Source organism: Oncorhynchus mykiss, chromosome 15 (assembly GCF_057628025.1).
Source record: "Oncorhynchus mykiss isolate SJ-2025 chromosome 15, ASM5762802v1, whole genome shotgun sequence".
Taxonomy (NCBI): Eukaryota; Metazoa; Chordata; class Actinopteri; order Salmoniformes; family Salmonidae; genus Oncorhynchus; species Oncorhynchus mykiss.
Window position 1 is genome coordinate 71,160,158 of NC_143036.1, and position 72,089 is coordinate 71,232,246.

A 72,089-nucleotide genomic window follows, 5' to 3' on the forward strand; every position below is an offset into this window, starting at 1 on the left:
CTGGTGATGGACACACAGAGGAATGGTGAAACACTGGTGATGGACAGACACAGAGGAATGGTGAAACACTGGTGATGCACAGACACAGAGGAATGGTGAAACACTGGTGATGGACACACAGAGGAATGGTGAAACACTGGTGATGGACACACAGAGGAATGGTGAAACACTGGTGATGGACACACAGAGGAATGGTGAAACACTGGTGATGGACACACAGAGGAATGGTGAAACACTGGTGATGGACAGACAGAGAGGAATGGTGAAACACTGGTGATGGACAGACACAGAGGAATGGTGAAACACTGGTGATGGACAGACACAGAGGAATGGTGAAACACTGGTGATGGACAGACAGAGAGGAATGGTGAAACACTGGTGATGGACAGACACAGAGGAATGGTGAAACACTGGTGATGGACAGACACAGAGGAATGGTGAAACACTGGTGATGGACAGACAGAGAGGAATGGTGAAACACTGGGCTAGATGGAGTTTCAGAGAGCAGTCGACTCATTCCTTTATGATCATAAAACATGGCATGCAAGTTAATCAAGTAATAAAGTGTTATTAACTTAACTTACTTTCAGTGTGTGTGTGTGTGTGTGTGTGTGTGTGTGTGTGTGTGTGTGTGTGTGTGTGTGTGTGTCTGTGTGTGTGTGTGTGTGTGTGTGTGTGTGTGTGTGTGTGTGTGTGTGTGTGTGTGTGTGTGTGTGTCTGTGTGTGTGTGTGTGTGTGTGTGTGTGTGTGTGTGTGTGTGTGTGTCTGTGTGTGTGTGTGTGTGTGTGTCTGTGTGTGTGTGTGTGTGTGTGTGTGTGTGTGTGTGTGTCACGGTGACACAGTGCCAATAAAGTTACCCACTGGTATGACCCAACCAAAGTGCTGTCAGTGAGTAGAGGAGGATGTGGTCAGTGCAATAGTCATATTCCAAGAAACAGTGGGACTTTGTGGTTGATTACATTAGAAAGCAGTTAACAGGCTATCATCCGGACAGGAATACAATGTGATGACGTTAACTGAGGCTGAACTTATGTGTGTGGAACATTGTTCCAGTGGGGTGTGTTGCTGCACCAAGCTCTCACAGTCGCATGTCAAAATTAGACGTCCATCCATGTTTCTCAAACCTCAAATTTCAAAGTTATTCCAAACGTCAAGTGTTTAAGGTTAAGATAAGGCATTTACTCAGAAAGTTTAATGTTAGGGCTAAGTTTAGGCATTTAAAGGAAAGATCCACCCAAAACCACTCATTCCTATAATTTACAGAGTAACACTAATAACACTAATATGTGAGATCAATATGCGGTAAAATCACCTAAACAAACTGCACTATCAATTTAGTCGATAATCTCACCATGTTCGTCCTGCAGATCAATGTTCCTCACAGTGGAGTCTGACATTCACAACAGCACCATGCACCCTGGACTGAAGAGGCAGACAAATAGGAGAAATGTGTTAGACCTTCTGTTAAATTACACGTTTCTCAAGGTAGGAATATTGCAAAAATATGATCAATGGCTCATTGGAGAGAAGACAACCTCCCGCGTTATGACAAGGCAATCTAAAAGTCTTACTCCTATGAACAGAGCAGCTTTATCACGGTGCTACGTTGCATGAAAAGACCCGGGGAATCGATAGAACATCGCTCAGAGATGCACAAAAACAATATCACATTCAAAATGGGTGACTCTGTACTTTAACTCCGATTTCTTAAGGTTAGGTATTAACTCCGAATGGTTAAGGTAAGGGTTAAGGTTTGGGATAGGCTTAAAACAAAAATATCAAAAACAACTTGCTATCGCTGGATTCAAACATGCAACCTTTTGGACCAGAGGCAGATGCTTACCGCCATCCCCGTCCACAACGACCTCGCAAAACCAAAACCTACTTGAAGGTAACAGTGCTCACTGTTGCCCCTAGTGGCTGGCTTCCACATCATCTGCCAACGTCCTCAGACATGGAATAACGTCAAATACTGACTTGTAACACGGGTGACCTGGCTGGTGCTACTGGGGAGAGAGGAACACTGTTCCAGTGAGGTGTGTGTTAGGGTGGGTGACCTGGCTGGTGTTACTGGGGAGAGAGGAACACTGTTCCAGTGAGGTGTGTGTTAGGGTGGGTGACCTGGCTGGTGTTACTGGGGAGAGAGGAACACTGTTCCAGTGAGGTGTGTGTTAGGGTGGGTGACCTGGCTGGTGTTACTGGGGAGAGAGGAACACTGTTCCAGTGAGGTGTGTGTTAGGGTGGGTGACCTGGCTGGTGTTACTGGGGAGAGAGGAACACTGTTCCAGTGAGGTGTGTGTTAGGGTGGGTGACCTGGCTGGTGTTACTGGGGAGAGAGGAACACTGTTCCAGTGAGGTGTGTGTTAGGGTGGGTGACCTGGCTGGTGTTACTGGGGAGAGAGGAACACTGTTCCAGTGAGGTGTGTGTTAGGGTGGGTGACCTGGCTGGTGTTACTGGGGAGAGAGGAACACTGTTCCAATGAGGTGTGTGTTAGGGTGGGTGACCTGGCTGGTGTTACTGGGTAGAGAGGAACACTGTTCCAGTGAGGTGTGTGTTAGGGTGGGTGACCTGGCTGGTGTTACTGGGTAGAGAGGAACACTGTTCCAGTGAGGTGTGTGTTAGGGTTACTGGATCATCATGGAGAAACAGGAGATGACAGGAACAGTAAAGAGCTCTGGTGTCACTGGGAGAGGAAGGGACAACTTGATACAGGGTGATACTGCATGACATTGCATAAACACACACTAACATGTGCGAGCAATATAGTGATATATAATGATAAAAGTATACACACACACACAGAAGAAGTGTACACACACACAGACACACACATATACTCTCCCTCTCTCTCTCTCTCACACACACACACACACACACACACACACACACACACACACACACACACACACACACACACACACACACACACACACACACACACACACACACACACACACACACGCACTCTCTCTTTCACACACACATTAGACACAGCCTTAGCAGTAGGCCAAGCCCCTAGACCCGCCACACCCCTTAGTGTCCACCATCTGCCCTGATCCCAGTGATAAGCGTGAGAGTGTCTCTCTCCAATGTTGACTTTCCTTTTCCCTCCCATGATAACACACCTCTCTATCACTGACCTCGCCCCGTCCTCCCCCTCCATTCCACAAGACAGACAGACACAGTACAGACGGCTGCCCAGGTTTTCCTTCTGTCCCACCAGACTAGACTGCATTCCAAAGGGCACCCTGTTCCCTATAGGCCCTGTTCCCTATGGGCCCTGTTCCCTATGGGCCCTGGTCCCTAGGGGCCCTGTTCCCTATGGGCCCTGTTCCCTATGGGCCCTGTTCCCTATGGGCCCTGGTCCCTAGGGGCCCTGTTCCCTATGGGCCCTGTTCCCTATGGGCCCTGGTCCCTAGGGGCCCTGTTCCCTATGGGCCCTGTTCCCTATGGGCCCTGTTCCCTATGGTCCCTGGTCCCTATAGGCCCTGTTCCCTATGGTCCCTGGTCCCTATGGACCCTGTTCCCTATGGGCCCTGTTCCCTATGGGCCCTGTTCCCTATGGGCCCTGGTCCCTATGGGCCCTGTTCCCTATGGGCCCTGGTCCCTAGGGGCCCTGTTCCCTATGGGCCCTGTTCCCTATGGGCCCTGTTCCCTATGGGCCCTGTTCCCTATGGTCCCTGGTCCCTATAGGCCCTGTTCCCTATGGTCCCTGGTCCCTATGGGCCCTGTTCCCTATGGGCCCTGTTCCCTATGGTCCCTGGTCCCTATAGGCCCTGTTCCCTATGGGCCCTGTTCCCTATGGGCCCTGTTCCCTATGGGCCCTGTTCCCTATGGGCCCTGTTCCCTATGGTCCCTGGTCCCTATAGGCCCTGTTCCCTATGGTCCCTGGTCCCTAGGGGCCCTGGTCAAAATGACGTTATGTCGTCTCATGGACACTGGAACATTTGAGTCACAAGCTCATTTGATTTGATGGTGTTCCTTTATCATTTTTTACTAAAGTGAATTATAGATTTGTACGATGCTTCATCTGACTGTGATATGAATTCTTACTGGTATAGATCTTTATGTACATTACGGGATCCCCCTATGTAAGATACAGCGACTGAATTAAAATGGTCTTTCGCGCCCAGAAGAAAGAGCTGTGTTGGCCTCGGGCGTGTAGAGAATCCTATCTATGATTTATCAAGCTGCACTCATGTGACATTTCAAACTGAGAATTGATATCAGACCTTGTCTTTACCCCCAGGTCATTTCCTCAAAGTAGTCAGCAGATGCTTCTCTCAGATATGCTTTTCCTCTCTGGTCCACTCAAAGGTTGCGTCCCAAATGGCACCCTTTTCCTTATTTAGTGCACTCCTTTTGACCAGGGCCCATGGTGCTCAGGTAAAACGTAGTGCACTATATAGGGAACAGGGTGCCATTTGGGACGCAGACAAAGACGAGCCCCCATCCACAAAGCAAACACGTACTCCTGGTTAACATGATGCCACAGACAGCTGCAGGACAAATACAATCTGCACACACACACACACACACACACACACACATACACTTAAGCAAGCCACGCACATACACACACGTACCACAACCTCTAATATTTACAGAGCCAATGACCAGAGGCTGGTAGGCCATGAGTGAGGGTTCAAATTAAAGTCTTAATTTCCTAATTACCAGGTCAGCGGGGTAGGAAGTGGATCTTATAGATGTGGCGGCCATGTTTTTGTTCTCTAATGCAGTTGGTAGAGCTGACATGCGCCCCGCCATGACAGCTGCCCGCTAATCAGAGGACGTCACATGTTCCCTGCTCTTCCTGTACATGTTAAAGCACTTCAGAGAAAGGGTTGGTCTGTGTCCTGGGGGATGGCACACTGTCAAAGCTGGAGTGGATGAGACTGGTTAACAGCCCAGAGAGACCGACAAAGAGAGACAGAGAGAGACAGAGACACAGAGAGCGAGAGGGAGAGAGAAACAGAGACAGAGAGACAGACAGAGAGACAGACAGAGAGACCGACAGAGAGAGACAGAGACACAAAGAGAGAGAGAGGGAGAGAGAAACAGAGACAGAGAGACAGGCCATGTGCAGCTCATCTGATTGACCCTACCTCCCCCGGCAGAGCAAAGGTCACGTTCATTAGGAACTAAATGGGAGGAATAGTTTAAAATGGAAGAGCATTGTCCAATAAGAATTTCTATTTCCATTTTCGTTTGACAAATGCTTTTGCTCTGTTTGCATTGCTTTCAAGACCTATGCTTATAAATTTGAGCAGCACAAATCGGTGGCATAGTCTCCAGTTTAGTAACAAACCACTCAACCCAAAAAAATCCAGAGCCCTTCTAAGGATCTTTGGATGGCGAGTAAATGGAAAACACATTAATAAATCTAAAATGAAATGACAGTACCACTAAGGTTTGAATACAGGCTTTTCCAACAGTGTGGGAGATATGGACTTTATGTAGATAAAACATGTGCTTATTATGCCTCATTCATTTCCATGTATGTCTCCCTCCCAGCCTCTCTCCTTCCCTCTCTCTCTCTCTCCCTCCCTCTCAGCCTCCCTCCTTCCCTCTCTCTCCCTCCCTCCCAGCCTCCCTTACTACCCTCTCTCTCTCTCTCTCTCCCTCCCAACCTCCCTCCCTCCTTCCCTCTCTCTCTCCCTCACAGCCTCCCTTCTGCCCCCTCCCTCTCCCCCTTTCCCCCTCTCTCCCTCTCTCCCAGCCTCCCTCCTGCCCCCTCTCGCTCCCTCCCTCCTAGCCTCCCTCCCTCTCTTTCTCCCCAGCCTCCCCTCTCTCTCTCTCTCCCTCTCTCTCTCCCTCTCTCCCTCCAACCCTCCCTCCCTCCCCTCCCCTCTCTCCCCCTCCCTCCCAGCCTCCCTCCTTCCCTCTCTCTCTCTCCCCCGCTCTCCCTCCCTCCCAGCCTTCCTCCTTCCCGCTCTCCCTCCCTCCCAGCCTTCCTCATTCCTGCCTTCCCTCTCCCCCTCCCTCCACATGGGTATTCTCTCCCTCTAGGAGAAACTCCAGCCACCCTGTGTGCTGCTGCCTGACAGCGCTCTGTCAAATCTAGCCCTGTCTTCTTTCTCTTAGTTTCCATAGAAACGCCCGGTTGTGGAAAAGTACAAGTGAACGGATAGCATGAAAAGAGCAGTACGAAGAAGACAAACACGGGCAACAATAATTAGTTCGGGGCTGTGCACGCCGCGATGCGAGATCTGCCAAAAACGGCAGGTGGAGGAAGGTTCTGGGGTGGTTTCACTTTACAGTGAAATGTTGTTGCGCTTTCGGACAGACTGTAACCAATGGACTATTTTGACCTTCCAGATTCAGTGATATTTTATTTAACATGGAGTACAGCTATGAAATGACATGGTCAGTTATGTCAGGGTTTTGTCTCATTCTTCATCTCAAAGACTTGGGAAAGACGGCTAAAAAAACAGTCCATGAGTTTACGATGTTACTATATGACTGTATTTAGGGCATCTTCAGAAGTCGGGAGGCACTAGGGACATAATCATTAATAATGAATTTCAAGGCCCTATTTCAAAGCGTCCTGGAGAATTCTGATCAGACATTCACAGTGTTTATCCACCGCTGCCCAACTCTGAGGGATACAGGAGGCTGAATGGAGCACCGAGCGGTGGAGAGATACCTCTCTGTGATTAACTGGTTTGGTCTGGCCATCAGCGGCCCTCTGGAGCTCTGCTCGCAGATCTTCGGTGGTGCCTCGCTTGAGTGGCCGTGGCGGCAGGTGACGAAAAGCACTGTGAGGTGTGTGAGAGGCTGATTACATGCTCCCTGGTTTCTCTGAGAGAGAGAGAGAGAGAGAGAGGCACATAGGGAGACTAAACGCTCCCACCCAGGGACATGGTGACATTGAGAGGATCTCTCTCTCTCTTCCTCTCTCTTCCTCTCTCTTACTCTGGCATATCCCTCTCTCCCTATTCTCTTATTTACTTTCTCTCCCTCTTGTTTGCTCACCCCCACTCATCCCAAAGCGTCATCTCTCCATCTCTTTCCCTTTTCACCCTCCCTCTCTGTCTCTCTCCCCCTCTCCCTCCTCCTCCCTCTCGCTGTGTCCCCAACCGGCAGGCTCACTCTGGGTATCACATGGGCAGCCATCAGCACTCTGAAGTGCCACACACATTTTCCCAAAGCGGTGTGAATGAGATCATTGTCCTTCACCCCAATATTGCAAGCGGAAGAAGACAGGAGGGTATGGGAGGGGTCGAGAGAAGAAGACAGGAGAGTATGGGAGGGGTCGAGAGAAGAAGACAGGAGGGGATGGGAGGGGTTGAGAGAAGAAGCTAGAGGGGATGGGAGGGGTTGAGAGAAGAAGACAGGGGGGATGGGAGGGGTTGAGAGAAGAAGACAGAAGGGGATGGGAGGGGTTGAGAGAAAAATCTAGAGGGGATGGGAGGGGTTGAGAGAAGAAGCTAGAGGGGATGGGAGGGGTTGAGAGAAGAAGACAGGAGAGTATGGGAGGGGTTGAGAGAAGAAGACAGGAGGGGGTGGGAGGGGTTGAGAGAAGAAGCTAGAGGGGATGGGAGGGGTTGAGAGAAGAAGCTAGAGGGGATGGGAGGGGTTGAGAGAAGAAGACAGGGGGATGGGAGGGGTTGAGAGAAGAAGACAGAAGGGGATGGGAGGGGTTGAGAGAAGAATATAGAGGGGATGGGAGGGGTTGAGAGAAGAAGCTAGAGGGGATGGGAGGGGTTGAGAGAAGAAGACAGGAGGGTATGGGAGGGGTTGAGAGAAGAAGACAGGAGGGGATGGGAGGGGTTGAGAGAAGAAGACAGGAGGGTATGGGAGGGGTTGAGAGAAGAAGACAGGAGGGGATGGGAGGGGTTGAGAGAAGAAGCTAGAGGGGATGGGAGGGGTTGAGAGAAGAAGCTAGAGGGGATGGGAGGGGTTGATAGAAGAAGACAGGAGGGGATGGGAGGGGTTGAGAGAAGAAGACAGAAGGGGATGGGAGGGGTTGAGAGAAGAATCTAGAGGGGATGGGAGGGGTTGAGAGAAGAAGCTAGAGGGGATGGGAGGGGTTGAGAGAAGAAGACAGGAGGGTATGGGAGGGGTTGAGAGAAGAAGCTAGAGGGGATGGGAGGGGTTGAGAGAAGAAGACAGGAGGGTATGGTAAGGGTTGAGAGAAGAAGACAGGAGGGGATGGGAGGGGTTGAGAGAAGAAGACAGGAGGGTATGGGAGGGGTTGAGAGAAGAAGACAGGAGAGGGTGGGAGGGGTCGAGAGAAGAAGACAGAAGGGGATGGGAGGGGTTGAGAGGAGAAGACAGGAGGGTATGGGAGGGGTTGAGAGAAGAAGACAGGAGGGTATGGGAGGGGTTGAGAGAAGAAGACAGGAGAGGGTGGGAGGGGTCGAGAGAAGAAGACAGAAGGGGATGGGAGGGGTTGAGAGGAGAAGACAGGAGGGTATGGGAGGGGTTGAGAGAAGAAGACAGGAGGGTATGGTAAGGGTTGAGAGAAGAAGACAGGAGGGGATGGGAGGGGTTGAGAGAAGAAGACAGGAGGGTATGGGAGGGGTTGAGAGAAGAAGACAGGAGAGGGTGGGAGGGGTCGAGAGAAGAAGACAGAAGGGGATGGGAGGGGTTGAGAGGAGAAGACAGGAGGGTATGGGAGGGGTTGAGAGAAGAAGACAGGAGAGGATGGGAGGGGTTGAGAGAAGACAGAAGGGGGTGGGAGGGGTTGAGAGGAGAAGACAGGAGGGTGTGGGAGGGGTCGAGAGAAGAAGACAGAAGGGGATGGGAGGGGATGAGAGAAGAAGACAGGAGGGTATGGGAGGGGTTGAGAGAAGAAGACAGGAGAGGATGGGAGGGGTTGAGAGAAGACAGAAGGGTTGGGAGGGGTTGAGAGGAGAAGACAGGAGGGTGTGGGAGGGGTCGAGAGAAGAAGACAGAAGGGGATAGGAGGGGATGAGAGAATTGAACCGAGAGGAGGAGAGGGGTGCGGAGATGAGAGAAGATGAGTGAAACAAGGGAGTAGAGGACAAGGGAGAGGAGAAGGGGAGGACAGAGGGAAAGAGAAGATAGGAAGGAAGGGATCGACAAAGAAGAGAGGAGAAGGGAGGGAGGAAGAAGAGGGCACCCTGTTCACTACCTACTGGCCACTGTTTAGAGCCCTGCTAATAGCAGACTGAATGTATCTCTATGGGGGAGGCTTGGCCTCCGTCCCAAATGGCACCCTATTGTCCCTATCTAGTGCGTTACATAGGGAATAGGGTGCCAGTTTGTACAGCTGGTCCTCATGATAAGGTTTGGTGGTGGAGGCTGGAGCCATGGCCCCTCATTAACAATGAGCAGTCTTATAATCTCCCAGGATTCAGTCTGCCACTGCTGTTACGAGGGGACAAATACTCTTCCCTTGTCCCTTTGATGAGGTTTCACCCCCACTTCCCACCCACTTCCTCTAGGCCTAAATACAGTGTGGGGGGGGACATGTAACCATGTTGAAACTTTGAAACTCTGCCACATGAACAGGTAACTGTAGCAATGTGTGTTTGTGAGGCAGACTGACAATGACAACTAGAGAGAAACAAGGACAACTAGAGAGAAACAAGGACAACTAGAGAGAAACAAGGACAACTAGAGAGAAAAACAAGGACAACTAGAGAGAAAAACAAGGACAACTAGAGAGAGACAAGGACAACTAGAGAGAAACAAGGACAACTAGAGAGAAACAAGGACAACTAGAGAGAAACAAGGACAACTAGAGAGAAACAAGGACAACTAGAGAGAAACAAGGACAACTAGAAAGAAACAAGGACAACTAGAGAGAAACAAGGACAACTAGAAAGAAACAAGGACAACTAGAGAGAAACAAGGACAATTCGAAAGAAACAAGGACAATTAGAAAGAAACAAGGACAACTAGAGAGAAACAAGGACAACTAGAGAGAAACAAGGACAACTAGAGAGATACAAGGACAACTAGAAAGAAACAAGGACAACTAGAAAGAAACAGGGACAACTAGAGAGAAACAAGGACAACTATAGAGAGAAACACAAACCCTTGTGTGTGAACAAGTAAACAAAAGCTCATTTTTGTTTTCATTTATTTTGACAATATAGTCAATTTTGACATTGCAGCTGTCCTTTCCAAGGGGAAATTGCTCAGTTCTGCCTTCAGGACAAGACAACCTGCATTCACGCTAGGCTAGCTACTAGCATCCCCGCTGGGCTAGCTACGATCAACATTATCTCCCACCCTATCACATACAGAGCTATATCAAACATGGCTAGCGCCGCTAACCTTCTGTGCTGAGCCTCTGTTTATGACAAGCCTTCTGTGCTGTGCCTCCGTTTATGACAAGCCTTCATTGTTCCCAAATGAGAGTTTATCAGATGACTGACAAAAAAGCCACATGACTCCTGTTGGTTTCTGGTTTCTCTGAAACGGGCTTTGAGTTTGTGTCAATGTTTCTTACTGTTACCGACTTAGCACGCCAAATAACATTAGTACTCTACTTCCTCCTGATGGTATGCCTTAGCAACAATCGCTTTTAAGTCCCAGAACTAACCAATATCTACCCATAAATAAAACAGTAATAACACTTCCTGGTATTTTTCACGAATGAAGCAGACAACAACAAAGCAAGAGGGACCAGAAAGCCTTGCCTCAGGCTGTCCTCTGTCCACTAAGTGTTTACCCTGAATACAGGACACAATGTCATTGGGAGGGACGTATTACTCATTCCGCTATCATACACTCATAATGTATCTGTATACACTGACAAACCACAGAATTACTGTTGCATCCGCTCCTGTGCTGAGTCATAGCAGCCTAATGTTTATTGACTGTTCATTCAAATTCCTGTCCTGTGGCTCAAAAGTTGTAACACTGATTAGGGTCGATTATCTTGGGGGTCTGCAAAAGGAGAAAGCAATGATGCAGGAAAAGCAGGGCAGATTTAGCAGCAATGGGGTAGGATTACTTCCCAGCAAAAACAGTATCTGGTATTGTTCAAGGTCGAAGTTCATATATTGTCACCGAATGTTATGAACCGTAGTTACTAATCACAATACATGCACTGACTGTACTGGAGGTTGGTTTCGTGGTCAACACAGCCAAGCTAAACCACAGGAGGTTGGTGGCACCTTATTAAGGAGGATGGGCTCGTGGTAATGGCTGGAGCGGAATCGGTGGAATGGCGTCAAATACATAAAACATGGTTTCCAAGGGTTTGATGCCATTCCATTCGCTTTGTTCCAGACATTATTATGAGCCCTCCTCCCCTCAGCAGCCTCCTGTGGGCTTCACATGCCCAAAGGCGGGGTTCGAATCCCCTATGTGCCAGTTTACAACTGTCTCCCCTACCTGACCACCTGTCCTCATTTCTGATCTGTCTAATAAAACCAAAAATACATTTGCATACTGATAGATAGGGTTGCAAAATTCTGGTAAATTCCCCAACATTTCCAGGTTTTCCAGAAATCCTGGTTGGAGGATTTCCTTCTTATTTCCTCAAGGACAGGTCCTTTTTCTCTCACAACCAGAAGCTGAGAGATGTGGAGGTGTATTTCCCAAGATGTTTAGGCCTACAGAGATGGGAGAGTCAATCATCTGAGAATCTGTTGATGTGGAGAACCAGTCAAGCCAGGCCTGACTGCTGTCCGCACTGTCAGTAGCAACACTATGAGTTATAGCAGCTATCTCTGTCATGAGAATTGTCAATCCCAATGACAATAACTGACAATCAATAGCTCTGACCAATCCCCGAGGTTTGTAAGACCATGGGTTTAATAATAATTAGTCAAAGACTCAGCTTATGCAAAAAGATAGTACAGTTTATTCATGAGAACGTTCTGAAGTTCATTATACAAAGACATCCATTTTATAGCTGCGCAAATACTTCCACACAAACAGTAGAAATCTTACCATAGGGAACCTTCTGTCTGTCTATGATGTTGATGATGTATTTCCATCATACCAAAAGACGGAACAATGAAGCATTAAGGTGCAAAACACACGAGAGGTTTTTTGAAAGGCAGTCGTGAATAAACAATCTAATTCATGCAGTTCCTGCTTCCACCACAGACACAATTTTTCCCGCAAAGTGCACAAATTTCCATATACACGCCATTGAGAGGACACAGTCATTACTCGGTCAGTGGGTGTGCTTGATAGATGTGATTTTACCACATGAATTCACAGGTGCGCTGGATTACTCTGCCGCCCCTTGCAGGTTTTCGAGTGGTTTATTAAAGCCCTCCGAAGGCTTAAATGTCAAGGATAATTTAATTGGGTATACATCCAAAATTGCACCCTATTCCCTATGTAGTACACTACTTTTGACCCTATGGGCCCTGGTCAAAAGTAGTGCACTAATAATGCTAAATTCCTGTATTTTTTCAGTTGTGACACAACCTGGGTAAGTTTAGTGTCTTTAATTACAGTGTGACTCTCCCGGCTTTAGGATGGAACAACTATTTATAATTTAAGTTTTCAAATGTCAGCCGTGCCAAGTTATAGGGTTTGTCCCAAATGGCACCCTATTCCCTATGTAGTGCACTGCTTTTGAACAGGGCCCACTAGAGATTCTGGGTTCGAGTCCAGGCTCTGTCGCAGCCGGCCACAGCCGGGAGACCCGTGGGTGGCGTTTGGCCAGCAGGGATGTCCTTGTCCCATCACGCACTAGACACTTCAATGGCGGCACAGTGCATGCTGACATGGTGTACAGTGTTTCCTCCGACACATTGGTACAGCTGGCTTCCGGGCTAAGTGGGTATTGTGTCAAGAAGCAGTGCGGCTTGGTTGTGTTTCGGAGGACGCACAGCTCTCGACCTTCGCCTCTCCTGAGTCCGTATGGGAGTTGCAGCGATGAGACAAGACTGTAGCTACCAATTTGGATACCAAAAAATTGGGGGTAAAAAAAATACAATAAAAAATAAATAATAATCTAATAGCTAAATGACCCATAGTATGACCATCATAAAACAACTCCATATGTTAGCATAGTAAGCCCTCCCACAACAGCTTAGACCCCTAGAGGTTAAAGGAAAATCCCACCCCAAAACTATTATTCAATTGCTGACATAGTCCCAAAATGTGTTGCTTGTCAGCAATCAGGTTTTCAAGATATGTAACCTTCAAAATATAGAAATCCTCCCTGTATGATGCATTTAGCATCATATGATGCTTCGTTTTGCATCATATAACTCAAAATGCATCGTACAGGGATGATTTCTGTATTTTGAAGGTTACATATCTTGAAAACCTGATTGCTGACAAGCAACACATTTTGAGACTAAATCAACAATGGAATAATGAAACCAAAAGATTGTTTTTGGGGTGGAGTTTTCCTTTAACAGGGAACAGTCAGCAGTTTGAATCCAGAAGTGACACAATCTATATTCCACTGTGTTGTGAACCCTTCGAGTCCCTTTTTCCTTGAATGCAAATCGCAGCTAAAACGTTAGTTGCCAAAGCACTCAACACATCACTGCATCATTTCCATCACAATTTGCCTTTGTGTTTCTCATTTGCTTGTTTTTAACGGATGTATGGATGACAGGACAAGATAATTACAGTGTAAGGACAGCAAAAGAGGAAGTGTTTGGTTCAAAGACAGGGACTACGTCCCAAATGGCACCCTATTCCTTACACAGCGCACTACTGTTCACTAGAGCCATATGGGCCCCGGTCAAAAGCAGCACACTTTATAGGGAATAGGGTGGCATTTGGGACACAAGCTGGATCAGAGATAGGTTTGTTGGAAGCGTACTCCCAGGTGCAGCACTGACCTTGTGAGGGAAGTGAGGAGGAGGCTAAGTTTACTTTGGCAGACGAACTGAGCCACCCTACCTCTGTAATCAGAAGCAGACAGAATCCGCCAACTGCCTCCGTGTGTGTGTGTGTGTGTGTGTGTGTGTGTGTGTGTGTGTGTGTGTGTGTGTGTGTGTGTGTGTGCACTTCTCCTGATAAACCCTTATTTGTCCCCGCTTTGCTGAATCACCACTTTCCTACTTGCTGACAACAATGGAAATTTGAGGAGGAAAAAATCAAACATTGTCAGGTTTTCCTACGCGACCGTGGCTGTTGGTCTCCACAACAGCCTGGAGAGAGCACACAAATATGCCGCCGCCACACATACAGTATATTTACACTATATATACACAAATGTTTGTGGACACCTTTTCAAATTAGGGGATTTGGCTATTTCAGCCACACCGTTGCTGACAGGTGTATACAATCTCCATAGACAAACATTGACAGAAGAATGGCCTTACTGAAGAGCTCAGTGCCTTTCAACGTGGCACCGTCATTGGATGCCACCTTTCCAACAAGTCAAGTCGTCAAATTTCTGCCCTGCTGGAGCTGCGCCGGTCAACTGTAAGTGTTGTTGTGAATTGGAAACGTCTAGGAGCAACAACGGCTCAACCGCAAAGTGGTAGGCCACACAAGTTCACAGAACGAGACCACCGAGTTATGAAGGGCAGATCGAGTAAAAATTGTCTGTCCTCAACTGCAACATTCACTACCGAATTCCAAAATGCCTCTAGATGCAACGTCAGCACAATAACTGTTCTTCGGGAGAAGGAATAATGGTCTGGGGCTGTTTTTCGTGGTTCGGGCTAGGCCCCTTAGTTCCAGTGAAGGGAAATCTTAACGCTACAGTATTCAATGGCATTCAAGACGATTCTGTGCTTCCAACTTTGTGGCAACAGTTTGGGGAAGGCCCTCTCCTCTTTCGGCAGGACAATGCCCCCGTGCACAAAGCGAGGTGCATACAGAACTGGTTTGTTGAGATCGGAGTGGAAGAACAAGACTGGCCTGCACAGAGCCCTGACCTTAACCCCATGGAACACCTTTTGGAGGAATTGGACTGTGGACTGTGAGTCAGGCCTAATCGCCCAACATCAGTACATTCAGGGGGACCAACTCCGTATTAATGCCCACAATTTTGGAATGAGATGTTCGACAAGCAGATGTCCACATATTTTGGTCACGTAGTGTATATATGTTTGCACATAACATTTGATGTTTTGTTTGGCTATGGTTTGTATCACTGGTGATACTGGCACTGTTGAGTGCAGAACATGGGGGAATACAGTATTCTGTACATCACTGTGTTTATCACCATGCATCTTACATTCTAAAGAGCTCACAGGATGGAAATGAGAGAGATGTGCAGCCCCACATCAACCACATTAGGATCTCATCTCCCATGACCTACAACATAACCTGAGCCATCTTCATTGCAGAAGGATAATAAGCTGACGAGTAGAAATTCTACTATATCCTCTTGGCTCTTTGTCTCTTATCCTGTGGAGTTTCATGGAGTTGTCAGGGCAGCGGTGTATAGTCAAGGTGACATTCCTGCCCCATAGAGATAGATAGAGGACTTTTTTAGTGCCCAAAATCCTGTTTTAGACGCAATAAAAGGGACAGATACAACGATGCGATGTCTATCTAAGTCTATGTCCTGCTCCTATCGCAGGCGTCCTGCCCTAATCAGTGAAAAGAGGCAACAGCTGAGCTGATTGACCTCCAGTGTTGCTGCTGCTGGGTGGTCTGGGAACAGGTGCCGGGTGGGTGGGGTGGGGGGGTGACACAGGGTCAAAAGAACTCAGTTCACCCCAACATTCCTCAGGAATCCTGGGTCATGTTCATCTGGGCACATGACGGAAAAATCTTTTAAAACATTTTGCAACAAATTAAAATGAGTGTTCCTTATTGGACAAGTCCAAGTAGTCCCTCACTGTTTCAGTCCTTTCTTCTGTTTGGTAACTAATAAACACAACCCTGCCTTGAGGTGGCAGAGGAGAAACATTGGCTTTTTTTAAACAAGCTTTTACTCACCCTGTTAGTTAACCCATGACATGAAGGACCAATCAATCAAATGTATATATATGGGGCAAAAAAAGTATTTAGTCAGCCACCAATTGTGCAAGTTCTCCCACTTAAAAAGATGAGAGAGGCCTGTGTACCTATTTTCATCATAGGTACACTTCAACTATGACAGACAAAATGAGAAAAAAAAATCCAGAAAATCACATTGTAGGATTTTTTATGAATTTATTTGCAAATTATGGTGGAAAATAAGTATTTGGTCAATAACAAAAGTTTCTCAATACTTTGTTATATACCCTTTGTTGGCAATGACAGAGGTCAAACGTTTTCTGTAAGTCTTCACAAGGTTTTCACACACTGTTGCTGGTATTTTGGCCCATTCCTCCATGCAGATCTCCTCTAGAGCAGTGATGTTTTGGGGCTGTTGCTGGGCAACACGGACTTTCAACTCCCTCCAAAGATTTTCTATGGGGTTGAGATCTGGAGACTGGCTAGGCCACTCCAGGACCTTGAAATGCTTTTTACGAAGGCACTCCTTCGTTGCCCGGGCGGTGTGTTTGGGATCATTGTCATGCTGAAAGACCCAGCCACGTTTCATCTTCAATGCCCTTGCTGATGGTAGGCTTTGTTACTTTGGTCCCAGCTTTCTGCAGGTCATTCACTAGGTCCCCCCGTGTGGTTCTGGGATTTTTGCTCACCGTTCTTGTGATCATTTTGACCCCACGGGGTGAGATCTTGCGTGGAGCCCCAGATCGAGGAAGATTATCAGTGGTCTTGTATGTCTTCCATTTCCTAATAATTGCTCCCAGAGTTGATATCTTCAAACCAAGCTGCTTACCTATTGCAGATTCAGTCTTCCCAGCCTGGTGCAGGTCTACAATTTTGTTTCTGGTGTCCTTTGACAGCTCTTTGGTCTTGGCCATAGTGGAGTTTGGAGTGTGACTGTTTGAGGTTGTGGACAGGTGTATTTTATACTGATAACAAGTTCAAACAGGTGCCATTAATACAGGTAATGAGTGGAGGACAGAGGAGCCTCTTAAAGAAGAAGTTACAGGTCTGTGAGAGACAGAAATCTTGCTTGTTTGTAGGTGACAAAATACTTATTTTCCACCATAATTTGCAAATAAATTCATTAAAAATCCTACAATGTGATTTTCTGGATATTTTCAAATTTTCAAATTTTGTCTGTCATAGTTGAAGTGTACCTATGATGAAAATTACAGGCCTCTCTCATCTTTTTAAGTGGGAGAACGTGCACAATTGGTGTATATATATATATATAAATAAAAGACCCAGAAGCACAGTGGCTAGGAACAACTCCCTCAAGGAAGAAATCTTCATGGGAGCATGATCATTGCAGCCCACTGATCAATGGCTAATTGTAATTAATTGGCTGAAACTTTCCATCACCTGCATGACACAGAGTCAACTGTGTCAGAATGATTAGTTAACATTCAGGTCAATCTTCCATATAGGATGCAGTAGTTGTAGTAAAACTCACCTATATCCTCCTTTGGTCTCACCTTATTGTCCAATAGTTACTTTCTATCATTACAGCTCTATAGCACTAAGGCACCTGGAATTTGTAAAGAAATTCAAGACACGTATACAATAATGCACATTACCCATCTGTACAACAATGCACATTACCCATCTGTACATCAATGCACATTACCCATCTGTACATCAATGCACATTACCCATCTGTACAATAATGCACATTACCCATCTGTACAATAATGCACATTACCCATCTGTACAATAATGCACATTACCCATCTGTACAATAATGCACATTACCCATCTGTACAATAATGCACATGACCCATCTGTAGAATAATGCACATGACCCATCTGTACATTAATGCACATTACCCATCTGTACAATAATGCACATGACCCATCTGTACAATAATACACAGCTTGAAGACTCACTACCTCTCTCACTACTGTAAGTGGCTCTGGATAAGAGCGTCTGCTAAATGACTGGAGTAAATGTCATGTATTGATTACTGTACATATGGTATAATGGTATGTTAATGATAAATAATAGTGTAGCAACCAGAATATGTCATCCTAAACTTCCTGCTAATATGTCATTTGAATTAGCTTCTCTCCATTATATAACTGTGAGAGTTCCTGTATGGTTGAAATTCGCTTAGCAAAGTCCTTTCCTGTTTCAACACCTGTATCACCATCCACACAAAGAGAAAAGATAACGAACAAAACCCCTGAAGGTGATCTATCCCTCAGCCTCTCTAGCCACAGAGAGAGAGAGATAAAGAGAGAGAGATAAAGAGAGTTGCTAATCTACAGTATCTACCTTCCTTCCACCTACGCAGAGCATTGCAAAGAGCAGGGAGAAAACAAAGTCATGAACAATCTGGGTTCCATTCACTAGACTGATGAGCAGGTGTACTGTCATAATGAGCACAAGGAAATTCACAGGACAGAAATTCTACATTGTATTTTTTAGATCCACATTGGGTTTTTAGGGAATCTTGAGAAGGCTAGATTTACACTGCCAATAAGTAAATATAAAATGAGACAATATGTGTTTAATCAGTGCAAAAATGAGGAGAGCTCTTTAAAAAAACAGTGTTGGCAATAACCTACATTATCCTTACTAAGAACTAAGTACTGAGTGTACTGAAAACATCACTGCAATAACCTACATTATCCTTACTAAGAACTAAGTACTGAGTGTACTGAAAACATCACTGCAATAACCTACATTATCCTTATTAAGAACTAAGTACTGAGTGTGCTGAAAACATCACTGCAATAACCTACATTATCCTTATTAAGAACTAAGTACTGAGTGTACTGAAAACATCACTGCAATAACCTACATTTTCCTTATTAAGAACTAAGTACTGAGTGTACTGAAAACATCACTGCAATAACCTACATTATCCTTACTAAGAACTAAGTACTGAGTGTACTGAAAACATCACTGCAATAACCTACATTATCCTTATTAAGAACTAAGTACTGAGTGTACAGAAAACATCACTGCAGCTCATATGACAATCAATACTTATCTAGGCGCCAATCTTTGTTGGGAGTCATGTGAATGACATTCCAGACCTAACAAACCAATTAAAGTGAGGAAGAAGAGTGGGAGAGGGCAGAAGGGCTGGGGGAGGGGCTGTGTGAGAGGGGCTGGAGCTGGGTGAGAGGGGCTGGAGCTGGGTGAGAGGGGAGAAGGGCTGGGGGGGAGGGGCTGGAGCTGGGTGAGAGGGGCTGGAGCTGGGTGAGAGGGGCTGGAGCTGGGTGAGAGGGGCTGGAGCTGGGTGAGAGGGGAGAAGGGCTGGGGGGAGGGGCTGGAGCTGGGTGAGAGGGGCTGGAGATGGGTGAGAGGGGAGAAGGGCTGGGGGGGAGGGCCTGGAGCTGGGTGAGAGGGGCTGGAGCTGGGTGAGAGGGGAGAAGGGATGGGGGGAGGGACTGGGTGAGAGGGGCTGGAGCTGGGTGAGAGGGGAGAAGGGCTGGGGGGAGGGGCTGGGTGAGAGGGGCTGGAGCTGGGTGAGAGGGGCTGGAGCTGGGTGAGAGGGGCTGGAGATGGGTGAGAGGGGAGAAGGGCTGGGGGGGAGGGGATGGGTGAGAGGGGCTGGGGCTGGGTGGAAAGGGCGAAGGGCTTGGGGTGGGTGGATGGGGCTGGAGCTGGGTGGGAAGAGGAGCTGTGTAAGATGAAGTTGCCCCTTAACGCTGATCTTGGGTCAGTTTGGCATTTTCTCCACCAATGCTTGCGGTTAGGATTGGGGAGGCGAAGCTGATCCTAGATCTGTACCTAGATTAAACTTCACCTCTGAGCCAGAGGTAGGTGAGCCAAGTAGACAAGCAGAGCTTGGAGTCAGCCAACTGTTTGTTGCTACCCAGACTTTTTAATTTTACCCAAGCTGCCCGAGTAGGGAGGAGGGTGGTATAGAGGGGAACTGTGGAATCCCAACCAAGTGCAGTGAGAGACCAAGAGCGGCCCATCGACACTCTCTTGTCTGTCAACATGACTTTATCATCGGTGAACTCCAGCACCTGGCCCAGCCAACGGCCACAGTGCTCAGGTGGTGTCAGCACACCATCAGAGGACGCCTGTCACAACTGGAGGCCTCCAGGGTGGATGGTGGTTGTCTTACACAGTGTCCCAGCCTAGCACCTCCTTCATGGCTTGATGTGGCTTTGAGCAGTCAAGAGGGCATGCACAAGTGCCGAGTGGTGCAGTTATAGAGTCGTCTCCCTTTTTGGCAGCCCCCCCCCCGCCAACATGTCATGCGGATGAGTAGAAATGGCACTGTCATCCACATTTTTCACCCCCTGTAGTATAAATGAGTTAGCTTAATCGAGAGAGGCAGGGAGACACGTGTGTTGTCGCGCCACGGATGGCAGTTTGTCTCAGTCTGAAGGCTGACGGTGAAATATTATTCTCAGAACAGCAACAGCTTCTAGATTTAGCCCAGGAAATAGGGGTGAGAAGTTCACTGGCTGTTGAAGGGTTGAGACAGGCAACACTACACACAGCTATTGAACACACATCTGCTGGTGATTTAAACGGCACATTTTCACCCCGCAAGCTGTTTCTATGCGCTACAGAGCAGGAAATCACACGAGGTGCTGTTCATTTGAAATGGAATGTATATTTCAGAAGTATGAAAATAGCTCTCACATCAAAATAAAACCCCAACTGAATAACAGTAACTTTTTTTTTAAAAAAGGACCCATGTGTTAACGTGAGGACAACCCTGACACACCAGGGGTGGTGTGAGGGGGCAACTCAACAGTCAGTCTCAGCATAGCTTCCTCAGGAAAGATGGTGATGAATTTTTAGCCTAATGACTTGCTCTTGGCAAAACTGGTTGAAAATAAGTCCTTTTGGACACTTTTGCCATTGAAAGGAAATGTTCAACCAGTTTTGCTCACTAGGATACCTTTCTATCAGTTCCCACTGAAAAGGACTGCAGTTTCTGATCCGTACAGATTTAAGACTCCCAAAAGAATATGCTGCGTTGGCACATGTTGCTTCCTAAAGTCAAACCATATTCCATAGTTGTAATGCAAAAGGGTGCCAATATCTGGCACGAGGATAATCACAAAACGTGAGATTTATGGAGAAATCAAACAAATAAAAGATTTGTCAACATTTCCTTCATCATTGAAGCATCCTGCCATTTTTACAGTCAACTACACTTGGGAGGAAAATGCAACTATACCGTATAAGTCTTTGGTTCAATAAAAGAATGAGGATGTGTATCATGGCCACAGATTTACAATAGGATGTGCTACTCACACCTCTAGAAATAGTAGAAGGGAAAGGAAGGGACTCTGGTACATCCTTAAAGGTGTAACACAATCAACCATCCCACCAGGATCACAACGATACTGAGGCTTATGTCCAATCATGACAAAACATTACACTGTCCTACGGAATCTCCAAGCATAGCTTTCAGTTTCAACTCCAGCAACAACCACACTGTACATTAGTCAATGACACTGTTAAGATAAAAACATATATACACAATCTAATAAATAAGAAGGGGGTGGCAGAGAATCGCCCGTTAGAATACAGCTGTTTTCACTCGTGCTGTAGCAGAGGCCTAAGCTTTGTCCATCAGTGTCCATCTGTCTCAAATAAAGAGTCTCTAATGAAAAATAGGACTGAGAAAAGACTGCTGCTGTTGTCGGGACCGAACAACAGTTAAATTATGAGATGTTTTCTGCGGGGTGTGACGCTCCTTTTGTGAGGCCGGGCAGATGCAGCAGGAGTCCATCGATCCCTCCTCTGAATGTCCAATTAACCTGCGGATACAATAAATTAGACCATCTCAGAGGTGGCAGTGCATGACACGAGGAGAAGAGGAACCTCTGTAGGCTAAACATAAATAGCGTGGCTTTCTTGAGCTGCGTTTAAACACGCAGCCCTATTCTGATCTTTTGCCCAATTAATGGGAAAAGATGAGAATTGGTCTGCCTGTGTAATCGCAGCCTAAATGGCTCCAAAGAATGTTTAGAAGACAGTGACAGCACTGACAGTGTTTGAACCCTTACTCTAAAATTAATATAATATTAAACCATTTCATTAAATATTAGTTATTTTTAGGCACAATTAAGTGCCGATGGTAACTGTACCATAATATGCCTACCAATAATAATAAATTGTAGCCTAATAATAGTGAATAATAAAACATTAAAACGTAATTAGGCAAAAAGTAAAGACCTATAATATTTGCATTGGCAAATGTAGTGTATTTTTTTATGTAAGAGACTGTAATTGAGGAGGCTACAAGCATCTGGAACAATGCATGCTTATTTAACAGCATCAAAGCCTCCCCTGCCGACATCGCCGCGCGTAAACCCATATTTATGGGGTAGGTGAGCCTCATATCCTAAGCCTTGTGTCAAATATCAAACGTTGCCGGGGAATGTATATCCAAGCAATTTCCCCGCAAAGGATTTCCACTCCTAAGCGGCTAAGTAGTAATTAGTAATCAAGCCTGCTAAGACCTCTCTCGGATGTCTTACCGCACGTCGAATGTCCGAGGCGCAGGTCACGCAACGTTTGGAGAGCTCCGAATAATTTTCTGTCCTGGGAGCTGAACAACGAGGAGCTGCTGTTTCTGTCTGGTAGACTTCACCGCCAGGATGGCCTGCCTGTTTTTGTATTGCACCATCTGCAAAGTTATCTCGGCGTTCCAGCCCTCGTCCTGTGGACACCTGAAATCGATCTCCTTGCCCTCCGACATGACCACGGTGAAGTAGATGTATTTCCCTTTCCTCTCGACGCAGTCCACAGTTTTCATGTTGGAGAAGTGCAGCTCCTTGACTTTGCCAGTGTCTCCGCCGCCGTGGTGGTTGTAATGGTGCGGGTGGTCGTGCTGCTTCGGCGGGTGAAGCAGAACCCCGTCCTCCGTGAGGACGCAGTGCTTCTTCTTCCACAGCTGCAGCAAACCGTCGCTTCGCTTCTCCAGAAGCCCCTCTTTCAGCACCTTGCCGCCGTTCTCCAGCATCTTGAGAAAACGCCCCAATTTCCTCAGCAAATGCAAACACTTCTTCTTCTCCTTGCCCGTAGAGGTAAAGGCATCGGATGCTGAAATGGTCACTGCAGTGAGTGGGTTACTATGTGCTGTGGAACTCGTGGATGTGTGTGCAGGGTATTTGATACTAGTCCGTCGGCAGCGGTCGCTGGTGTGACTGATACGCACAGTTTGATTGGGGTTTCTCGAGCTTGTGGACCGCCCCCTGAGTGACATCCAGCGGAAAGAGGACTCGTGTGTCAGAGGGCCTCTCCAGCACAGTGCAGCGAGGATCAATGATATATTGATAGTATTTTGGAAATCAAATGGGCCTATACAATTGAACTAAGAACTCAAGGCGAGTGAATTTCTTGAGTCAAGTAGACAATGCCTTCAGAAAGTTCTCAGCCCTTGACTTATTCCACATTTTGTGTTACAGCCTGAATTCAAAATGGATGAAATTTATATTTTTCCCTCACCCATCTCCACACAACACCCCATATTGGCAAAGTGAAAACATGTTTTTAGAAATTTTAGCAAATGTATTGATACATTTATTAATAATGAAATACAGAAATATTGCATTTGCATAAGTATTCACACCCCTGAGTCAATACTTTGTAATTCAGAAGCACCTTTGGCAGCGATTCCAGATTTCAGTTGTCTTGGGTATGTCTGTACCAGCTTGCACATCTGGATTTGGGGATTTTCTCCCATTCTTCCTTGCAGATTTTCACAAACTCTTAAACTAGACAGCAATCTTCAAGTCTTTCCACAGATTTTCAACGGGATACAAGTCTGGGCCACTCAAGGACTTTCACATTCCTGTTCTGAAGCCGTTCCAGCATTACTTTGGCTGCATGATTGGGGTCACTGTCCTGTTGGAAAGTAAATATTTGCCACAGTCTAAGGTGGTTTCAAGCAGGTTCTCATCAATGATTTGCCTGAATTTGGCTCCATTCATTGTTCCCTCTATCCTTACCAGTCTCCCAGGCCCTGCCACTGAAAAGCATCCCCATAACATGATGCTGCCACCACCATGCTTCACAGTAGGGATGGTGTTAGAAGGGTGATGAGCTGTGTCTGGTTTTCTATAGACATAGTGGTTTGCATTAGGCCAAAGAGTTTCATTTTTGTCTCATCTGACCACAATCTTTTGCCTTACTATCTCAGTCTTTCACATGCCTTTCTGCAAACTCCAGGCATGCTGTCATGTGCCTTTTTCTCAGGAGTGGCTTCCATCTGGCCACTCTCCCAAAAAGCACAGATTGGTGAAGTGCTGTAGAGACTGTTGTCCTTCTGGCAGGTTCTCCCATCTCAGATAAGGAACTCTGTCAGAGTGGTCATTGGGTTTTTGGTCACCTCCCTGACCAAGGTCCTTCTTGCCCGGTTGCTCAGTTTGGTCGGGCGGCCAGCTCTAGACAGTTCCATATTTTTTCAATTTCCTAATTATGGAGACCACTTTCCTCTTGGAAACATTCAACACTCTAGAAATTGTTTTATACTCTTCCCCAGATATATTCCTCATCACAATTCCATCTCAGAGATCTACAGACAGATCATTGGACGGCATGGTATAGTTTCTGCTCTGATGCACTGTCAACTGTGGGACCTTATATAGACAGGTGTGTTTCAGGTTTCTTTCTAAATCATGTCCAAACTACTTAATTGACCACAGGTGAACTCCAAGTTGTAGTGACATTTCAAGGATGATCAAAGGAAATCGGATGCATCTGAGCTCAATTTAATGTCAGAGCAAAGAAGCGTGAATACTTATGTAAATTCAATATTTCTGTATTTCATTTTCAATACATTTGCAAACATTTCTACAAACATGTTTTCACTTTGTCATTATGGGATATTGTGTAGATGGGTGAGAGAAACTATTTAATCCACTTTTAATTCAGGCTAACAGGACATGTGGAATAAGCCAAGTGGTATGAATACTTTCTGAAGGCAGGAAGTAGCATAATGTATTTGTGACATGTTTCATACAACCTGTAGAATGCTTGGCTCTCATCTCTCCACGAGAAAACAATCTGTAGAACGCTTGGCTCTCATCTCTCCACGAGAAAACAATCTGTAGAACGCTTGGCTCTCATCTCTCCACGAGAATACAATCTGTAGAACGCTTGGCTCTCACCTCTCCACGAGAAAACAATCTGAAGAACGCTTGGCTCATCTCTCCACGAGAAAACAATCTGTAGAACGCTTGGCTCTCACCTCTCCACGAGAATACAATCTGAAGAACGCTTGGCTCTCACCTATCTACGAGAAAACAATCTGTAGAACGCTTGGCTCTCACCTCTCCACGAGAATACAATCTGAAGAACGCTTGGCTCTCACCTATCTACGAGAAAACAATCTGAAGAACGCTTGGCTCTCACCTCTCTACGAGAAAACAATCTGTAGAACGCTTGGCTCTCACCTCTCCACGAGAAAACAATCTGAAGAACGCTTGGCTCTCACCTTTCCACGAGAAAACAATCTGTAGAACGCTTGGCTCTCACCTCTCCACGAGAAAACAATCTGAAGAACGCTTGGCTCTCACCTATCTACGAGAAAACAATCTGTAGAACGCTTGGCTCTCACCTCTCTACGAGAAAACAATCTGAAGAACGCTTGGCTCTCACCGATCTACGAGAAAACAATCTGTAGAACGCTTGGCTCTCACCTATCTACGAGAATACAATCTGTAGAACGCTTGGCTCTCACCTATCTACGAGAATACAATCTGTAGAACGCTTGGCTCTCACCTTTCTACGAGAAAACAATCTGAAGAACGCTTGGCTCTCACCGATCTACGAGAAAACAATCTGTAGAACGCTTGGCTCTCACCTCTCTACGAGAAAACAATCTGAAGAACGCTTGGCTCTCACCTCTCCACGAGAATACAATCTGTAGAACGCTTGGCTCTCACCTCTCCACGAGAAAACAATCTGAAGAACGCTTGGCTCTCACCTCTCCACGAGAATACAATCTGTAGAACGCTTGGCTCTCACCTCTCTACGAGAAAACAATCTGTAGAACGCTTGGCTCTCACCTCTCCACGAGAATACAATCTGTAGAACGCTTGGCTCTCACCGATCTACGAGAAAACAATCTGTAGAACGCTTGGCTCTCACCTCTCCACGAGAATACAATCTGTAGAACGCTTGGCTCTCACCTCTCTACGAGAAAACAATCTGAAGAACGCTTGGCTCTCATCTCTCCACGAGAATACAATCTGTAGAACGCTTGGCTCTCACCTCTCCACGAGAATACAATCTGAAGAACGCTTGGCTCTCACCTATCTACGAGAAAACAATCTGTAGAACGCTTGGCTCTCACCTCTCCACGAGAATACAATCTGAAGAACGCTTGGCTCTCACCTATCTACGAGAAAACAATCTGAAGAACGCTTGGCTCTCACCTCTCTACGAGAAAACAATCTGTAGAACGCTTGGCTCTCACCTCTCCACGAGAAAACAATCTGAAGAACGCTTGGCTCTCACCTTTCCACGAGAAAACAATCTGTAGAACGCTTGGCTCTCACCTCTCCACGAGAAAACAATCTGAAGAACGCTTGGCTCTCACCTATCTACGAGAAAACAATCTGTAGAACGCTTGGCTCTCACCTCTCTACGAGAAAACAATCTGAAGAACGCTTGGCTCTCACCGATCTACGAGAAAACAATCTGTAGAACGCTTGGCTCTCACCTATCTACGAGAATACAATCTGTAGAACGCTTGGCTCTCACCTATCTACGAGAATACAATCTGTAGAACGCTTGGCTCTCACCTTTCTACGAGAAAACAATCTGAAGAACGCTTGGCTCTCACCGATCTACGAGAAAACAATCTGTAGAACGCTTGGCTCTCACCTCTCTACGAGAAAACAATCTGAAGAACGCTTGGCTCTCACCTCTCCACGAGAATACAATCTGTAGAACGCTTGGCTCTCACCTCTCCACGAGAAAACAATCTGAAGAACGCTTGGCTCTCACCTCTCCACGAGAATACAATCTGTAGAACGCTTGGCTCTCACCTCTCTACGAGAAAACAATCTGTAGAACGCTTGGCTCTCACCTCTCCACGAGAATACAATCTGTAGAACGCTTGGCTCTCACCGATCTACGAGAAAACAATCTGTAGAACGCTTGGCTCTCACCTCTCCACGAGAATACAATCTGTAGAACGCTTGGCTCTCACCTCTCTACGAGAAAACAATCTGAAGAACGCTTGGCTCTCATCTCTCCACGAGAATACAATCTGTAGAACGCTTGGCTCTCACCTCTCCACGAGAAAACAATCTGAAGAACGCTTGGCTCTCACCTATCTACGAGAAAACAATCTGAAGAACGCTTGGCTCTCACCTCTCCACGAGAAAACAATCTGTAGAACGCTTGGCTCTCACCTCTCCACGAGAAAACAATCTGTAGAACGCTTGGCTCTCACCTCTCCACGAGAAAACAATCTGTAGAACGCTTGGCTCTCATCTCTCCACGAGAAAACAATCTGTAGAACGCTTGGCTCTCATCTCTCCACGAGAAAACAATCTGTAGAACGCTTGGCTCTCACCTCTCCACGAGAATACAATCTGTAGAACGCTTGGCTCTCACCTCTCCACGAGAAAACAATCTGTAGAACGCTTGGCTCTCACCTATCTACGAGAAAACAATCTGAAGAACGCTTGGCTCTCACCTTTCCACGAGAAAACAATCTGAAGAACGCTTGGCTCTCACCTCTCCACGAGAAAACAATCTGTAGAACGCTTGGCTCTCACCTCTCTACGAGAAAACAATCTGTAGAACGCTTGGCTCTCATCTCTCCAAGAGAAAACAATCTGTAGAACGCTTGGCTCTCACCTCTCCAAGAGAAAACAATCTGAAGAACGCTTGGCTCTCACCGATCTACGAGAAAACAATCTGTAGAACGCTTGGCTCTCACCTTTCCACGAGAAAACAATCTGAAGAACGCTTGGCTCTCACCTCTCCACGAGAAAACAATCTGTAGAACGCTTGGCTCTCACCTCTCCACGAGAAAACAATCTGTAGAACGCTTGGCTCTCACCTATCTACGAGAATACAATAAATGGGCACTTCCGTTGAGCTGTCATCTGGCCCTTCATTTCAGTGGTGAGACCGTAGATACTGTGTATGTATATGTGCTGAACAAAAATATAAACACAAAATCTAGTGTTGGTCCCATGTTTCATGAGCTGAAATAAAATAACCCAGAAATGTTCCATACTCACAAAAAGCTGATTTCTCTCAAATGTTGTGAACAAATTTGTTTACATCCCTGCTAATGAACATTTCTCCTTTGCCAAGAAAATAAATCCACCTGACAGGTGTAGCATATCAAGAAGCTGATTAAACGGCATGATCAGCACCTTGTGCTGGGGCAATAAAAGGCCACCAAAATGTGCAGTTCTGTCACACAGCCACAGATGCCTCAAGTTGAGGGAGTGTGCAATTGTCATGCTGACTGCATGAATGTCCAACAGAGCTGTTGCCAGAGAACTGAATGTCCATTTCTCTACCATAAGCCGCCTCCGTCGTTTTACAGAATTTGGCAGTATATCCAACTGGCCTCACAGACGTTGTGTAACCACATCAGCCCAGGACCTGCAGATCCGGCTTCTTCACCTGCAGGATCGTCTGAGGGAAAGGGGTGCTGAGGAGTATTTATGTCTGTAATAAATCCCCTTTGTGGGGGAAAACTCATTCAGATTGTCTCACCAGTGGGTGGTCCAATACCCCCAGGCCCACCCATGGCTGCACCACTGCCCAGTCATGTGAGATCCATAGATTAGGGCCTAATGACTATTTCAATTTACTGATTTCCTATGAACTCAGTAAAATTGTTGCTTTTATATTTTTGTTCAATATACAGAGTATATGAAACATTAACACCTGCTCTTTCCATGACAGACTGACCAGATAAGAGCTATGATCCCTTATTGTCACTTAAATCAGTGTAGATTAAGGGGAGGACACGGGTAAAAAGATTGAGACATTGTGTGAATGTGTAAGACATTTAACTGCCTTTCAGCGGGCTATGGTAGGTGCACTAGTTTGAGTGTCAACTGCAACGCTGCTGGGTTCTTCACTCAGTTTCCAGTGTGTACCAACGGTCGACTTTTAATAGATTCAATAGAGAACTTGTAAGCATCAGTCCACACTACACCTACTGTAGTCTGTACATATGACAAATGAACTGGTCATCTCAATGAGCTACACAAATGTCAGAGCTCAGTGTTTAAATATCAAGCAGCTCATGTTGAAGAGACACTGCAGAGACAAGGAACAAACGCAAAACACGTTTAACCAATTTATTCATGAATATACATACAGTTATTGAGTACATTTAGTATTTGTAGCATAGCATTTAGCTTTGACAACAGCTGCTCAAGGAGTCACAGACAGAATCCAGTCGTCCCTAGAACAGTCCAGACGTAATCTCCTGACTGCAGCAGTACTCCCTAGAGCTCCACTAGCGGCAGCAGCGAGGGCGCCACCACCCAACATACACCGACATGACTGTTTCCACTAAAGGAAAAGGTGGGTGGGCTTAAGCTACTTCCTTTTATTTCCATTCCCTGACTAAGTATTGCTCTTACATGCTTCAGTGTGACCTGCTGGGTGGGGTTGGCTACAGAGGGCGGTCAACAGACAGGACTTCTACCAGAACTCATTGCCACCTTTCCTTCACAGTGATAAATTAGCCGTATGCTCAGGGACCAGACAGGCACGAGCTTAACCTCGAGAGTTACAAGGCTCAAAAGCCACAACCACATGCCAACATAAGCCTGAATTTGGTCGTTTTCGTCCTCGGAAGGGAACCCGTTGCGAACCTATTGCTATCAGAGTACACAAGTCAAGTGGGATTCCCAAATGAAAGAGTAATGCACTTGGGAGAATCATGTATTACAGGGAAATGTTTCATGGCGCAGGAGAAAGCCCACAGGACAACGGCCACCTCCAAAGTACTGCTCACTTTGATTTGCACACGGGCTACTGGACCGACAGCCAACCATAGAGGACACCACTGATACATGACTAAGTGGTACAAAGTGCTATAGAAAAAGACAAGTAAACTGTAGGCCTAACAAGAGCCTGAAGCAGATTGGGCATGGGGTGCCCCCTGCTGGCGAAACCGTGGAACGGTCCCTCGTCAAATCATCTGGAATGTTAAGGAGTGACTGGACAAGACCAAGATGCGTGCTGGAGGAAAAACACTCCCTTAACACAAATTTAAATTCAGAAAGAACAGTAAGTATTTAATAGAAACCAATAAGTTGCAGACTCGGCTCATTAAATTTAGCAGCTAACACATGGTTCTGTTTCTTTAACAAATCAGACCACGTAGTCGAGGTAATATTCATCCCAAGAGAGCATTCAAACGTCCAATGCCTGTCAGTCTGCAAACTGGAATGTTTTAGAATGACAACTTGATTCAGCCCAAACAAGTGGCCAATAACCACTTTCCCTGCTCTAAATGGCATGCTTGAGTGGCCAAATGTGCACAGCGATTCAAAGTTTTTCATTAGCCATGACTAAATGCAGGGTTTTGCTCTGACCGTGCTCGAGGCCCACTAATACAATGACAAAAGAACTCCAACTCACAACCTGAACTGACCGGTAACTTTGGTAGCGCGAGGGAAAAGGAATAGGTTAGCTTTCTCATCACCTGCCTCAAATGCAGTCTAACCACAGCTGTTGTCCAAGAGCAATACAACAAAAAACTTCACAAGAACCCAAACTAGTTTAGCAGTGAGAGAAACAAGATCATGCTTTCAGGGAGTTTGTGGCATTCTAACTATTTGTACAGGGGGGTGGGGGTCTAGTAAAATACTATGCATATCGAGCCACTGCTCACATTATATTAGGAGGTTTTTGTAACAAAAATCTTGAAACCCTTTATTTATTTTTTTATTTCTACCAAGAAAAATACAAAACATTATAAGGCGTAAGTAAGTGTTTTATTTGAGAAGCTGTTACAGTGCAGTTGATCCTCAAAGCCACAGCCTTCACTGCTGCTTGCACTCGGCTGGGGGATTTGCGTCTTTCTGCAAGAGACCAAAAGAGAGGACGTTATAGAGCTGAACTGAGAACCGAACATACACACTAATCACCCTCTCACACACACAGGTTTATGCTTCAGACATGTTTCTATGTCCATTTGAGACAAACACTGACAGGGTATAGGGCAATGTCATCCTGGCACTTAGGCTAGAGATTCCTGAACAGTGACCCAATAACAATCTATATTAGTATGTTCTTAAAGTATGTCACTGGGGGAAAAAGGCAATGTGCGTTGGTATCAGACCAGTGTTGGGGGGGTGAATACTACCCAAATTCAAGGTCCAAGACACCATCAATGGAGATGGGAATGTGGAGGTGAATATTCAAAATTGAAATATTAAACTTTAAAATGTATTGAGAGCCTTCACTACTGCTGCATAGAACCTCCATAGTGCTCATAACAGTGATGGGGAGGGAGGGGGGGTGCACCACTGATGTCCTACAGACGCCTTTCACAGGGGAGGAAAACTAATGAAATCTATTGGCAGCAATGCAGGGAGAGGGCCATAAACAGACCTACAGGGGTCAACAGCTCTCCAGGACAGAGGGGTGAACCTGAACTTCAACTCTAGTCAAACATTCACTTAGTCGTGCATCGATGTCAGTGGGAGACCAAGTGAAAATTCAACTGAAGTGGAAGTTTGGATTCACCCCACGCAGACTTAACAATTCAGGCATGTCCAATGGGAGAAAGACAATTAACAAGCATCCTTCCAGATGTAGACTACAGTCTCTGGAGTACAAAAGTGAAGAATGAGAGCATGAACAGAGCGATGGCTTAAGACTCAAAAACATCAAAATCCACAAAACAGGCGTGGCAAACGATCTATTATTCTCCAAAAGAATGTAAATATTGGTGTCACAAAATATTTTGTACAAAGACAAATAGGGTCAAATTGGAGGAAAGTTTAACTAGCTTCAACATACAGAAGAGAAAACTCAAACGCATCACCCACTACAGTTAGAGGGAAAAAGAAAAAAGCCACTATGTTAGTTGTAAGTGCAGGTGGAGGGGAGGGTGCAAGGAGATTGAGGAATGGAGGTGTCAAAATGAAAAGGTGCAGGAGGGAGGTGGGGTGCGGTAAGCTGACAATTCACAAGCTGTACCTACCAGGAGAGGGTTATTTTCTACAGACATCACTTAAACCTAGTGAGGAAAAATTTAAAGAGTATAGCTGACAAAAGGTGCCATGTGATTGGAGATGAACATTAATGAATTAAAGGCAAAAAATAGGCAGAATACAGAATTCAAGAGGCTTTATACAGCAAAGAGAAGGAGTACTGTTCCCATTCACCCAAACAAAATCAAATAAAGCTTTGGCATGCAGAGCTATGAACCTAAAAGTCAAAACCTGAATAGATTTAGTATCCGATTCCAATTTCCATGCAGTCTCAGTTTAGCAAGGATGTAGACAGCAAGTAGAAACATGCTTTCAAGGCATTCCATTGAAAAGAAAACGTGGAAAAACACATTCCCCATGACCAGACGCTCACAAAAGGGTATTTGATTAGGTTCTTGAAGTGATATTGAGACGATTTAAAAATACCACTCTTTACCATCACTCTCATTCTAGAAGTTTCCAGGACACAGAATGAGACGAGTCCTGGACTAACGCCTCGATCACACCGATAGCGTCATTGAGCAAAATGTTATGCAGCATCATTTTGATGTGCAACAAAAGTTCAACACTCACCCTCTGCTACCAGTTCTGTCAAACCATCTAACATACATTCCATAAATCCAACGTATCCACCACAGAAAGCACTGCAACATTACTGCAAGGCCAATGCAGCGTGCCACTGGAAATAACATGTACTTTGGTGTACCAAAACACAAATGTAGACTGCTTTATAGTCCAGGACAAGCCTTAATGTGTGTCTGGAAATCCAGCCCTTACACTAGAGGCAAGGGGACAGGGAAACGGTTCCGAAGGCTGTGTGTTCTGAGGCGACGTGGGATGCAGTAGTATATAGACAGAGAAATCCATCATGGCGGCTGGTGTTCATGATGCATTTGGAGTAGCGGTACACATTCTATTCTGTATGTTGAAATCTGATACTTCTGATCATTGGTCTCACATTAGGTCATGACAACATCAACAGTAAGCTCTCCCACCCACCTTGGGGTCATAGTCAGGGTCATTCTCCTCCTCTCCCTCCTCCTCACCCTCCTAGGAGAACACAAGAGGAAACTGTTAAACACTGAGACAGACAAACTAGCTAAGGTCAATAACAGGAGTGGGTTAGTGAGGACCTTGGCTAAGGTCAATAACAGGAGTGGGTTAGTGAGGACCATGGCTAAGGTCAATAACAGGAGTGGGTTAGTGAGGACCATGGCTAAGGTCAATAACAGGAGTGGGTTAGTGAGAACCAGGTGAAGAGACCTAGCTAGCTAAGGCCTTACCTCGTCATCAGCCTCCTCTCCCTCCTCATCGTACTGCAACAAGAGGGGACACTAGTGTTAGGGGAACACATGTGAAGGCCAGTGGCTTGGTTCAGAGGTCTGGGACAGGGATGAGGCCATTACACACAGGCTGTGGTGGGTACTCACATCATCATCGTCATCCTCGATGGCCTCCCCCGTGAAGTACAGCACAGCCCTGGGGACGATACGCTCGCGGATGAAGTGGCCGATCTCAAAGTCAGCGGCGAGGACAGCCTCAGAGTCCTCATCCTGGAGGGGCAAGAGTCACCGGCACGTCAGTCAGAGCTATGAGACTCACCAGTCGGCCACACCAACTTTAGTCGAAAGACCACACTGCACCAGTGGTTGAATTGGAACACAGCCAAAATGTTCTACTGCTTGAGTTCCGGCAAAATTATATTGCATAAAGAGAAATACTGAGTTACGGCAACAAAAATAAATACCTGACCTCACTTCAGTCCACTTCAAGCATTACTTACCAGATCTCCACTTTCAGGGACATCAGGCGGGGTGAAGAAGTTGAAGAAAGAGTCGTTGGGGACTGTCTTGGTGACCGTCCTGACTGTGCCACGTCCCTTGTGCTTCTGCTTCTTCTTGATGGTCTTCAGGGTGATGTTCTTGCCCTTCGTCCAGTCGATCGTACAACTGCAGGGCGAGAGCGGTGGACACCAGGGTTACCAGGAGACCAGACGCAGGACTAAACACGCCAACCAATGACTAGAGTGTAGATGTTGCTTTGAGCCCTAAAGGTTAAGATAAGCCAAAGGTGTTAATAGAACCCCGTCAACATGATGCGTTGTTAGAAAGGACCACTTCTTTTGACCAACCGGGTCATTCCACACCCATGTCTTAGTGTTACAAGGTAGTCTGTTGTAACTGACCAAACAAGCTGACAACAGAAGGGTGCATAAACCTGAGTATCTTATATTAATTCAAACGTAATTTAAAAGGAGAGAATTTTTAATAAACTCCATCTACTGACATGACCCTTACACCCCTCATGAAACAAACATTAGTGCCTGCAACGACTGTCCCAGAGCTGAAATAACCAAGAGACATGGACAAGACTCTCAGCTTTGGATCTCTAGTTTGATCTAGCATCCTTCCTTGTCCCAGAGGCTACGATGAGCAACTAGGGGGTTTACTAAGGATGCGCCATAGGATTAAGAATCCTAATTGAATAGGATCTCTATGGGACAACAAGGAGCAGTTTGACGGAGCATCTTACCCTGTGCAGCCCATGATCTCAGGCCCGTCGAAGGAGAAGGGGTCGTTCTCATCAGGCTCAGACCTCATCTTGTAGGTTTTTGTCAACAAAGTGTTTGTGAAGAACTCATTGGGCTCAAAGTTAAATTCTAAAGAAAAGCTCTGGAGAGACAGAAAAAGAGCAAGAAAGAGTTGAATATTGGGAACAGTGGGAATACCCAAGATTCATTGGCTTTCAATACATTGATAGAACGGTAGAGAATTGCATCAGCAGAGCAGTGCGGTGCACAGACCTACCATGGGCTGGCCAGGGTCCGAGAATTTGACTTTGATATCTTGTAAGTGCTTGAGGATGGGTTCATCATGTTCCTGTAAAACATGAACAGCAGCTTGAACATTGGTATGGTATCAAAACAGAAACACCTTACCGTTGTACTGGTCTTTCTGGCACCAACACCAAATTCTCTTTTCTTACGAGCACAGATTTAGCCGACAGCCGTTTCATTGAGGAACGTTTAACTTCCAATACCTGTGATGTGGTCTCACCTACCTCAAATACACTGACGAAGTCACTCTGATAAGAGTGGCAATTAAAATCAGTTTCCCAACTTCAGCCCCCCCCCCCCCCCCCCCCCCAAACAGCACCTTCTTGCTGAAGCCCGGGACAAAGTCACCTGCTTCAACTCATTGAGGGCTTGTCCAGGACTACAAGTGTGCTGTATGTATACACCATCTATTTTTAGGGGCGAAATTGCCTCATCAAGCCTGTAGGTGGTGATGAAGCCTCATCTTTAGGGAGCAGCAGCAGTCGTCGTCTGCTGACCTACTTTCCTCTACTGCTCTCTAGTCTCTTTTCCTGCTGACAGTCCTCCACTCCCTCCAACACTCTGCCCGCCTACCTGCAGCATGTCGCTAAGCAGGTCGACGTTCTTGAAAACCGTTAGCCAGAACTCGGGAACGCCTTTGGGGTCCTCCTTCTCCTCATCCTTCTTCTCCTCTTCCACCTTGGCCTTCTCCTTCATCTCCTCCTGGAAGAAACAGGCAGGAGGAAGATCAACAAAAAAGGGGATTCAATGCACCATTTCACAGATGCCTATAAACAGAAAAGATACATGAGTCCCTGGTTAAAACCTCTAAATAGTCTATATATAATGTACACCTAGCACATCCACCATTACTGGAACCAAAACAGTCAGAACCCAATAAGTCAATCATGGGTACACCCTCCTGGTCCTGTCATCATGACCAGACAGTTAAGAGGTCCCCAGGTTAGATTAATAAGACCCACTGAGGCACCAGACAGTATAGGTCCCCAGGTTAGAATAATAAGACCCGCTGAGGCACCAGACAGTATAGGTCCCCAGGTTAGAATAATAAGACCCACTGAGGCACCAGACAGTACAGGTCCCCAGGTTAGAATAATAAGACCCGCTGAGGCACCAGACAGTATTGGTCCCCATGTTAGAATAATAAGACCCGCTGAGGCACCAGACAGTATAGCTCCCCAGGTTAGATTAATAAGACCCGCTGAGGCACCAGACAGTAGAGATCTCCAGGTTAGAATAATAAGACCCGCTGAGGCACCAGACAGGTAGAGGTCCCCAGGTTAGATTAATAAGACCTGCTGAGGCACCAGACAGTAGAGGTCCCCAGGTTAGAATAATAAGACCTGCTGAGGCACCCGACAGTAGAGGTCCCCAGGTTAGCACCAGACAGTAGAAGTCCCCAGGTTAGATAAGACATGCAGGCATGGAGTCACCTGTACCTGCTTACTTACTGTCAACTCTTCCTCCTCATCAGCCTTCCACTCACACTCCTCCTCTGTGGGCTCATAGGCTGCTTTAACTATGTCACTTCGCTGGAGGGAGAGAGGGGGAGGAAACCAGTCAGTTCCTGTAAAGCCAACAGCCAGGAGGCCAGAGCAAAAACATTTAACAAAAAGCCCAGAACAGTCATGTGTTTAAACCAAGATAATGGACTAGGGGCTGAGGTGCCAAGCCAGCGCATTATTTACGCAAGACAGCAGTTTGGTCACAACGTCTGCATGTGTGAGCATCCCAGCTTGACCCCACCCAATTTTCTCAGCTCCATCTGCATCCCTGGAACAGGCTGCAGCTCTTTAGTCAGAGGATTCTGCTAAATCCCAGTCCGCTCCAAAGAGGGGACTGGGGGGGGGGGTAAAAGCTAGTCTGTCAGCATTGGATAGGCACCAGCAGGAACTACACATGGGCAGAGGAGTGACTGATCAACACTATATTGAGAATACTGGGGTGTATTCATTAATAAGAAAAATTTGGTGGGTGCTTACATTTGTACTATTTCACAAGATAATTAATATGCATGTGTGAATTGGAAATTATGTTCTTTGGAAACCCCGCCGGGTTGGAAACATGGAGGGACCTACCTGCATTTGGCCAAAAAGTGGCTCATTTTACTAAGGTTTGCACCAATGAAAACAACCCAAGCATAAAGTGCCCAGTCAAATGCAGCTTAGTTATAAGGTACAATGAATGGGAGATCCTATTGATACAAGGAACAGGGGTGTTCCTACCTTGTCGAAGAGGGGTTGGTAGAGAGCGGCGTACTTTCTCTCCAGTTCATGGACCTCTTCGTAGAACTTTGCCTCAATGTGGGCGCATTTCACTTGTAGGTTCTTTAGGGCGTTGACCCGTCTCTTCACTACCTTCGGTAAGCTGGACACGGGGAGAGAAAAAAGTCACAATCCCACACGGTGAAAGAACATCTTTACTGTCCAACGATGGTGTATATAACAAGATACTGGAGCCTCAAGCTCTGACAGCGGGAATAAACATCAACGAATGACAAACACTTACGCATGCATACGGACGCTTTTATGCAGAGCAACACCGTGCCGGGGAGAATGACTGCAGGACCTAGTATCCTCGGCTAGGAATTCAACCATAGGACCAGGAAGTAGAGGACTACTTCCACTGACATTCTAAAAACTAACGTTTTACGTAATGGCCTGGTCACCTCAGCCCTGGCGTTACGCAACCACAGCCAAGCCCCTCTGGCACAGCACCCCACTGAGGGGACGCTAGGAGATCTGAAGTACTGGCATCCACTGACAGGAAAAAACATTATTAAGAAAGGGACCAGGCCCACAATAACTACACAAAAAAAATGCAGAAGTGCTCACTCATCACAGCCACACACTCCAATTGTGAGGGCACAATTAATCCGAGGCCAGAAAAACCACAGCCACTTCCATTAATCAAGATGGCAGAATATCCCGCGCTGCAATGCTTTGGTACGACATTGGGCCAAGAATCCCATGCCAAGAGCCGTTTAAAAACGGCATCTTTCTACACAGATTTTAGGGTGTCCACCCACTCTTTCCTGAGTGGGTGAAAACATGCTTTGGTGGTGATAAGATGTCCCTTATGTTATAAAATACATTGTACCAAGAAATTATTCTTCATGTTCTGAATCCTTGTGTGGGGTCTTTCTATAACATATTCAGAAAGTCAGGTGTGGAAAGCGTTCCACAGGGATGCTGACCCATATTGACGCCAATGCTTCACAGTCGTCAAGTTGGTTGGATGCCTTTCAGGTAGTGGACCATCACCGATACACAAATGGTGTGAAAAACCCAGCAGCGTTGCAGTTCTTGACAAACCGGTGCGCCTGGCACCTACCATACCCCGTTAAAACGCACTTAAATATTTTGCCTTGCCCATTTAGCCTCAATGGCACACATACCGTGTCTCCATTGGATTTAACAAGTGACATAAGGGATCATAGCTGTCACCATGTCAAGCTGTCATGGAAAGCGCAGGTGTTCTTAATGTTTTGTACTCAGAGCTCTGTTGACACTTCAGTGATGTATATCATTTTCTTCCCTTCTAAAAAAGAGGAACTTCAACTTTTGATTTTGGATCTGTTTTGCCTTTTAGATAAGGAATAAGAATACATGGACAGGGAGACCTGATCCTAGATCAGCAACACTACTCCGAGAATGATACATAGGGCATCAGTTCACATTTTAGGACGCTGTTTTTTGAGACTGATGCGGAGACCACTTTTAAAAACACATTTCACTGCAACACCAAATCAAGAGGTGCACAACTGGGTCCAGAACACCTAGTGCCTAGGCATCATGTATGTGTGCCATAGCTCTTTCGTGAAGTCATTGGCCAAGGAGTCAATTCCAACTCATTTGCATACTAAAGGACAACCCAGCACAGAGCAGACCTAGAGGACTACAGTTATGGGACATTGCTTTGAAGGGGAATGCAGCAGCTTCTCATCACTGTAGCAGTGGCCTTCTTTGAATACTCTTAACTAGGTAACCTTCATTGAGGAAATCCCTGAATGAAAAGCATTACCTTCGCATACCCAATCACGCACAGATAAGTGATTACCTCAAGGATGAGAGAACCAGAGGATGAACCTTTAATGCATCATTTTGTCAACCTATACTATAAATAGTGGCTGAAGTTTTGGTCAGTCGACCTTAAATCAGAGCAACGGAGTGTGCAGAAACGTTCAGTTTTCCCTCTAGCACCTTCAAAAATAGGTTTTGGGTGTAGGTTAGATTCAGCCTAAACTACCAGTACTCATTTCCCACAGACATGTCAGAGGTATGTACCAGTGAATTGAGGACAGAACCAGAAGACAAGGAACATTCCAGCACCGAAGACATAGCACTGGCCTTGTTATCCCTCCATAACATACATACACACACAGGTACAGGGAGAAAGATTGCATGCCAAGAATGGAAGTTTTGAAAGTATTATATATAAATAACAAGACCACTACCCCAGTGAGAAGAACTTCTGTTGGAGCCTTAACATCTAAAGCAGGGCTGCATAACTAGGCTAGTCCCCCAGAGCTGCAGAGTGGGACAGAGTCAGGCTATGGCCAGTCACAGGAACACTGAGGAAATCGTAGATGCATTCAGCCACTGTCCGTCACCTCAAGTCAACTATTTCTGACGAGTACATACAGGACCCCAAAACAGAGTGGGTTTTCTGATGTACAATCTGTTGTCCATCCAACTGAGAACACCCATTGAAAAAGGATTGTCTCCATCCAGAATCTGTATGGCTGAAGCTTGTGTCTCTCCTGGTTGGGGTTCTCACCTCTCCATGTATCCTGACGGCGAGCCCACCAGGCCGTCCAGCCTCTCCTGCAACGCAGCCAGAATCTGTGGGTTCTGCATCATCTGCACGGTGAGCTGACGAGCTGAGGGGAGACGGACAAAGCCAGGCACTACCATCAGACACAGACAACCATTCATAGCACCAGACACCATACGGACAGATACATTGACGGAAGAAGGGAGTTCTGCATAAGAAATTCTAAGGGGGGGCAACGCCAAGTATTTTCAGGTCAACTAAGGACAGACAAAGTTACAAAAATAAATCTAAATCAAATAGAGGGCTGGGTTGCTGGTCAACAGGTTGCTCCCTTCACTTGTCTCCTTTCCTTCATCTTCACTGATCTGACAGTATTGGACAGGTGGAAGAATGCTACTGCCAAAACGCTGCCACCCGTCAAGCCTCTTCAGATTGGTGCAGACGAATGAGAGGACACAAGAAAAGGAAGTCACTTCACACTATTGACACAGAGCCCTGTGTTTCCTCCACAGAACACCTGACAAACTAGGATGCAATGTTCCCAGAGAGCGACCAGGGAGACCGCAAAGGGTATACTGTTTCTTCCAACCCTGAACCAGTTCCAAAATAATGACATTTCTATTTGAGAAAGACGGTGATAAAAATGTGCTTAGTGATCAACAGTCATTTGGTCAGAGTGTCTGAGCCTCTGCTTGAAGACTCAGGTTCGACGCGAGCCCATAGAGGGAGCATTATAATCAAAGTATTTCCTTCCACCAAACGGGAGTAAACTTATTCCTAAAAGCTGTTAAGAGACATTTCCAAAGCGGAGAACAAACGCTTTGCCCATGGGACAAGGCAGCAGAGGGCTGCTGCATCATTTACAGTCAGCAGGTATACTCTCCCTGCCTTGATTTACCTACACCACGCTTCAACTCCTTACGCCTTGGATTTGAGGGCCCTGCTGTGCCTGTCCCAACAATACCCCCCCCATTTCCCTAAAGTGCTTAACTGTTGAGCAGGGTCTATAGTCAAACGTAGTGCACTATAGAGGGAATAGGGTGCCGTTATGGACGAAATGGCCAACTCCTCAGCTGAGTGACAACTCTTAAGTGCTGCAGCGGAGCGGGGACAGGGATGAGTGACAACTAAGTGCTGCAGCGGAGCGGGGACAGGGATGAGTGACAACTAAGTGCTGCAGCGGAGCGGGGACAGGGATGAGTGACAACTAAGTGCTGCAGCGGAGCGGGACAGGGATGAGTGACAACTAAGTGCTGCAGCGGAGCAGGGACAGGGATGAGTGACAACTAAGTGCTGCGGCGGAGCGGGACAGGGATGAGTGACAACTAAGTGCTGCGGCGGAGCAGGGACAGGGATGAGTGACAACTAAGTGCTGCAGCGGAGCAGGGACAGGGATGAGTGACAACTAAGTGCTGCAGCGGAGCAGGGACAGGGATGAGTGACAACTAAGTGCTGCAGCGGAGCGGGACAGGGATGAGTGACAACTAAGTGCTGCAGCGGAGCAGGGACAGGGATGAGTGACAACTAAGTGCTGCGGCGGAGCGGGGACAGGGATGAGTGACAACTAAGTGCTGCAGCGGAGCAGGGACAGGGATGAGTGACAACTAAGTGCTGCAGCGGAGCGGGGACAGGGATGAGTGACAACTAAGTGCTGCAGCGGAGCGGGGACAGGGATGAGTGACAACTAAGTGCTGCAGCGGAGCAGGGACAGGGATGAGTGACAACTAAGTGCTGCAGCGGAGCGGGACAGGGATGAGTGACAACTAAGTGCTGCAGCGGAGCGGGACAGGGATGAGTGACAACTAAGTGCTGCGGCGGAGCGGGACAGGGATGAGTGACAACTAAGTGCTGCAGCGGAGCGGGACAGGGATGAGTGGGACGGCAAAATGTTCTGAATGCGTTCTAGACGAGGGACGGTTCTACTGATGACGAATGTCATTACAGACATCGGACGATAATTAGGATATTTGTTAGGCTCTGGCCGTATGAAAGCCTCTGTCAAGTGTGTGTGAGATCATTGTGACATATCACTGTGGTGGGAGACGATAAGCATTGCTGGGCTATAAATACCTGGGGCAGAGAGACATCTAATTCAGTCTACAAAGGACTGCCAGTTAAACCTCTATAAACAAAGCAGGATTCTTAATTATTCGTGGACAGGTAAAAACATTCAGATTTCAAACCTAGACAATGTGGGCACAGAGGATTTTAATTCAACTGTCAACCTAACATTAACGACTGCCCAGCAAGCAGAGGCTCATGACACTCATGTCAAACTGATTCAGATTTCACTGTTGGTTGTTCAGTTGAAGTCAAATCCACGGTGGGAACAGACATTAACGTTTAACATTCCCAGTCGCCAGGTAGTGCTGAGCCTTACCTTTGCTGTTGACATCCTCTCCAGTCTCCTCCTCTTCCACGTCCTCCACGTCCTCCAAATCTGCCGGGTCCAGCTCAGCCTGGTCCTTACTGCACACACACAGACACCGAGAAAAATCAGTCAAAACAGACACCTGGAGCTTATTCAGGAATGGAATTTTACAAAAGCAATGTACTGTTTAGATGGTATGTGATTATATCGATTGTGTAGAATAGGGAAACTCAACTCTAATTACTTTGATACAAAAGAAGGGGTGTGTCAGACAATACTAATACATAGAGGCCTCCACACAGTACCTCTGACAGACTAGGAGGCAATGTTCCCAGAGAGTGAACAGGGACACAGCACAAAGGGTATACTGCTCCCCTGCCTCACTGAAGTTTCATCTAACACTGGATTTAAACACTGTTCATACTGATCCATGAACCAGGTTCCGAACCAGTGCAAAAATAATTAAATTTCTATCTGAATAAACCCCTGATCAACATAATGTCAAACATGTGGCGTCAGGCTACAATGCTAGTCATGGGGTAAAATAGGGTGATGCTACCCCTAGACACTGATCTTGGGTCAGTTTTGCATTTCTCCCCCCACTAGTGGTTAACTTCATTGTGATAGGGGGCAGTATTTTCACATCCGGATGAAAAGCGTGACCAAAGTAAACTGCATGTTTGTGTCAGAAGCTAGGACATGCATACAATTGGTAGATTAAGATAAATTAAGAGTTTTCTAAAACTGTTAAAATTATGTCTGTGTCGATAACAGAACTTATTTGGCAGGCGAAACCCAAAGGACAAACCACCAGGGAAAAATTGAGGTCACCGTTTTCAATTGGTTTTCTATAGGAAACTATATTTAAGAGGTTCCTGGTTGCAGTTTCTATGGCTTCCACTAGATGTCAGTCTTTAGAAATTGGTTGATGTTTTTCTTTTGAGAAATTAAGTAGGGCTGTTCATTGTGAGTGTCAAGCCAAGTGGACTCGTGTGACGACCGTGAACTGGAGCTCACTCCACATTGTTTTTATCCGCAATTGAACACAATATATTCCGTCTTAAATTTGATCAATTATTTACGTTTTTGGATATCTAAGGTTGGATTAGGAAAGTTGTTTGAAATGTTTGGACCAAGATTACAGGTAATTCATTAGATAATGTGTAGTCATGTTGGGCGAGTTGGAACCGGTGTATTTCTGAATCAAGCGCACCAAATAAATGGACATTTTGGGGATATAAAGAAGGACATTATCAAACAAAAGGACCATTTGTGATGTTTCTGGGGCATTTGAGTGCCAACAGAAGATCTTCAAATGTACGGCATGAATTATATTGTTATTTCTGACTTTTGTTGCACCTGCCAGGTTGAAATGTGTTTTTCGTGTGTTGGTATGCGTGGCGCTGTCCTCAGATAATCGAATGGCTTGCTTTCGCCGTAAAGCCTTTTTGTAAAAATCTGACATTGTGGCTGGATTAACAACAAGTAAAGCTTTATTTTGACGTATTGCACTTGTGATTTTACGAAAGTTAAATATTTATAGTAATTTAATTTGAATTTGGCGCCCTGCAATTTCACCGGATGTTGTCGTGGTGGGACAATCCGAAAGAAGTTAAGATTGGGTGAGGGGAAGTTGATGCTAGACCTGTATATAGGGGAAACTTCACCCAGAGACTCCTGCAGTCAGGAGTCTCTGTATACAATAGGGCAGATGAAGGGATAAACAGTTGACTGTCTGTCTGTTCCCTGTGGTTTGAGAGAGCCACAGGCCTGCTGGACTAGGGCCAAGGCCCATTACTCAAACTCAGGGAGGCGTTTTGAGTGGCTGGAGGGAGCCGGCGTAACCCAAGCCCAGCCATGGCATCCCAAGCAGCCCAGGCTGAGTAAACAGCCACATCGAGCCACAGCCCAGCGAGGAAACGTCTCCGCAGTGTGATCGACAGCTGGCCATCCTCCTCTGCATCAGATACCAGGGGAAGAGGACTGACTCAGCTCTGCGGACGTATGGACCAAGCATCTCAGAGTAAGAGTGCTGATCTAGGATCAGGACCCCCATGTTATTATATTAACTGTGCTCTAAAATGTAAACACTACTCAGACACTTGATATATACACCCACCAGTGTCTAATATTTGACGGCTACTAGAAGCCAAATTGATAAAGGATAATGGCATTCCTAAACTGCATGTGCATTGAACTAATGTCATGATTTCACCCAACACTTGATCCCTACCGACCAATCCCTCCCTATAATTGTGCGTCGCCCCACAGACCTCCCGGTCGCGGCCGGTTACGACAGAGCCTGGGCGCGAACCCTTAACCACTGCGCCACCCGGGAGGCCAATGAGACAGTGTTAACCAACATTTCAAATCCAGGATGGCTTCCTGGCCAGGCTACACACCATAGCAGGTACAGCCAAAATGACAGCACACGGGACCTCAACACACCTCCAGGTAAATCAATGACAAAAGGGGTAGGGTAATTAGGGCCCTATTAAATCTCCAATACAGAGAACATGGATGGAAACACTGAATCCAGACATTAGGGGGAATCAACAAAATTGAAAATGAATTTGCAGAAGTTTATCATAAGACATGAACAGAATACATCTGAACTTTCTTAAAGGCAATGAGAACTTCCCTTCTCAGTATGTGCAGTTCGCGTATCTACCACTTTGTAGCTGTTAGCAATGATGATAATTAAAAGTACTCTAGTAGACACGGAAAGGCTTTCCCAAGAATACTCTAAATGAAATGCTAACCACAAAGTAGCATATGCTGACCTGGCAGAATCATACTATGATTGCCATCAATCCAGTGGGTACTTGTTTTGCAAACTACCATCACATGTGTGACAAACAAACACAGCTAATCAGCCTTTCGGCTAGATGAACATTGGACTTAAAAGGCTAACACCAAGAAACGTAAAGAAATCAATTTGAATTGATAAGGCCCTAGGTAACGATGCAGAGGTGGGATTGTTTTAGTATAGGACACTTGTGCAATAAGTGTCTTTCCTTGCTGCACAGAACTCAGGCTGCACAGCCAATCAAACGGAGAGGATGCACTTACTTGTCCATGTCTGCCATCTTAGCCAAGTCTCGAGTGATGCTGCTGGAGGGAAGGGAAGAGAGTTAGACAATGTATGATACATGCTACTTTTGACACAATTGTTAATTCACAGCAGGAAATACATATGTTCAATAAACAAAGGGCTTCTGGGAATAGATTATTTATTGAAATAGGCCCAATTACTTATTTACAAGACTAGCATTACATCGTCTTGTTTGATGGAAGGTTTACAACAGGCAAATAATATCATACCCTTAAATTCAATACAGTTGAGGACATCTCCTCCCAGTGTGTAGAAACTGACATTAGGAGCTTGTGAACGAACTAAAGCACCCACAGGAGGGCTGAACATCTGATTCCAAGCACTCTGCTTGCTTAGAGCAAAATGGCCACCAACTGTAATCCTACCTCAGTTTCTCCTCCCACTCCCAGATGAAAACAAAAAAAGGGCTGCTTTTGGCTCCCTGTCATGTTGGTTAGTGAAATGTGCATGAAAGAACTCCCAGGCGCCCAGCTCACCGACAGCCCTGTTAGCTGTGCTGAGGCATTAAGTAACATAAGCCTTAGTTAAATCGTCCTACATATCTTAACCTCTTGCCCATCTCATTTGGTTTGGGCAGAGAATCTGTGCGCAGTGTGCCATGGGCTGGGGCTTTGGATGCAGGCGACACTGGGGCTGCCATCTGATAACAGCACCAAAGCAAGGCCCTGTTTAGACGTGTGTACCCCCCTATAAACTTCCAGGCATGGAGGAGAGAGCAGAGGGGGACTGGAGCTATGTAAAACACCTAATCCTAGAGGGGGCAGAGACCGCAGCTAGTAGTTCACCAGTCGGTCCAACAGGACTTTCACACAGGGCCAGTGACCCTTAACACAATTGAAGAGGTACACAGCTGGACCAACTCAGACTTGCACTTTGACCATACAGGCTGTTATAGAGGCCATCACATGAAGGTTGACAATTAAAAGCCATTAGTCACATCACATTAGGCATTGAATTAGACTCCAGACCCCCCCTGGGGGGAGAATGTTTACCACAGGGTTAGTACACATGGAGAAACACAAGAGCCAGATCAGCTTTTCCTCACACCAGTGTCTGATGCAACCACAGCAGTGACCAAACCTCCAAAGACATAAGGCATTAGGTGATGATTTTCTGGAGGGTTCTCCTTACCACTGTGGTATTAGGTTGATGGTGGTCTTCAAATGGGCTTTAAAAAAAAGTGGCGAGTTAAATAAAAAGTGGCTGGTATCCCCAAAATGTGGTGAACTCGACTAATTACAAAATTATACCACATCTTAATAGCTGCCAGGTAGACATCATTTCTGGCTCCATGGAATGAGTGAAAACAAATTCAAACAATATTCTATTGGGCAAGCTCTGTCTCCAGCAGAGATTTCCGTGCAGCTCAATCAAAGCCAATGTGAAGGCAAAGTCTCTCAATTGAAAGATACTTGAGAGAAAAATGTCCCCTTCAATGTTTGCTACATAACCTTCACTGTACTTAGAGTGAAGTATGGGGAAATCACATGTTATAGTGCCAAATGCATTGCAGACCAAGGCTGTTGTGTGATAAATCAGTATAGAATGTTTACTGGCCTGGTTGGAGAACAATGCTACAAAATTAATAAGTGTCAGGGAAACTTAGCAAGAGTTTAACAGTGCTGATGTAGACCTGGCCTGCAATGTCTGAAATGCACGACTGTCTCCATCTTTCAGCAGCTCCTCTGCTCTCCCTCACCTTCCTAATGGCCTGTGCCCATTGGTTAAGAAGCGCACAGGCTGCCCACCACTCACCTGCAGCAGTTTAAATAGGCCAACTGAAAAGCTGTCCAAAAATCAAATGTTAAGCAGCTGAAAGGGAGATTACCGGGCAGAGGGACCAAAAAGAGGATAATTCCAGGCCAAAACTTGGTCACTGAAATCACCAAAACGGCACACTGCACTACCGTAATGATATTGTTGAAAATGTGAACCAATACCATTTGGATCGACCTGTAAAACACCATGAGATTCACATGACGACGTCTGGCCAGCGAACAGATCAAACCTTCCCCACCAATAGCCAATGCGAGAGCTCTTAATAGCCATAAAAAGCTTGAGAATAGCAACAGCAACACTCAAATACAGACAATGACTGCATTTCAGTCTGACATTGATAAAGTGGATTTTCCTCTGATGAAATAGATTTAGGACGATCCAAACTGCATCTGAAACAGTCAACTAGGCATCCCACTAATGCTTTAGGCATGTTGATACATCGCCGTGTAAAGAACGCACCACTGTCAGAGGGGACTAGAATCATAACTCGAGATAGTGTTGGGGAATAGTGAACTACATGTATACTGAACAAAAACGCAACAATTAACGATTTTGCTGCGTTACAGTTCATAAGGAAATCAGTTAATTGAAATACATTATTAGGCCCTAATCTATGGATTTCACATGATTGGGCAGGGGTGCAGGTGGCCAAAGGTTGCAAGAGCGAATCCCTGAGCTGACAAGGTAAAGAAAACGGGTGGTTCTGCCCCTGAACAAGACAGTTAACGTACTGTTCCTAGGCAGTCATTGTAAATAAGAATGTGTTATTAACTGTCTAGCCTAGCTAAATAGATACAAATCTAGGCAAAGGAGAAATGCTTACTAACAGGGATGTAAACAAATCTGTGTATTTGTGAAATAAGCTTTTTGTGTGTATGGACAATTTCTGGGATATTTTATTTCAGCTCATTAAACATGGGACCTAAACAGTACAGGTGTTTATATATTTTTGTTCAACTAGTAACTTAGCATTTTGCAGTAAACTTCCATTGTTAAGAAATTTATAGCATGGGCAACTATTTTAAGAGTAGCTTCCAACACTGTCAGCGAGTTGTGTTTCAGCAACAGTTCCAGGAATACCTTTCAATCAATTGATTACCTAAACTCTACATGCCAGTTTCACAAAGGGGTCATTAGTACTCAAATTGATGGGGTCATATAAATGCCATGTGTTAATGAGTAGCAGATGACTGCCTCAAAACACACAATGACAAAAGACAAAGCATCTGACACGTTCAAACATCAATACCGGAACAGCCATCATCCATAGCACAAAAATAAGCGGTTCAATTAAAAAATAAATAATAATTCGGATTATACCATTAGGGCCTTTTCTCGCAAACAAAAAATGTAATGTCGCCTTAGCAGGAGTCATCAGGACCAATATCGATTCTACAAGTTGTGACAATAGTTGGTTCATCCTCATTTCTTGACAAAAGTTAGCCATACAAATCACAGCCAGGTAGGATGTAGTAGTCAAATACACACAATCTAGCTATAGGCAAAAGCTAGCTTAAACTGTGGCTAGAATGTCTAATGAATAATTTCTAGTTATGTTGCAATGATAAGCATTGGCAGAAACAAAGGCAGCTTTAGATGTGATAACAGCTGAAACATTGTTATTGTATGAGTGTAATTCAATGCATTTTTCACCAAAAGTGAAAATAGCAGATCTTCAGTGACTGAAATCCCCCAATGGTAGTTACACATACATCCCTTCAATGAGCCTTTCAAACCCAGCGACCACGTGTTGCATGCTCAAGGCAAGCTATGAGCAATGGCTCTCACCCACAAAGAAAGCCGGCCAGCCAGCTAGCTAGCTGTAAAGCAGCATATGCATTTAACTAACCTACCACTGAAACGTACAAATTACACAGCTCCATGGAATCTAGCTAGTTAGCTACCACATGCACTATAATGGATACATTTGCGGTAACGTTAACTGGTTGTGCATGCTTCCAGCTAGCTAACTACTTCGCCATCAAGTCAACTAACGTTAGCTAGTTACAGCTACCTAGCTAACGTTAGTTTGGCATACGCACTTTTATTGCGCAAGTACTCAAGTGACAGTCCATATTTGATTGGCAACGTGACCTGCTGGGCAAATATTGGAACCCTCAAATAATATTAGACCAAAATAAGAGAACCGTTAGCTAGCTATGTGGCTATCGAAATTAGCCAGCCAACTACAAACATGTCAAAAGTCAGGTGAAAAGACGGAGACATATGTCCCATTTTAGTGTGTAGCCTGCTAGTTAGCGGTATAGCTCGAACAGTGATCAGATACAAAAACTTGTACCCACCACATCTCCGTCCCATCACTTAACTACCCTCCATAAAGGCTAGTCAATAAATAAGGTCAGGTCTAAATTAAAAAGACACGACATACGATAAAACCAATAACTGAATGATGCAAATTCTGATGATTTGTCACTAACGTTATGGCGTTTGTATTTACAATACAACGTCTCGAAAGGGCGGAAAATTAGCCATTTTCGTCATCGTGCATGTAACGTTAGCTAGCAAACGCATCATGGTGGAGCCTCTCGTCTCTCAATGGCTGCTACTAGCCATCCGACTTAGTTAGCTGGCAAGCTACCGTCCTATTCTTCCCGACCACATCCACACAAATATTTCGTTCAAGACGATAAGAACAACCCCACATTCGTACCCATCTAAGAGTACAATATATATATATATGCGCCACTTTGTTGTATTGCTAAAGTCCAAGCTAAGGTGATTTCAAGTCATTCTCTTACCTTTAGCTGGCGGCTTGACTAGGTGGATCTACGCAGTGAAGCGGTCGCAAAGCAAAAGACTCCGCTCTTATGGCGGTAAAAGAGAGAACCATCCCGCCGCTTGCGCTCATATACATCTTGCGTCATCACGTAAACCAGGGTAACGTTAAGCCTATGGGAGGGGCCGGTCAAGAATATTTGATGAAGTGTTCTGTCACCATCGTCATCAGATATGTCTAGTCATTCCACTCTAAAACAATTTCTTCTGCAAGATGAATATTTGCATCATATCTTATGTCACCATGCCAACCAGACCATAGCAACGTGCAATTTCCCTGGGTCCCAGACAGTATGGTCCAATTAGAACAGTGATTGTCTTGGGGGATTAAAGCAAACCATGACATGTATTCACCTAGACTTGTCTTGAATGCTGGTACCATGAGTTGATATGAATCAGAAAGAGCCTTTGGTCATAGAATTGATCCTCAAAAGGCTTCATTTTGATCACCGGTTAAGCCAGGCCCAAAGGCTACCTGTTTAACCGATGTGAGCGTTGTCCTGCCCAGAGGCCCAGGCTTTTGTGATACTGTCAATTAGAAGCTTGTTTCTGCAGCACATGCTCGAGTCCCCAATGCAACGTCCACGCTGCCTGCTATACTGGTGGCAGCAGTGGGATTTGTCGTTCTCTTACACATCGGAGAAGCTGCTCTGTACGCAAGGTGGACACTTCACGATAGAGTGAATACTGACTTCCCACAGCCTGTGAGGAAGGATAGTCCGTGGTGATGATCATCCTAACCCTAGCAACACCATAAGAGTTGTTAACTCATGTAGAAAACTAATATTGCATCGTTTGCTCGTTTGACTCCAGACTCAGTTTTAGGCAACATGTGAGGATTACAGTGTGAATCATACATCAACAAGAGGCCTATAGACTGACTATTATTCACTAGGCCCAACAAAGATTCTACACTGAGAGCAGTTTTAGATAAAAGTCATAAGTGTGATCCAAATCTTCCAATTGGCGGAAGTCTTTCCCACATGTGGGTTCCTGTCAAAAACACTTCCCATTCATACAGACACTTTACAACGCCTGTTGCGCAATACAGCATAACAGATGGTTGTGCATTCATTAGTTATTACTCAATAATTGTTTTGAGTGTTTTAGCTCCAACAACAGATATTGTATATGAATATTTCTGACTATTGCACCCATAGAGATCCTATGTATATATTCATGAATTATATCATCTCTATGGTTGTACCTGACTGTAGTGGTTGTCAAGTGATCCTGCTTCCTTATGTTTAAGAAGAGGATCATAGCAATTTAAGTATTAATAGAATGATCCCTTGGAGCATACACTTTACTCTGACATTTATGTTTTATGTTGTGCACAGTTGGTAGCATCATGACTCATGATCATGATAAAACTGCCATGGCCCCAAGACAAGGGGCTCCTGATGTGGATATTCACAGTGAATGGCATTGATGCCAATACCCACGGCAGGTAGCCTAGCGGTTAGAGCGTTGGGACAGTGACTGAAAGGTCGCTAGTGGAGCTAACAAGGGGGAAAAAATCAATCGGTGCCCTTGAGCAAGACATTTAACCCTAATGGCTGGCTGTGACACCATTATCCGAGGGTGTCTCAGGGGGCGTTTGAATTTGAAAAATAAAACACATTTCCTGAAACAGGACAAAAATAAGCACCGACCAAATCATTTATTTGTATGATACAAATCATTACTGGTGCCCATTAATCAATTGTAGAGAATCAGAAGTGTTAGAGATTTGCCTAGTTAAATAAAGGTTAAATAAAAGTAAATAAATACCAGGTCCCCTTCAGTGTTTAATACGTCTATTTATTATTTCAAAGTGACAAAGTAGAGCTTTATTCAAGTGTATTGTATATCATGTTATTGAGTTAAGTAAATTGGATCTTTACAATTCCTGGGTAGTGTTCGTTACGGCATACAACAGAAAACGTTTTCAAAATGTTTTGACACGGAAATCAGAGTTTCCTATTGAACAAGTCCAGGTTGTCCCTCCCTGTTTCAGTCCATTAAGTTGAGAACATTTAATCTTTAAAACTCATGGGTAGTGTTCATTAGTGCATGCAACGGAAAACGTTTCAAAATGTTTTGACACGTTAAAAAAACAGAAATCGTGTGACACTTTTGGTATACTGTTTACCACATTGTCTCAGCAGATAGTCCTCTTAGACAACCTCTCATAAGTAAATAGGGTAATAAACACGCTGTTCAAGTCCCCTTATTGCTCATCTTGATGTTGTTTATTTATTTTTTCATTTATACAGGTAAGGCACTTAAGAACATATCATTTTTCACAATGACAAAGTTTTAGCTTTTCTATTGTAAATCAGGTACAGCGTTCGAACAGATGACAATAGTTTCAAAACACAACCTATATAGAAAGGGATATTAAATATTGCCGCATTCAAGTGCTAATCGGAACTAGGAAACTCTGACTTGCTAACTGGTTATAGTTATACACGTGCCGCGATCAACCAGTTAGTTAGCAAGTCGGAAATTTCAGAGTTTCCTAGTTCCGACTTAGACATAACGAGTATCCAATCCATTGTGTTGTAGTCAATGCATGACATTCACTCCCTCTGGGCAAAAACAGTTGGAACCAATGTTGTTTCCACATCATTTCAACAACAAAAATCCAATGTGACAACGTTGAATCAACGTGGAAAACTGATAGAACTTTTTTCACCCAATGTTTTACCTTAATCCAAAGACATGGCCATTTTTGTTGTTATTGAATTAACGTTAGTTCACAACTCAACCAAATGAAAACAAGACGTTGAACTGATGTATGTGCACAGTGGGATGGCCATGTGAATTTTGTCATTTCAGAGTAGGCTACTCCTGTAATATTAATTGGGATTTGAAGCAACATGAAAAAAACAGTTAGACAAAAAGGAAGTAATGTGTATAAAAAACAAACTGGTTTTGTGTAATTGGAGAACAAATATGGTATATGTTGGGTGAAAGAAAAAATGAGTTTGCTAATGCATCAATACCCATATAAATGAAGGAGGTCTTGTAAATGCTATTCCAAATGTCTCGGTTCTTTCGAAGCATAGTGTTTCTGGCAACTGCTCACACTACTGATACCTGGTACAGGTAACTCACACTACCTATCAAGTTAGAAGTGTATTCCTAGGCCCGCTTTGTTCCCAACACAGTGACACTGACCTGGATGAGAGGGAGAGGGAAATACACACAGGGTAGTTAGTGCAAATGCATTCAAGTCGAACATTTCCGTTTCACTGCGACTATGCATTATTAACAAAGGGACTTGAAAAAGGGAAGAGATAAGCGAGGTAAGTTTTGAAGCCAATTATGTATCGCAAAAGGATAACGCCAAGACACTCAAATACGACTGCTTCAGTGGTGACGTGATTTTCAGTCGTACTTACGGAACTATGATAAAATTGAGGTTTTATTCCAAGTATTTTGACTTCCACATTTTAGCTGAGTGGATGAAAGTTCAAGCGTCAGTGGTTGGAGTTTACAGTGGGATTCCCATACACAATATTGCTAGTTCGAATCCCGGTGTGGTTTAATTTGTTTTCTAATCTTACTCCAACCCTTAACCTGGTTTCTAATTTTAACCTGTAACATTTCTTACCCAAACTTAATCCAACTCATATAACCTTACCCAACTGTAATTACTTGTCTAAACGTATAACATTTATTGCCTGAACTCAACCAATCACAAGATGGAAAATTCCAATCTGCAACATTTTATAGAAAACGAGTATTCACCTAAATGGGAGGACCCATGACATAACCTCTGACCCGCCAATGAGCACGTACCCCCATGGACGATTCTGGTCATTGTTGGTTGCACACACAAATGCTGTGGAAAAGCACATACCTGGAAACATAGAAGTGAACGCTTGATTAGTGATGGTGCCTTGGAGTCTGGGGGATCTGACAAGATACACCACATTTAAAGGTTGAGAGCTCTCTTCATTTTCGAGAGGGGAGACGATTTCCCTTGTACAGTATGTTTCCTAAAATCCACTCACCTGGAAGTCTAATGGTACCAATATACAGCACCTTCCAGCTGTTAGTTCCATTCCAACCTTCCATTCCAACCTTCCAACATCCCAACATTCAAACCTTCCGGTCAGTTCCATTCCAACCTTCCAGTCAGTTTCATTCCAACCTTCAGTTCCACTCAAACCTTCCATTTCAACCTTCTAACATCCCAACATTCTAACCTTCCAACATCCCAACCTTCCCGTCAGATCCATTCCAACCTTCCATTCCAATCTTCCAACACTCCGACCTTCTAACATCCCCCCTGTAGTTGTGACAGAGTGGAAATTCCAACCTGACAACCCTTTGCACCGTAACACAACATACTCAAGAAGCACTGTTAATACCACTGGCCCCAAAAAAGCCTAGGCATTTCTGGATCCATGACTAAATGACTTGGTCTTAGGAAGGCAGCAGTGTTGCACTTAGCCATCCACTGCCACATTATCACACTATGCTCAGAGTCGTATCAGACTATTTCATGTGAACTGTCTGCACAGCTACAATAGAAACTAGGTTACATTTTGTATTTTAAAGAACAGATGCAAAAACCTACCCATCCATCTCATCAACTATAAAGCTGTTCTCCAACCTTTTCTCTCCTCCCATAGGCTTCCTCTTTCTCCTGATCAGGAGGGATAAAGGGAGCAGATAAACTGGGAGCTGCAGTGATTGTGACTCACAACTAATTAACCATTATGAAGAGCATGTTGAAGCACCATTAGGAGAAATGCCTTCTGACTGGAGAACCAGGGCCAGTCGGGCAGAGAGGCATAAGAATACATGAGTGCTCATCAGATGGCAAATTGCTATACCCAGGCTCTACCTCTCACACCACCGCACCGTCAATTGATTATTTAACCACACAACCATATAGAAATGGGACCGTGGTGTTTCAGACCAATTGAAGGCATCTGACTCAGTCACAGGCTGTGTCCTAAATGGCAGTATGTACCCTACATAGTGCACTACTTCTGATCAGAGTCATGGCCAAAAGTTGTTTCTAAAGTTTAATGACCTGCATTAACAGTTCAGACAGATGCCGACTTCCTGGCAACAAGGTGTACATTTAAAAGAATGTCTCGACAGAAAGCAGCCAATGGAAAAATACCTCTTCCAGCATCAGGACCACCCTTAGCGGAGTTGGAAACAACCGGATGCATCCGGTTTTCAGGGATACAGCTAATTCAACCAAGCTTCATTTCCCACTGAAAAAAACAGATGCGGGAACTCCACTCAGATGTCTGTTTACGCCTGTCTTTAATAACAACCGAGGTTAATAACCTAACGTAGCAGGCGTAAAAAGACCCCTGAGCGGAGTCCACACTTCCATTTCTTTCAGGGGAAAAGAAAGTTAGGTTGAAAATACTGTATCCCTGAAAACTGTAAACATCCACTTTCTTGGGACCCGGGGAGAGTGCATTGGGACAGATATGGTCTGTTTGGGTGCCAGCTGTTCAAGACAATATCGAACAGGTAAAGGCCTTCATCACCTTGCTTTATTATACAACGGAGAGAGAGAGAGAGAGAGAGAGAACCACTTGAACCCTAGGAACACTGGTCCAGACTGCAGAGTTGGCATAATCAATATTTACCCAATAACAACCGTTTAATCGACTCTAATAGAAAGATAATGTAGCTATCGTCATTGGTGAGGGAACATGACTGTGACTTTAGAGCACATCATCTCATTGAGGGCTGGCAAGGGGCCACACCAGAGCACTTGAATGAATATTGTATTTTTGGTTGACAGGCTATTTTTTGTAACACTAAAGGAGAGAGAATCCTTTCTTAAGCCTCCACACTACAGACAACCAGGCTATAATCTAGCCTATCACATAGACTTCAAAACCCTGACTGGAATGCTTCCTCTCTCCGCTGTTAGAGGAGATAACATATACTGATGCAGGGTCTTAATTTGAGCCAGTTTGTTACAGCAGGAAAATAATCCTGCAGCAACTGGAAATGTGAATTATGTGGATTGTAATTAATGGACATTTTTGTAGGGGTTGATTCATTTTTCATAAGGGAAAATCAAACTTCAAGAGTCTTTTTAAACTTCAAATACACTACAAGTTAAAAATGTCTTGCATTGCAGGAAATCTATCTTGCAACAGAGCGATTAAATTAAGATCCTTCATCTATAGACAGCCAGAAGATGTAATTGTCATGACTCATGCCAGTCGCTGTCTCTGTTTAACACTTTGTGGGAGCTCCCACACTTCTCTTTCTCCTGCTCTCGCCCAACCTGTGGCCCATGACCAGGGGGATGATGACACGTGCCTTTGCTGGACGAGCTGGTACAGCAGGGGGCCCAGGAAGGCGGGCGAATAGGCATCCGAGTTTGTTTAATCACCACTGTCATTATTAGCTCGAGGGTGATAGCACCAGCTCTACAGTGTGAGAGACACTAAAGGAGAGATAGTTCGGGAATGGCTGTATGCCAGAGGAGGCTGGTGGGAGGAGCTATAGGAAGACGGGCTCATTGTATTGGCTGGAATGGAATAATGGAACGGTATCAAACACATCAAACATATGGAAACTAACATGATTGACTGTTACATTTATTAATTCCAGACATTATAATGAGCCTATCCTCCTATAGCTCCTCCCACCAGCCACCACTGCTGTGTGCATACTGTATATCTGTGGGAATGCTCTTTTTGAGCAGTGAAGAAAAGAGACAATTGGCTTGATATTAGTGTGATGTATTTTTAATTATCACTTGGCACAGGATCACACAAAGGCTCTTCCTCTCCATTTTCCTCCCCTTTCAGATTATTATATAAAGGCTCACGAAAAGTTAATACACAACTTATTCCAGACACTTTGTTTCTTAACGCAGATGCCTTGGACTTCTTCCGATTGGCCAAAGCCACTCTGTAAGGAAATGGAGTCATATCTGGGGAAACACCAACACCACTGTTATATTGAACAATACCATCTTTAACCAGCTAAAGGATGTGTTCCAAATGTCCCCTTATTCCCTATATAGTGCACTACTTTGGACCTGTGGGTCCTATGTCGCACGTAGCAACACGCCAATGTTAAGTGCGGCACGCGTTGACTTTTCAATGCTAATTTGCCTCCTCCGAATGGCTTTGCTGACAGTCAGTGATGAACTTAATCCACTTGTCTCCCGACACAGAGGATTTAGGGCATGCTCTGTTGTCTATCACAGCAGTACAAAGACATCTGTGAATTGGAGACTCATCTTGCTGTCAGAAGGGCACTCTGTCAGGCAGACACACTAGCGAAACCATGCACACAGTATGAGTTGAATGACTTGTTGTTCTGTTGTTTTCTGTGTCTGTGTTCTATGTCCCTTCCAAACAATAAATACTATAATATTTGAGTAATTGTTTTTATATGAAATCAATATAGAAATTAAAGTACATCTTAAAGGGATACTTGGGGATTTTGGCAATGAAGCCTTTTATCTGCTTCCCCAGAGTCAAATGAACTCATGGAAACTATTTTTATGTCTCTGCATCCAGTGTGAAAGAAGTCGGAGGTAGTTTCATCAGCCAATGCCAACTAGTGTTAGCTCAATGACTGGAAGTCTATGGTATCTGCTAGAAGGCTAACGTTAGTGAGCAACTTCCTTCAAACTGCACACAGAGACATAACAAATGGTATCCATTAGTTCATTTGACTCTGGGGAAGTAGATATGAAACCAAATATTCTAGCGTTGCTAGTGCCATTCTCTACCAGCTGAACCACACATCTTCAGGACAGAGGACCAAGTAATGGCGCTGTATCAGGACAGGACAGAACACTACTGGTCTGGAATCATCACATCTGAGAGCTGATGCACACACTCCTCAACACCCATACACACAATCCTCAACACAGATACTCAGGGGGCACATGGTGGCTGGCTGCCTAGGGGAGAGAATGCTGTGCTGGCATAATGGGTCGTGACCTTCGAGTATCCTGTGTATGCACACACACGCTCTAAAGGAGAGGAAGAATAGAGGGAGGTTTGAAAGAGGAGAGGAGTGTGAGAGAGAAAGAGGTAGAGAGGGAGCAGAGGAAGCTGGCATCAGAGAGCCTGTCTGCCTGGCCTTCCCAGCTTACACAAGAGACTTGATAGATTCTTAACTAGGCTGTAGCACATGATGTAAACCCTCATTACATAATGCCCAGTGAACATGTTTTTGGGAGGCAAAACAGTGACATGCAGATCTAGATGGGTCAGAGAGGGGGACAAACCATGTCCCTGTTACAGAGAGATTTAAGCCTAAACATGGACCCCTCTCATCCCCTCCCCCCAAATAATCAAGTAACATCTGGAGAGCTGGAGCAGTGAGATTCCCATAGGAACTCATCTGGGCTTTGAGATAGAGACAGACAGAGACACAGACACACACAGAAAGACAGACAGACAGAGAAAGGCCGACAGAGAGAAAGAAAGAGAGACAGAGACAGAGAGAGAGATACAGAGAGACAGACACAGAGAGACAGAAAGACAGTCCTCCCTAACAGCCTGATCACAGTGAGAACAGGACATAAACTCTTCCACCTCTGTCTTGACAGCCCTTAAAAATAGATGTGCCTGTCACACCCTGATCTGTTTCACTGTCTTTGTGCGTGTCTCCACCCCCCTCCAGGTGTCGCCCATCTTCCTATTATCCCCTGTGTATTTATACCTGTGTTCTCTGTTGCCAGTTCATCTTGTCTTGTCAGGTCTTACCAGCGTTCATTCTCGCCTTCCTGTTTCTTTTGTTCTGTTTCCTAGTTTTTCCCGGTTCTGACCATTCTGCCTGCCGTCCTGTACCTGCCTGACTCTGACCTGATCACGAACCTTTGCCTGCCCCGTGTTTGCCTGCCCCACTATTCTTCTTCCCCCTCTGCTTCCCTCTCACCAAACACTTCTGTAACCCTTCTGACAGAGACAGGTTTTCATTAAAGTGTTGTGCAGCCAAGTATGTCCATCCCCGCTGGCCCCTAACCGATCAGCCACATTCAGCTGAAAGTCCAATTCAATTAGACCATGAAATACAAGCTCTCCAGAAATAGATTTATATTTGTATATTTTCAAAATGTAACAAAACCTTTCTTACAATACAGAAGAAATACAACCAGTACACAACCTGACCATGACATCATAAAAGATGTCACTGCAACTCGTTTTACCTGCTGGGATGCAGTCCTCCTGACCCCCGACCTCCCTGTTTGATGACTTATTCATGTGTGTGTTCACCACCTCCCTGCCAGCGTGGGGTGAGGGGGGGTCCATATGCCCACAGAAAACACCTCTATCTAATTCCATCCAAATGCAGGAGACAAAGGCTGTATATCATTACACTGTCATGGTTTCCTCTTCTCGCCTGTCCTTAATGATCACTAAATCAGATGAAAGCAATGGATAGACTCCCACCCTTTGGCTTTCACCTGTCATGGTTCTTACAGATCAGTGGTAATGAAGGGAAGGAGATGAGGAGAGGAAGCAAATTGAGTTTTCTTGTGAAGGGAGTAACTACCTATCCAACTCATCCCCCAATATCACAGTGAGGTGATAAGTGATTGTTAAAGTATCAGAGATGACAAGTAAACTCAACTTTCCATCTCCCCTAAAATAAACTCATTGTCATTTTGTGGCAGCCATTGACATTGTCACTCTACCTCTGCATTTCCACCACTCTCCTCTCTCACAGTACAGCAGTAGTAGCATGTATTGTTAGCTCCCAGTCATGGACTGAATTGTATACCGACGATCTAAACTACACTTCCATTTCACAACAACAATACATGAGGTGGAAGATATAATGCAGCCAGATGAGAGGTACAGTGAGATCTGTCCAGTACTCTGTGTCCTCAAAAGTCCCTGGTCTCCACATCAGGTACAGATGTAGGGTCTTAACTTGAGCCAGTTTGCTACAGCAGGAAAATAATCCTGCAGCAACAGGAAATGTGATTTACTTATGTGAATTTTAATAGATTTGTGTAGGGGATGATAGGTTTTTCATTAGGGCAAATCGAGTCTGGCATTGCTAAGTTGAATTTTAGAAGCCTTTTTAAAACTCAAAAACAGCACAAGTTTGCATTTTGTGCTGTGCATGAAAATTGTCAGCAACAAAAGAGTTATCAAATTAAGATCCTACATCTGTGTAGATAGAATCTGTGGGGCCACTGTGACCCTTGGCTGGCCCTGGGCCATGCAGGCTACCTACTCCCTCTGGCTCATATTTCGCCAACCGTCGTACAAAAATGAATATGACCCTGACCACCAGCTCGTCCAATAGGAAATCATCCAATTTTATCTTCATTCTAATCTATGGCTCATTTTGAAGTCCTCCAGACTCACTGTTGTGATACTGAAAGTTACGTGGTTCGACTACCCTTAATCACATTTTTGGAAAGCTTAACAAGACAAAAAACTAAAATGTCATTGCTTTCAATTGGCAGTAGCTGATTGGTGGAGGCATAACATAAAGGAAAGAGCAGCTTCCTAGATGTATGTTTCAAGGTTTCAGCATGGCCCGCTTCAAATTGCATGGGATTTGTTTTCTCTGTATTTGCGTCCCAAATGCTTCTTACAGATCAGTGGTAATGAAGGTAAGGAGATGAGATATGGCAACTGCTCGGCATCTGACCGTAAGGCACTACAGAGGGTAGTGTGTACAGACCAGTACATCATTTGGCCAAGATTCCTGCAATCCAGGACCTATATACTCGGCAGTGTCAGAGGAAAGCTCATAAAATTGTCAGAGACTCCAGACACCCAAGTCATAGACTGTTTTCTCTGCTACCACACGGCAAGCGGTACCGGAGCACCAAGTCTAGGACCAAAAGGCTCCTTAACAGCTTCTACCCCCAAGCCATAAGACTGCTGAACAATTAATCAAATGGCCACCGGACTATTTACATTGACTCCTCCCTCCATTTGATTTGTACACTGCTGCTGCTCGCTGTTTATTATCTATGCATAGTCACTTCACCCCTACCTACATGTACAAATTACCTCAACTAACCTGTACCCCTGCACACTGACTCGGTACCGGTACCCCCTGTATATAGCCTCGTTATTATGTTATTGTGTTACTTTTTATAATTTTTTACTTGAGGTTCTTTTGTAAATATTTTCTTGAACTGCACTGTTGGTTAAAGGCTTGTAAGAAAGCATTTCACGGTAAGGTCTACACTGTTGGTTAAAGGCTTGTAAGAAAGCATTTCACGGTAAGGTCTACACTTGTTGTATTCGTCGCATGTGACAAATAAAGTTTGATTTGAAATGGCACCCTATTCCCTACATAGTGCATTACTTTTGACCAATCCAGGGGTTAAAAGAATAGAGACAGACATGCTAGTCTTTAATCCAGGGGTTAAAAGAAAAGAGACAGACATGCTAGTCTTTAATCCAGGGGTTAAAAGAAAAGAGACAGACATGCTAGTCTTTAATCCAGGGGTTAAAAGAAAAGAGACAGACATGCTAGTCTTTAATCCAGGGGTTAAAAGAAAAGAGACAGACATGCTAGTCTTTAATCCAGGGGTTAAAAGAAAAGAGACAGACATGCTAGTCTTTAATCCTGGGGGTAAAAGAAAAGAGACAGACATGCTAGTCTTTAATCCAGGGGTTAAAAGAAAAGAGAGACATGCTAGTCTTTAATCCAGGGGTTAAAAGAGAAGAGACAGACATGCTAGTCTTTAATCCTGGGGTTAAAAGAAAAGAGACAGACATGCTAGTCTTTAATCCAGGGGTTAAAAGAAAAGAGACAGACATGCTAGTCTTTAATCCAGGGGTTAAAAGAAAAGAGACAGACATGCTAGTCTTTAATCCAGGGGTTAAAAGAAAAGAGACAGACATGCTAGTCTTTAATCCAGGGGTAAGAAGAAAAGTACCACATCGGCTGGTCCGGGCTGGGTGTTGTCTTCCCAAGCCATTGTGGTGGAGCAGACGCAGCCTGACATCACTACGTCAGTGGTTTCCCAACTTTCTTTGTGCCATGTGAAATTTTGTTAATGGGCAATTCAACGGTAACAGAATGATGCTCAGATTTTTCACTTTAAAATGTATGCCAAACAAAAACCAATGATTGTGAAATTAAACAAACCATACAACTATGCACAAGGATGACTTTAAACAATTTCTGAGTAAAAAATCTCAGCATCATTCTGTTCTGTGGAATTGCCTTCATGTCTTCTTAGTATAACAGTTCCACCCTGTTTGTTACATAAAGATATGTAGAATATATAAAGAATATGACCTCTTTCGCATGACATCTTGACCTTGTTATGAAAAAGTAACCTGGTCTCAGAGCATTCTGTATAATTCTATATGTAAATTCGAGACACTTCATTTAGTATGATATTTTACGTTTCGTATGGAATGTTTAAGTTGTGGATGTCCATCACCCATTTCTTATATTATGTTACGAAAAACTATTTGTATTACACTGTATATTATGAATTTGGAAAAAAACATATGTTACGAATTTGCAAAATGTACTTTATGATACTTCATGTTACGAATTCAAGCTAAGTGGCTATGTGGCTAACATGAGCTAGCTGGCTAAAGTTTGCTAGGCTAGGGTTTAGAGTTTAGGGTTAAGGAGAAGTTTAGGAGTTAGGTTAAAGGGTTAAGGTTAGGGGAAGGGTTAGCTAAAAGGGTTAAGGTTAGGGGAAGGGTTAGCTAACATGCTAAGTAGTGGCAAAGTAGCTAAAAAGTAGTAAATAGTTGAAAAGTTTCTAATTAGCTAAAAAGGGTTGGGCGGTATCCAGATTTTTATATCCTCATACCATCTTTCTCACCAGGATTTATGGTATTGCCAGCTTAATACACAGGGGGGAGCCAAAGAACGCAAAAAAGCCCATCATGCGTCTATTATCAGAACGCTAACAAAATTAGCACAAGTAAGAGCTCATTTCCAAGGAGACTGCTAGCTAAGTATGCTAACGAGCTGAAACTAAAATAAACAAATTGCAAAGACAGTCAATCCAACACATAAAGTTATAAATACAGTATATAGGTAGAAGCTATCAAATGTCCTTTTTGGTGAGTTTGGACATTTACAAGTGAATGTGAATGACAAACATTGTGCAAATGAAGAAAGTTTTGTTGCATGCTTGTCTGAATGAAGAACAGTACTGTGTACACACTGTGTCTGTGTGGAGTCTGGGAGTTGCTAGGGCAAATGGCCTGCCTGCTTTGCGCCAAGAAGATATAGGAGGAGCAGATGGGCCTAGAATTGAGAGGAGAAACAAAATGCAAGGAAATCAAGCTGCAGTGGCAGCTGCACAGTCAACTAACTCATCCAAAGGGCTTTGACATCTCAATCAAGACAGAAAGCTAACACAATATGATGCCCTGTGACCTTATCAATTTAGCCACCTACTTAGACAACTAGCAAGTTAATCTTAGGGGTCGCCCTAACGCAGAATTCTTTGTTTTTCACACAGGAACAGAAGACAAACCACATGCGAAATATCTTGCTGCGTTTTATAAAAAGCAGACCTAAAATGCTTTTTCTTGGAATTTCAGCTCGGCATCTAACTAATTTTGTGCTTCAGTTGAACTTCTCCATTGGGATGAGAACTCCCAAACTGGCATTCTATCAGCAGACAGCACTCTGACTGATGTGTAGCTACTTTTCTACTGTCCTTTAGTGGTGTAGCCAGCTTACTTTTATCCTGTAAAATACAAGATTAACTTGAAGAAAAACATGAAGAAATGAAGCTGGTTACATTCTTTCTATGATAAACATAAAAAAAAGACCTTGCTTTTTCATTGTAAGTTCATTTACTTGTGTGGCTGCCAGCCAAATAGTGTTGCATTTCTGTTGTCATCTGATGACAATGAAGCTGTTTTCTGCCGAATGTGTTGCACTAATGTATTTTCTGTGAAGGAAAACTATAGCTGCACGTACCTGATCACTCTGTTGAAGCAAAAAAACACGGTTGACTTTCAAAATAAAACACGACCCCTGTCAATACACAGCTGGACTCACCTGCTCCAGCTTTCTGCCGTTGTGCTATTTATAAACACGTGACTGGCTCAACTGTTCTGGAGAACCATGGTAAGCTTCATAACGTAAAATAATGTGCCAAGTGAAATGAAGGACACAATCTGTTTTAGCTCCTAATGTATTGCAAAGTTTACTGCACATATTGACTTAAAAACTGGACTGGAAAAATACATGTTTTCTTGGTTGTATCAGAGACCAGTTGGATGTAACCTGGTTCTCAACCAGAAAAATTCCAGTACAAACTGACCAGGACTCGCCAATGGGTTTGGACCCATCATTTTGAAACCAGAGACCAGTGCCTCTCAACTTATAAAGTCTGCTTGTGCCAAGTTAGAATTACAATGCCCAACCTGGTGGTAACCTGCCAACCTGAGGAGTAGAGGTGTGAAACGTGTGTGTTTTACTCTGGGAATAAAACTGAGTATCAGGTGCTAGTTCACCTTCTCGAGGCTAACTCAACTCCCTGGCTGTACTATCAAGAGGCACTATTAGGCAGAGGGATTGAGGCAGGCATGGAGAGACCTCCAAAGCTAGGGGAGAGGAGAGCTCTCCCATTCCAGTGCACTGATAACAAACACTGCTTCCCACACAGTCTAGACTCTCCTCTCTCATCGTTCCGTTGACTCACTCTCCCACATTATTCTCCTTGTACTTCCTCAACTCTGTCAGAAACAATATGGCCTCCTCTCCGATGAGGGCTGTCGATGTGGGCGTCCAGCTTATTCACAATGCAGAGACATCTTGTTCTACCCAGACATGAATGACTGGAAAGATGTGGACGGATGATGACATCATTGTGAATTAGTGATTATGTTTGTGAGCAGGAGGTCATGCAGAGAGAATAAGATTTACCTAACTCCGGCTCTGTGTTGTGGGGATTGGGGAACACATTTTTCCCCCAATTTGTTTTAGCCAGTAAGGATGCACCACAGGTAGCTCGGGTGCCAGTCTAAGAAATGTTCCCTCTGAAAGGGCTCTGAAAAATACATCTCAGGCCTGCACCAGGCTGCACCACAAGTATCTCTTAAAACAAAAATTGACAACTGAAAATAACATCATATTTTTTGGGAGATTAGAGGCCCTGTCTGACTAGACAACAACAACAACAACATGTTCTGGGTCTGAATAAACATCAGAACACACGTTACCGTTACCCCTTCAAGGTAACATCCTCCCATCCACAGCAAATGCAAAGGGATCTGTTCGAAGCAGTCTGCAGCCAAGGGGCGGCTGCTCCTCTCCAGACACAATGGGTAGATGATTGTCTGCAGATTGTGGGACGTCAAGGAGTCCATGAGAGGGAAACGATGGGGAGAAAGTCAAGAAGAGAGGAGGAGAGGAGAACCCACAGCTCGTGACGAGGACCAAAAGACCCCTCAAAAGCGTCTACCCCCAAGCCATAAAAATGACCCCCCCCCTTCCCTTTTCGTACACTGCTGCTACTCGCTGTTTATTATCTATGCATAGTCACTTCACCCCCACCTACATGTACAAATTACCTCAACTAACCTGTGCCCCTCTACACTGACTCGGTACCGGTGCCCCCTGTATATAGCCTCCACACTGACACGGTACCGGTGCCCCCTGTATATAGCCTCCACACTGACTCGGTACCGGTGCCCCCTGTATATACAGTGCCTTGCGAAAGTATTAGGCCCCCTTGAACTTTGCAACCTTTTGCCACATTTCAGGCTTCAAACATAAAGATATAAAACTGTATTTTTTTGTGAAGAATCAACAAGTGGGACACAATCATGAAGTGGAATGACATTTATTGGATATTTCAAACTTTTTTAACAAATCAAAAACTGAAAAATTGGGTGTGCAAAATTATTCAGCCCCTTTACTTTCAGTGCACCAAGCTCTCTCCAGAAGTTCAGTTTAAAGCCGGATTTGGATACAAAAAGATTTCCCAAGCTTTAAACATCCCAAGGAGCACTGTGCAAGCGATAATATTGAAATGGAAGGAGTATCAGACCACTGCAAATCTACCAAGACCTGGCCGTCCCTCTAAACTTTCAGCTCATACAAGGAGAAGACTGATCAGAGATGCAGCCAAGAGGCCCATGATCACTCTGGATGAACTGCAGAGATCTACAGCTGAGGTGGGAGACTCTGTCCATAGGACAACAATCAGTCGTCGTATATTGCACAAATCTGGCCTTTATGGAAGAGTGGCAAGAAGAAAGCCATTTCTTAAAGATATCCATAAAAAGTGTTGTTTAAAGTTTGCCACAAGCCACCTGGGAGACACACCAAACATGTGGAAGAAGGTGCTCTGGTCAGATGAAACCAAAATGGAACTTTTTGGCAACAATGCAAAACGTTATGTTTGGCGTAAAAGCAACACAGCTGAACACACCATCCCCACTGTCAAACATGATGGTGGCAGCATCATGGTTTGGGCCTGCTTTTCTTCAGCAGGGACAGGGAAGATGGCTAAAATTGATGGGAAGATGGGTGGAGCCAAATACAGGACCATTCTGGAAGAAAACCTGATGGAGTCTGCAAAAGACCTGAGACTGGGACGGAGATTTGTCTTCCAACAAGACAATGATCCAAAACATAAAGCAAAATCTACAATGGAATGGTTCAAAAATAAACATATCCAGGTGTTAGAATGGCCAAGTCAAAGTCCAGACCTGAATCCAATCGAGAATCTGTGGAAAGAACTGAAAACTGCTGTTCACAAATGCTCTCCATCCAAACTCACTGAGCTCGAGATGTTTTGCAAGGAGGAATGGGAAAAAAATTCAGTCTCTCGATGTGCAAAACTGATAGAGACATACCCCAAGCGACTTACAGCTGTAATCGCAGCAAAAGGTGGCGCTACAAAGTATTAACTTAAGGGGGCTGAATAATTTTGCACGCCCAATTTTTCAGATTTTGATTTGTTAAAAAAGTTTGAAATATCCAATAAATGTCGTTCCACTTCATGATTGTGTCCCACTTGTTGTTGATTCTTCACAAAAAAATACAGTTTTATATCTTTATGTTTGAAACCTGAAATGTGGCAAAAGGTCGCAAAGTTCAAGGGGGCCGAATACTTTCGCAAGGCACGGTAGCTCGTTGTTCTTATTGTGTTACTTTTTATTATTACTTTTTATTTTAGTCTACTTAGTAAATCATTTCTTAACTCTTCTTGAACTGCACTGTTGGTTAAGGGCTTGTAAGTAAGCATTTCATGGTAAAGCCTACACTCGTTGTATTCCGCGCATGTGAAAAATGAAGTTTGATTTGATTTAATTTAAGAGGAGGAGAGGAGAACCCACAGCTAGTGATGAGAGGAGGAGAGGAGAACCCACAGCTAGTGATGAGAGGAGGAGAGGAGAACCCACAGCTAGTGATGAGAGGAGGAGAGGAGAACCCACAGCTAGTGATGAGAGGAGGAGAGGAGAACCCAGAGCTAGTGATGAGAGGAGGAGAGGAGAACCCACAGCTAGTGATGAGAGGAGGTTGAGGAGAACCCACAGCTAGTGACAAACAGTGATATCCTCATAGAATAACCGTAGAATGATAGTAATTCTATTTCTATGGGTCCTCCCATCTCTTATCGCTGAAAGAGGGAGACGAGATACTGCATCACTACAGGGTAGAGCTGGGGGTTATCACTGTATCACTACAGGGTAGAGCTGGGGATATCACTGCATCACTACAGGGTAGAGCTGTGGGTTATCACTGCATCACTACAGGGTAGAGCTGGGGATATCACTGCATCACTACAGGGTAGAGCTGGGGATATCACTGCATCACTACAGGGTAGAGCTGGGGTTATCACTGCATCACTACAGGGTAGAGCTGGGGTTATCACTGCATCACTACAGGGTAGAACTGTGGGTTATCACTGCATCACTACAGGGTAGAGCTGGGGATATCACTGTATCACTACAGGGTACAACTGGGGGTTATCATTGCATCACTACAGGGTAGAGCTGGGGATATCACTGCATCACTACAGGGTAGAGCTGGGGATATCACTGCATCACTACAGGGTAGAGCTGGGGTTATCACTGCATCACTACAGGGTAGAGCTGGGGTTATCACTGCATCACTACAGGGTAGAACTGTGGGTTATCACTGCATCACTACAGGGTAGAGCTGGGGATATCACTGTATCACTACAGGGTACAACTGGGGGTTATCATTGCATCACTACAGGGTAGAGCTGGGGATATCACTGCATCACTACAGGGTACAACTGGGGGTTATCACTGCATCACTACAGGATAGAACTGTGGGTTATTACTGCATCACTACAGGGTAGAGCTGGGGATATCACTGCATCACTACAGGGTACAACTGTGGGTTATCACTGCATCACTACAGGGTAGAGCTGGGGATATCACTGCATCACTACAGGGTACAACTGGGGGTTATCACTGCATCACTACAGGATAGAACTGTGGGTTATTACTGCATCACTACAGGGTAGAGCTGGGGATATCACTGCATCACTACAGGGTAGAGCTGGGGTTACCACTGCATCACTACAGGATAGAACTGTGGGTTATTACTGCATCACTACAGGGTAGAGCTGGGGATATCACTGCATCACTACAGGGTAGAGCTGGGGTTATCACTGCATCACTACAGGATAGAACTGTGGGTTATCACTGCATCACTACAGGGTAGAGCTGGGGATATCACTGCATCACTACAGGGTAGAGCTGGGGATATCACTGCATCACTACAGGGTAGAGCTGGGGTTATCACTGCATCACTACAGGGTAGAGCTGGGGTTATCACTGCATCACTACAGGGTAGAACTGTGGGTTATCACTGCATCACTACAGGGTAGAGCTGGGGATATCACTGCATCACTACAGGGTACAACTGGGGGTTATCATTGCATCACTACAGGGTAGAGCTGGGGTTATCACTGCATCACTACAGGGTAGAACTGTGGGTTGTCATTACATCACTACAGGGTAGAACTGGGAGTTATCACTGCATCACTACAGGGTAGAGCTGGGGTTATCACTGCATCACTACAGGGTAGAACTGGGAGTTATCACTGCATCACTACAGGGTAGAGCTGGGGTTATCACTGCATCACTACAGGATAGAACTGTGGGTTATCACTGCATCACTACAGGGTAGAACTGGGGGATATCATTACATCACTACAGGGTAGAACTGGGGGATATCATTACATCACTACAGGGTAGAACTGGGGGATATCATTACATCACTACAGGGTAGAACTGGGGGATATCATTACATCACTACAGGGTTGAGCTGGGGGATATCATTACATCACTACAGGGTTGAGCTGGGGGTTATCATTACATCACTACAGGGTTGAGCTGGGGGATATCATTACATCACTACAGGGTAGAACTGGGGGATATCATTACATCACTACAGGGTAGAACTGGGGGATATCATTACATCACTACAGGGTAGAACTGGGGGATATCATTACATCACTACAGGGTTGAGCTGGGGGATATCATGACATCACTACAGGGTTGAGCTGCAGGATATCATTACATCACTACAGGGTTGAGCTGGGGGTTATCACTGCATCACTACAGGGTAGAACTGGGGGATATCATTACATCACTACAGGGTTGAGCTGGGGGATATCATTACATCACTACAGGGTTGAGCTGGGGGTTATCACTGCATCACTACAGGGGAAATAGATTGGCCTCCTCCTAGCATGTTTCCACCTTTGGGGACCCAGGAGTCAAATGATGAGGGAGGAAGGGAGCAGTCAGGCTGTTGGTTGGTTGTCAGCGTGAGAAAAAGCTACGTGAATCAATGGTTGGACAATGTCATGAACCCTACTACCCCGTCACTGTATCCTGGTGGCCAGATCTGTTGGTGCTTTAGCCAACTCCTCTGTTTGTCACAGCTAAACACTCAAAAGAGGAGGTTGGCTAAAGCACCAACAGATCTGGCAACAAGGCTAACTGCATGATGCATAACTGTCAGGAAACGGGGCCATGCCTCCCAATATATATATATATATATATATATAAATCAGTGACAACCATTTCATTGTGCACAGTTCAACAATCAACAGTAATTATTAGTAAATGTCACTGGTTAAAAGGTCACGGATCCTTCCAGAACTTTCATTACGCACACCTGTCCCCTATTCCCACTGATTAGTACTTGTATAAGTGTGCCCTTTGGTTTCCATTGGGCTGTCCATTAATGTTCCCATGTCTGCTGATGGTGTGAGTACCTATGCATTGGTGCAGCTGTTATGCTGCGTGCTTTATATATTGTGTATTACGGGTATCGTCCCGTGGCGTTCAACAAGGTTTACCCTCGCTCTTTTGGTTGGGTACAGCCCAGTGTTTTTGTATATGTGTTTGTTTTGGGTGTATTAAAAACCCCTATTGTGTATTCCTCCGTCTGTCTCCAAAACCCTTTATACCAGCGTGACACAAAGTAGTCAAAGACGAAGCATTTTCAAAATGCCCAAACCCCTAATGGGGTCAAATAAATCAACTAAATGTAATGTAACTAAAAGACACTGGTGTAACTGGGTTGAAGTTAGGGTCTCCTGCATGCCACAAGACTGAGATAAAACCTTACCATTAGCTTGGGGAACTATTGCAAGTCTTCAGTTCTTAGGCAAGGCATCACTGGGGTGTCGTTCACCACACCACCTCTGTTACATAAGGAAGTGAGATAAAACCTTACCATTAGCTTGGGGAACTATTGCAAGTCTTCAGTTCTTAGGCAAGGCATCACTGGGGTGTCGTTCACCAAACCACCTCTGTTACATAAGGAAGTGCACGATCACTTTCTTTAATTTTAGCACTGCTAAACATTTAAATATACATTTACTGAATGTTTTCCACTGGCAGAGCAACACAAATGAAAGATGACATGAGAGAACAGGGAGACAACTGGATGCGACATACACACACCCCTAGTCTGTGTGACAGGTCTATCCTGGTGGGGCCAGAGAGCAAAAGTAAAATGAATAGATGAGGCGGTTCACTCCCTGTACCCTGTCCAAAACAATAGGGCAGCAGTACGGTCCAGGGAGTCCCAAATGACACCCTATTCCCTCCTATTCTCCCTATGGGCCCTTGTCAAAAGTAGAACACTACAGTATATAGGGAAAAGGGTTCCATTTGGGACTCAGACCATCTGAGCCACAGAGATGTCATTTAACAGGTGGATCTTAACACACTGTTTTTATTTATCCTAGCTGCCTGTCCTGTGCTCTGTTTACATGTGGGGGAAAATATAAATCAGGTAACCTGAGACGGCTAACATCAGGTAACCTAAGATGGATATCACCAAGTAACTTGAGATGGCAAACATCAGGTAACCTGAGATGATTGCCCCAGGACTACCTGACATGATGACTCCTTGCTGTCCCCAGTCCACCTGGCTGTGCTGCTGCTCCAGTTTCAACTGTTCTGCCTTATTATTATTCGACCATGCTGATCATTTATGAACATTTGAACATCTTGGCCATGTTCTGTTATAATCTCCACCCGGCACAGCCAGAAGAGGACTGGCCATCCCACATATGCTCTCTCTAATTCTCTCTTTCTTTCTCTCTCTCGGAGGACCTGAGCCCTAGGACCATGCCCCAGGAATACCTGACATGATGACTCCTTGCTGTCCCCAGTCCACCTGACTGTGCTGCTGCTCCAGTTTCAACTATTCTGCCTTATTATTATTCGACCATGCTGGTCATTTATGAACATTTGAACATCTTGACCATGTTTTGTTATAATCTCCACCCGGCACAGCCAGAAGAGGACTGGCCACCCCACATAGCCTGGTTCCTCTCTAGGTTTCTTCCTAGGTTTTGGCCTTTCTAGGGAGTTTTTCCTAGCCACCGTGCTTCTTCACCTGCATTGCTTGCTGTTTGGGGTTTTAGGCTGGGTTTCTGTACAGCACTTTGAGATATCAGCTGATGTACGAAGGGCTATATAAAATAAATTTGATTTGATTTGATTTTGATTTGATTAACATCAGGTAACCTGAGATTATTAACATCAGGTAACCTGAGATGATTAACATCAGGTAACCTGAGATGATTAACATCAGGTAACCTGAGATGACTAACATCAGGTAACCTGAGATGATTAACATCAGGTAACCTGAGATGATTAACATCAGGTAACCTGAGATGATTAACATCAGGTAACCTGAGATGATTAACATCAGGTAACCTGAGATGATTAACATCAGGTAACCTAAGATGATAACATCAGGTAACCTGAGATGATTAACATCAGGTAACCTAAGATGATTAACATCAGGTAACCTAAGATGATTAACATCAGGTAACCTGAGATGATTAACATCAGGTAACCTAAGATGATTAACATCAGGTAACCTAAGATGATTAACATCAGGTAACCTGAGATGATTAACATCAGGTAACCTAAGATGATTAACATCAGGTAACCTGAGATGATTAACATCAGGTAACCTAAGATGATTAACATCAGGTAAC

General features: G+C 44.9%; 2 protein-coding genes and 2 non-coding genes across 11 annotated transcripts; all 4 read right to left on the bottom strand.

Moving 5' to 3' along the window:
- Positions 1-20,404: 20,404 nt before the first annotated feature.
- On the bottom strand, positions 20,405-22,909 carry LOC118936535 (pleckstrin homology-like domain family A member 1). Its single transcript, XM_036945124.2, has 2 exons — positions 22,307-22,909; positions 20,405-21,583 (listed from the first exon to the last, which is right to left on the bottom strand). The coding sequence occupies exon 1, from the start codon at positions 22,789-22,791 to the stop codon at positions 22,333-22,335; it is 459 nt and encodes a 152-aa protein (XP_036801019.1). The 5' UTR covers positions 22,792-22,909; the 3' UTR covers positions 20,405-21,583; positions 22,307-22,332.
- Positions 22,910-30,744: 7,835 nt separating this feature from the next.
- LOC110516615 (nucleosome assembly protein 1-like 1) lies at positions 30,745-49,744 on the bottom strand. Of its 8 annotated transcripts, none has more exons than XM_090201003.1 (15): positions 49,624-49,738; positions 45,043-45,081; positions 41,980-42,068; positions 39,603-39,705; positions 37,049-37,190; positions 36,275-36,355; positions 35,397-35,525; positions 34,795-34,866; positions 34,520-34,659; positions 33,771-33,936; positions 33,418-33,540; positions 33,271-33,303; positions 32,987-33,037; positions 31,978-32,013; positions 30,745-30,850 (listed from the first exon to the last, which is right to left on the bottom strand). In XM_090201003.1, the coding sequence occupies exons 2-14, from the start codon at positions 45,057-45,059 to the stop codon at positions 32,008-32,010; spliced, it is 1,152 nt and encodes a 383-aa protein (XP_090057129.1). In that variant the 5' UTR covers positions 45,060-45,081; positions 49,624-49,738; the 3' UTR covers positions 30,745-30,850; positions 31,978-32,007. The 8 variants fall into 8 exon arrangements, with proteins under 8 accessions (XP_090057129.1, XP_090057127.1, XP_090057130.1 ...); XM_090201001.1 differs by having other exon boundaries at positions 36,263-36,355; XM_090201004.1 differs by having other exon boundaries at positions 45,043-45,084; positions 49,624-49,737.
- Positions 34,318-34,447, bottom strand: LOC118943020 (small nucleolar RNA SNORA14). Its single transcript, XR_005038756.1, has one exon. It is a non-coding gene; the product is annotated as a small nucleolar RNA SNORA14 (small nucleolar RNA).
- Positions 39,102-39,242, bottom strand: LOC118943011 (small nucleolar RNA SNORA57). Its single transcript, XR_005038748.1, has one exon. It is a non-coding gene; the product is annotated as a small nucleolar RNA SNORA57 (small nucleolar RNA).
- Positions 49,745-72,089: the final 22,345 nt, after the last annotated feature.

What these genes read in the sequence shown, in the direction of transcription:
- LOC118936535 (XM_036945124.2), bottom strand. Translation starts at nt 22,791, where the DNA reads ATGCTGGAGAACGGCGGCAAGGTGCTGAAAGAGGGGCTTCTGGAGAAG.
- LOC110516615 (XM_090200996.1), bottom strand. An exon ending in AGTTGACAGTAAGTAAGCAG is followed by an intron (nt 35,526 to 36,262) that starts GTACAGGTGACT and finishes TGTTTCTTCCAG; the next exon opens with GAGGAGATGAAGGAGAAGGC. An exon ending in TGCTTAGCGACATGCTGCAG is followed by an intron (nt 34,867 to 35,396) that starts GTAGGCGGGCAG and finishes CATGTTTTACAG; the next exon opens with GAACATGATGAACCCATCCT.